The following is a 72,089-nucleotide window of genomic DNA, read 5'->3' on the forward strand; positions in this document are numbered from 1 at the left end:
GTCCGCAAGTTTGGTCAATTACTCTTCACCCATTGAAAGGAGATGCATATTTTGAGCTAGAGTTTAGACTTCTGTCATTATGAGATGATGACACAATGATGAGAGAATCTATTTGACAATGTCATTGTTAACTATTGTCCTATCCCACATCACATTAATTACTCGAAACCATGTTAATTATGTTGTTGATTTTTGAGTTTAATAAATAATATTTAGAAACATATTTACTCCTTGATTATTAGGAATCGTCTCAACAAGGAAATGATGTTTAGGAATATAATATTCTTCAAATGATGATTCAAGAGGTGAGAAGGGATACTCATTAAATATGAGAAAGTGAGAAGAGGGAAATGATGTAGGAAGATGATGGATAATGTTTATAGGGCTAAAATGAATGATAATATGATAGATAGAATGTAGAATATAGTGATGACGAAAGGGAGTGATGAAGAAGATAAATAAGGTAGGGTGAAGGAACAATGATGAAATGAGAAGAGCAATATACTACACATACATGTAAGTGTGTGTGTATAAATGGAAGTAATTATCTTTGAAACTTGAGGATGGTGGGACGATTAATCGTGTGTTTGATAGGTGATGAATATGATGAGATGAGATTAATGGTTCTAACCTAAATTGTATCGATGAAGATGAAATAATCTAAAGCAAGGAGACTAACCATAGATCCTTTTGTTTGGCCAAGAGCAGGGTTATTTTCAATTTGGTCGGCCTTCTAGATCATCAGATATAAAATTTTAAAAATTAAGTGATCATGGCCATTGATTTTCTATATACATATATTATCTCTCCTTGTGACCATCAACGGTGCCCAAGTTCTCCGATTCCAATAACACATGCACGAGGCCATATCCCATATTGAGAATGCATGCTTCCGTGGCTCTACAATCATTTATTCTTAGTCATGAATTAATGAAATTAAAAATATTTTAAGTATGCTTAACTTTCTTTAAATTTTAATGTTTTAAGAAGAAAAATATGCATTTATTAAGAATGGGATCCATGTTATTCTCAGATAGTTTAATTAATATTATTTCCCATTGCATTATTTAATTATAGAGAAATAATTTTATGAATTTTTCTGCATCATTGAATACACATATTAATGGCCAACTTAATGTCATTTAATAATAGCTATCATTTTCAAAGATTCTATATTACAATTAAAAATTCAAAAATATAAATTAAAGTAAAATATTCTTTGCCAATTTTAAAAATACAAAAAATTGATTACATAGATTAATTTGTTAAGCAATGATTTGAACCGTTTATTCTCGACGTAAAACTTTTGGTTTCCTTTTTCTTTAATTTTCAATATTCCTCACCACCCTCATCTAGACCTCACTTCTAGTCCCATCACCTATCCTGGACCCCTTTGTCATCTATCTTGTCATCATCATCCTGCAAATTTTTCATGTTTCCCATCTCCATGATGGTCTACTGGCCCGTCTTTCTATCACATCGCTCGTGAATATAACGGGACAAGTGATGGAAGACATTTGCCGAAGCCCAGTAGCCCAAGAGCAGATGCCTGCGTGTTCCCACAGTGACGATTGACTCTTCATCTCTACAATGCACCACCAGAACATCGTTACCGTGGCTACTCTGATTTTGTTCCACTAACTGAACTTCTTAAACCCAGCTTCATGTTCCACTTAAAGAACATGTAAAATTCTTGGCTTTTGAGTGGAACAAGACAGAAGACGTGACAGACGACATAGCCGAAGAGCTGACAAAGACATGACAGAAGATATAATGGAAGAGGTGACGGAAGACATGATGGACGACATAACGGAAGAGGCAACGAAAAATGTGACAGAATACATGATGGAAAACATACTGGAAGAGGTGAACAAAGAATTGACAAAAGATATAACAGAAGTGACGGAAGACATGATGAAAAACACGATGGGAGACGTGACGGAAGACATGATGGAAGACACACCGGAAGAAGTGAACAAAGACATGAAAAAAGATATAACAGAAGTAGTGATGGAAGACATGACGAAAGACACGATGGAAGACGTGACGGAAGACATGATGGACGAGACGACTAAAGAAACGATGGAAGACATAACGGAAGAGGTGAACAAAGACATGACAAAAGATATAACGGAGGTCGTGACATAAGACACGATGAAATACATGATGGAACACGTGACGGAAGACATGGTGTAAGAGGCGATGAAAGATGTGATGGAAGACATAACGGAAAGGGTGAAGAAAGACATGACAGAAGATATGACGTATGATATGACAGAAGACGTGACGGAAGATGAGACAGAAGACTTGATGGAAGATGTGACGGAAGACGTGGCAGAAAATGTAATTGATGATACGACGGAAGACGTGACAGAAAATGTAACTGATGATACGACGGAAGACGTGACAGAAAATGTAACAGAAGATACGATGATAGACGTGACGGGAAAAATGCAACAGAAGATACGACGGAAGACATGATGGAAAATGTAACAGAAGATACGACAGAAGACGTGACGGAAAATGTAACAGAAGATACGACCGAAGACGTGATGAAAAATGTAACGGAAGATTAGACGGAAGACGTGACGGAAGACGTTTGCCAAACCTCAGTTGCCCAAGAACAGAAGCCGGGAGGGGGGGGGGGTTCCTTACAATGCACCGCCGGAACATCAGTAGACTGGGGCCGCTCAGATTCTGGACCACGGACCGAGCTTCTATTACCCAACTTTATGTTCCACCGCAGGAACATTTAAAAATCTGGGCTCTTGAATGGAGCTTTTATGAGAAAAAAGAAGTTTATATTCATAAATTGTAGAATTAGCGATGAGTTCTTGCAGGGATTTGTTGCCGTTCAAGGCCACAGCTCCCTCGATTCCCGTGCGATCTGCCCTCGCGTCCTCGGTCCGGAGTCGATCGGGTATTCGAGCGGAGAATTTCGGCAGGCGATCGATTGGAGGTGGCAAGAATCGTCCGAGATCGACCAGGATGGCTGCTCGTCGCGTCGGGGACGCCGAGGTGGGGTGGCCGGCGGAGCCACTTCTTGGCAGGGAGATCGAGCTCCTTCAGACGACGGAATCCGAGGAATCTGGTGAGTTTTGATGCTGTCTTCCTTGCCCATCCGATTGGTGGAATTTTTGTTTTACCAGAGGTTGCGGTTTAGTTTGTTCTGTTGGGTGATTGGTGATTAGCGGGAGAATTATATTTTGAATTGTTATTTGAATTTAGCCTTTTCGTGTGTATACAGCGAAATATGTAACCTTGCGCGCCAAAATTCTCTTTAAAATTGGTTTCATGTTCTTGGGTTATCTCTCTGGACTAGAAATTACTGAATCAACTGCTTCTCCAGACTTAACTTGCTGTGTGCTTTGCTCCGACGTTTGTGTGGTGATGAGCCTGTGACAGCTGTTTTGAATGTCATTTAAATTAGCTGATTTTTGGATAAGTTTCCATCCTTTAAATTTAGTTATTTTTTCAAATTTTTATGGGTCTACAGCAAATCCTGTAACATCCTCTTTTAAAATTTTCATTCATGCGCGAGCTCTCTGGTCGGCTTCATCGATCTTTGTCCACAAGAACTTGCGGTTAGGTTTGCTCCGACACGTGTCTGGCGATGAGCACGAGATTGATGTTTTGAATTGTCATTGAAATTTACTAACTTGTGGGAATATTTCCCTAATTTAATTATGATTTTTATTTTAGTTTTAATGTGTCTACAACCAAACCTGTAACCTTACACAATAAATTAATTTTTCAAAGCTGCTTTCATGCAGCAAGATATTTTCCAAGAGATGTATATGCTAAAATTCTCTTTATTTACAGTAATAAAATAACCCTCAATCTCAAATTCCATTTTTTTTTGGGTTCTTTAGACGTTCTATGATTCTATGATTCCAAAGTACCATTCTATGATTCGAAAGAAGCGAAACAACTTTCTAAGGGAGATTACTCATGTCGCGTAAAACACCCTCGAAGATTCATACATTTCCTTGTTCATTATTTGGCCAATCTTTAATAGTTTTCTTATTCTTGAGTACTCTGTAGTAAATTACTCTTTTGGATATCATGGAGGTTTGTTATGCTCTGAGAAAGTCTAATTCTCTCCTCAAGTTACACTTCTGTAGAAGTATTAGATGTTACAAAAATCTCTGTCCAACTTTTACATCTAATTTCGCTCCTTCTTACCAGTATTGTAGAATAAAGTTGGTTTTCTGATGCAGGGTCTACTCAATTCACAAGTCCTGCTGCCCTCAAAGATGATTCGGCTAATCGAGATATAGACAGGGACACAAATTTTTATGAAAAAAGTTTCACGCAGAAGATGAAGTCTTCGATGAAACGTCTTAAAATTTTTGGTGTAGAACTTTCTCCAGACAACGTTGCCGTTGCAATTGTTTACTTTGTGCAAGGAGTTCTAGGTCTTTCCAGGCTGGCAGTGAGCTTTTATATGAAAGATGATCTTCATCTTGACCCAGCTGAGGTTCGTTTATTATACCTTGTGGATTGTTCTTGACTTCCAATCTTGAGTTATGTTATCATGCCTCCATATGAAAAATGGAGGCATGATAACATATTGTTAAAAAAACAATGTTATCATGCCTCCATTTGTCTTTCAATTATACCGGCTAACTTTTTTGGGACGTGTTACATATAACTGATATGTTTTATTTATTTCCCATTAGACAGCAGTTATAACAGGTATATCTGCACTACCCTGGTTAGTGAAGCCTCTGTATGGATTTATTAGGTCTGTTCTGGTCTCTTAGTTTAAAAGTTTGAATCATGTATTTCACTTGTCTAAACTGTTTTGATTATAATTTATTCCTATTTTGCAGTGACTCTATACCGTTATTTGGATACCGTAGACGATCATACTTAATTATGTCTGGGCTCCTCGGTGCTCTGTCATGGAGTTTGATGGCGACCATTGTGGATAGCAAGTACAGCACTGGATTTTGCATTCTTTTAAGTTCTCTTTCAGTGGCCGTCTCTGACGTTGTAAGTTCCACCTTTTGAGGGAGAAATGAGATTTTTTCTTAATGAGATCGAAAATGTTAATTGCAACCCAACACCTCAAGCATCCAGGTTTGCGTAGCTGTTAGGTTTCAGCAAGCCCCATTGACCTTGATGGTGGACATTGATGTTAAACCAACATTAATGAGATTTTGATGATTCTATGATGACAGTGCAGACGTCAATTGTTGTCAACATCAATGTCAATGTCTACGGCTCCCGCTGGCTCCCTCTTTTTTCTTTTCATACTTTCCCTCTCTTCTGGCTCCCTTTTTCTTTCTCTCATACTCTCCCTCTCTTCTGGCTCCCTCTTTATCTCCCTCTTTGTCCCTCTCGCTTTCTCTAAATCTCTGTCTCCCTCGTTGTCTCTCTCCCTCTCTCCCTTTCTCTCTATCGTCAAGGCCATTATCAAAGTCTCCAATGCGGCCACATCAGCCATCCCTGGTACCCATCAATGTCAGAAACCAGTCGATGTCATTGTCAATCAGACATATTTGGCGTCAATGTCAATGCCATCATCAAGGTCAAGGAGGTCGATGACATTGACAGCAGATAAAAAGTTGAAGGGTGTGAACGCTAATAGCAATCAATCTTTCATTTGAACCTTTAAGCAAGACAGATTGTTTCCTGTTGTATTCTGAATCTTGTAATGATAAACCTTATGTTATTGTTATCAGGAATAACTCTTTCTGAAATAAAATATATTTATTCAGGTTGTAGACTCAATGGTCGTTGAGAGGGCACGTGGTGAATCACAGAGCACATCGGGTTCTCTCCAATCGTTGTGCTGGGGTTCGTCGGCGTTCGGAGGGATTGTAAGCGCATATTTCAGTGGCTCATTCGTTGAAGCCTATGGTGTAAGGCAAGTGTTTACTTTTACACTGCCAAATTGAGTTTTAAAATGATTGGTTTCCATGTAAGGCTCATGAACGGATGATCGACAAAAATGGATGAAATTCAATTCGTCATCTGTCCTGACCTTGGAACAGGAATGTAAAACAAACCCATTTCTGAATCCCGTTCCTTCTTATTCCCTCATCAAATTCCGCTCAGTTAGTCTAATTTTTAATCGTCCCACCATCAGGTCCGTCATCCATTTCCGCCAACCCTTGGACGGGAATGGAACAAAACAACTCTGTAATGGATGACTGAATAGAAGCTCGTTCGGTCCTGTTCAGTCAGTCCCAAACTGTTGTCCGTCTTTCATCGACGAGCCTTACCTCCATATTGACATATTTTTGTCTATTCACATTGCAGGTTTGTTTTTGGAGTCACTGCTTTCCTTCCATTGATGACATCAGCAGTGGCTGTTCTTGTGAAGGAGCCGCGTGTCTCCGCATCTGAAGCTCTCTACCTTCCAAAGGGTTTACTTGAGAGTTCAAAGCGAAGCATTTTGGAGCTATGGGATGCTGTCAAGCAACCAAGTATCTTTCTCCCAACATTGTTTATATTCTTGTGGCAGGCAACTCCCCAATCAGATTCTGCCATGTTTTTCTTCACGTTAGTCTCCCTAATATTTCTTTTGGTTTCTTTAAGCTTTTCTTTGCTACTTTTGGGCATATTTTCCTCTCATTTGTACTACTTTCTTTTATTGTCAAAGAGTACTAAGTCATAACGTTGAGTTTAAGTGACTAGTGTGGATGCAATCGATGCAAATATCATCGCGAGCTGAAGGTCACTGTGAGGAAGTACCAAAAAAAGAAATTTTTCTTGGGGTTTTATCTTCCCAGCGCTTAATATCTCGTTAATGCATGAAGCTTTCTCTGCTGAATTAGCTTGAGAAATATCTATATGTCTGAACTAAGTTTGGCGTTTTTTCTGCCTCTTCTTGCAATTTGGCAGCCCATCTTAGATCTCTCCGTCTCTCTTTCTCTATCCGATTTACCATTTCCTCAGTGGTCAATAAATCGGCTTCTGGTGTTAACCTTTGGTAGGAAATGATATCGGAAGGATAGGGAGAGAGTAATGTCGAAAGATAGGAGTAACACTGATACGACTCAGACGTATCTAGGCTCTTTTCATCCTTTAGCCCAATAGGGGCATTTGGGTCATTTGGACCTCTTGTAATCTCTTTAAATAGAACAGCCCTCCCTTGAGGAGGGCAGCCAAGAAGTGTCATCAAGAATGAGTCTGGCTCACGTCGGCGACGTCCACTCCGCCTGCCCCTACTTGCCGTAGTCCATTCCGGCACGCCGACGACCATCCCGGCGCCTTCTTCCTCTCTTCCCGTCTCCTCCCGATACGAACCAACTAGGTTCGTATCAAACACTTGCTACAGGCCAGTATTGATGCCTTTACACCCTTGGGTTAGATATCCTGGCAATTCAACGAGTTCCTGGCTATCCTCTTTAGGGGAGGATTACAACTATTAAAAGGGAACTATGCTATAGAGTGATGGCAAAATTACTCCTAGTATGGTTGGTATTCGGATCAGCTTCTAGTTCTTTTAAATGTCATTGGGTGCAATTTATCTGTACATTAAGGTGTGTCAGTTTTTATGATTTTTCTTCCATGTTTCTCTAGTTCATATGGTGGTGGGTTTGATCTCCTTTCTTGGATTTGTTTCTCCCATCGTAAGTTTGTTCATTGTTTCTGAATTAATAGTTATAAAAACAACTCTTCTCGGGTCCATTTCAGGACAAATAAACTTGGTTTCACCCCAGAATTTCTAGGGCGGGTGAAACTTGTGACATCGGTGGCATCCTTAGCTGGAGTGGCGCTCTACAATGGATTTTTGAAGACTGTTCCTCTACGCAGGATTTTTCTGATTACTACCATCCTAGGTTCTGCACTTGGCATGACTCAGGTAAAATTTTTGACTCCATCTGGAGGTTCTGTTTAAACTCCAGTAGATACAGTGTCAATGCAATTGACTTGGATTTCTCAAGTGAGAGTGAGGGAGAAGAGCGATATCGATATACAGAGGAAGGAGAAGATCAATCGAAAGGGGAAGCCGGTTGGGTGGGGGAGAAGAGAGACAGGGCATTGTAACTATTATTCACTGATATTTCTTTGCTGCCGCCCCAAAGGCAGGGCTACATATATTTTGCGGGAAGGCGATCCTTAAAAGTGTATTACTTAAATGCCCCTAATGGGCTGAAATGATGAAACCACCCCTAGTTACAGATGTGAATTGTATCAGTTTGCAGGATCCTCTTGCCGCAGGCTCTGGTGGAAATGATACTTTACAAATTTTGCAGGTTTTGCTGGTCACCGGCCTTAATCGCCAGATGGGCATCAGCGACGAGTGGTTTTCTATTGGGGATTCTTTGATCCTCACAGTTCTTGGTCAGGTAACGACCTCAATCCTTGAACCTTGGTAGTCTCCCATTGTTTTTGAATTTATTAGATTTAGGATAATGATACGTTGCAGATTTCTTAAATTTATTAGTAGCTCTCTCTATCTTTTCTGGGTTATTTTCCTCCTTATTTCTCACTCTTTTTGAAAATATTGGTACCGACCTATTTCTCATTCTCCTAGATTTATGCCTGAGTTCATTTTTTATACTAACCTAAAATCATAAACTCCTAGCACATCATAAACTTCGAGTCCCCCTTGTAATTTTTCAATAATTTTGGTACATAATTTTCTTAAAAAGGAATGTTATCTCCCAGATTACATCCCCCGCCCCATCAATCTAGTTGTCGTTATAAATTGGCTCTTACTGCACCGTTGACAGTCATCTCTAAAAACACTCTCATGGCAGGCGTCATTCATGCCAGTGCTAGTTCTTGCTGCAAGGCTCTGCCCCCGGGGCATGGAGGCGACACTCTTTGCAACTCTAATGTCTATATCCAATGGTGGTGGTGTTCTTGGAGGGCTCATCGGCGCCGGACTAACCGCCGTCTTTGGTGTCACCAAAGATAATTTCGATAATCTTGTCACCCTCATTGTCGTCTGCAACCTCAGCTCTCTACTTCCGCTTCCTCTACTCCGTCTTCTCCCGGAGGAGAACCCAGAGTCGCAGAGCCTCACAGGTCAGAGCATTGAGAAATTCAAGTGATCATCCCCTCTGAGTGGCCATTACGGTTTGCCAAGTCCAGTCCTCATTGGTTGTAGATGTTGACGTTGATAAGCGGTTGGCTATTCGACGATGATGGCATCAACAAATCAACAGGAGTGAATGTCAACTTTAACCATCTATAGATTCAAAAAGATCCTTCATTGTCAACGTCAATGCCAACGTCAACTATGGGGGTTGATGTTGACGGGGCTTTGACGGGTTGATGATAATTGTAGCTTGAAATTTTTTTTTGAAAAATAAAAAGAAAAATAAAAATTGTTGTTTTAATTATAACCAAGTTTTTATAGAATCATCTTACGCTAACCATCGGCAGTACCCCCACAATGTCTGTCTCGTCGTCAAGGATGCCCCGTCAACATCAACGTCAACCACCCAAAATGATGTCAACGTCATTCTCAACATCAACAGGAGTCGATGACAGCGACGGTTGGCTAACAGTTGCTGGGTGCCAAACCTTGTGGCATTTGTCTTTCTCTCTTCTCTCTATATATCTGATGTGCCAGGGCTTAACTCTCTGCTGAATGCCGCTCCACCAATGATACCCATTTTAGCCTCAGATTGTGAAATGGCCGACCTGGGAGAATGAATGGGACAAGGGAGAGTCAGCTAGTGTATACACCACACCTTGTTTCCTCCACAGGTCAGTTTCTCGGCCTATCATGATTTTGTTATTTACGATACCTGATCATAGGTGAAATCTTAGATTTGAAAGTTTGGTCTGAATCTTGTCATGAAAGTTTTATTTATCAAAGGAAGCAGAAAATTTTGATAGATACAAAATCAGAGCTAAAGAGAGACATGGATCTTTTCTCTGAATTATATCTGATTTTATTGTTTTTTTCTTCTAGTGCTCATTCTGTTCTTTTTTCTATTATGATTCTGTTATTTATGGTGCCTGATCATAGGCCGAATCTTAGATTTGAAAGTTCGATGTGAATTTTGTCATGAATATTTAATATATCAAAGGTGGCAAAAAAGTATTGATGAATCCTTAATTACATGTTTAAGAGACATGGATCTTTGCTCTGAATTATCCCTTTATTTGTAATTTTTTTATTTTCCTGCTCTTGCCTGTTCCATTATGATTTCATTATTTAAGGCGACTGATCATAGGCAAAATCTTAGAGTTGAAAGTTTCATGTCATTTGTCATAGATACTTTACCTATCAAAGGAGGCAGAAAAGATTTGATGGATAAAAAAATCAGAGCCAAGGAGAGACCTGGATGTTTTCTAGGTTTTTAATTTTTTTTCCCTGCTCATACATGTTCCTTGGTGCATTATGATTTTGTTATTAAGCACCTGATCCCATGGTAAATCGGAGATTTGAAAGTTGGAGCAGACTTTTGTCAAGAATATTTTACTTACCAAAGGCTGTTGCTGGAAATATTTTTTCTTGGATTCATCCCTGCAATTTTATCAGTGGAAGATATTGAACATCACAATTTGATGGATCCAAAAGCAGAGCTGAAGAAAGCCCATATATTTGCTTTTGATTATATCATTTTCTCAAAACATTTAACACTTTTTCTTTTCTTGCTCATGTCTACAATGATTTTGCATCTATATTTCTCTGGTTCTTGACTCCTTCCTACCTGATATGATCCTTGATCCTCTGTAAGGGTAGACCCGTCTTTCCCCTTCTTCGTGTCCCCTTATATAGAGTGGTCCTCCATTTATGAGTGCAGCAAGAAAATATTATGAAGTTGAAGCTCCTCGGCTCTCGTCTCCCTCAACCTCTGAGTCCCATCTCGCCCTCTATATGACCCTCTTCCTTATGATCGTCTCCTCTTCACTGTGTCTTCACGTGGCTTGTCCCTGTTCGATTCCTGCCTCCTCTGTTCGACCTCTCGTCCAAATTACCCCCATTCATTCTCCTCTCTACCCCGGGAACTTCTCTTGCTTGCCTCCCTCTCGACCACCATTTATCTTTTTCAAATTTAGTCATTTCATTATCCAATGAAGGAGATACGACCTGCACGGATCTCGAATCTTACCCTTCATTCTGTCATTAATTTTTACCTTTTTCTTCCTTTGGAGCCATATTATTTGTAAAAAATAATTTAGATTCTTATAATTCTGTCCCAATGGGGGATGGCATGTATACAATTAGACCTAATATTCTCACCAGAAGCCATTGCAGGAGCAGCTTCCCTTGGAAAAATGGTGGAATCTAGCCCTGTCCCTGAGCATCACATCCCTCTCAAACACTTTAGAGAAGGCAGCCATGAAGGCATGGCAGTCATCACACACCCTCAAATTATTTATTATCCTGACATGCCCCTCCCCGCCGCGCACCAGGCAGAAGGCCAGCGCCACCTTCTCGCCGTGCCCCAGCAAAGCCCCCCTCTTTTCTTCGTCTTCCCCTTCCAGCTCCACCAACACACACCCCCCGTCCGCCACGTACCCTCCCTCCGTCTCCACCCGTCTCGCCACCTCCTCCAGCCGGGCCCACACCTCCGGGTCAACCTCGTCCCCCGCTCCGAACTCGTTGACTTCCCCGTTGACCTCTGCCCAGCTCCGTCCCCTCTCTTTGACCACCCCCTTCGCCCGCATCCGCCGCCTGACCCCCGCCGCCTTCTCCGGCAACCCGGCCCGAACGTAGAGGTTAGCCAGCATGACGTGAGCGCCGGCGTGGGCCGGTTCCAGGTCAAAGATCCTCCCCGCCGCCATCTCCCCCAGGTCAACGGCCAAGTGCTGCTTGCAGGCGCCGAGGAGCGCCCCCCAGACGGCAGCCCCGGGACGCCCCGGCATCCCCTGTATGAGATCCCTTGCCTCGTCGACCAGCCCGACCCGGCCCAGCAAGTCCACCATCGCCCCATAATGGGCCTCCTCGGGCTGGATCCTGTGCACCGCCGTCATGGCCGAAAACACCCGTCGACCCTCTTGGACGAGCCCGGCTCGGGCGCAGGCCGTGAGCAGACCAAGGAAGGTGACTGCATTCGGGGCCACCGCTGCCGCCTGCATGGCCTCGAAGGCGTGGAGGGCCCGAGCGGCGGCGCCATGGAGGGAGTAAGCATGGATGAGCGCCGTCCACGACACTACACTGCGCTGCGGCGGCGGGATCCGGCGGAAGGCGGCATCGGCGGCCGCAAGGGAGCCACACTTGGCATGCATAGTGACGAGGCAATTGGCGACGGCCGGGGAATTGGCGGCAGGGGAGATGATGGTGGCGAGGTGCTTGGCGGGGGCGGCAGCTCCAAGAGCGGCTGCGGCGGAGACGGCGGCGAGAACGGCGGGGGCGTCTGGGAAGGGGATGGAGGAGAAGAGGGCGAGGGCGTGGCGGTGGCGGCCGGAGAGTGAGAGGGCGGTGACCATGGCGGTCACGGCTGGTGGGTCAGGGGATGGGAAGAGGGCGAAGACGGCGGAGGCGGTGTCGGGGGCGGCAGCGCGGCCGGCGGCAGAGATGGCAGCGGTGGCGGCAGCGAGGAGGATGGGGTGGGAAGGGAGGGGGGCCACCGATGAGAGATGGGGGAGGGCGGCGGCAGCCGCGACGGGAAAGTCGGGGGAGTGAGCGACGGCGGTGAGGGCGGCGGCGAGGATGGGAATTGACGGAGCTGGGGACGAGGGGGAGGTGGCCATGGCACGGAAGAGAGAGAGGGCGTCGCTGTGCCGCCCCCATGCATTGTACCTTGAGAGAGAGTAGAGAGATAGATAGATAGAGAGAGAGATGAGGAGGAGAAAGAGAGTAGAGAGGGAATGAGAAAACAGAGGAAAGGGAGAGTATGTAGAGAGTTAGCAGAAGAAAACAGAACACAGATGGAGTAGAGGGACATCCAGAGGAAGAGGGAAGAGAAAGTAAAGAGTAGAAAGTGGAGAGAGATGACACGGCATTGGATAACCCGAACAAGGGTGAGTAAGAAGAGAGAGAAATCCCAACAAGAGAGAGAAAACAGAACAAGAGAGAGAAAACCCGAACAAGGGAGAGAAAGAAGAGAGAGAAAAAACCCAACAAGAGAGAGAACACCCGAACAAGGGAGTGTAAGAAGAGAGAGAAAAAACCCAACAAGAGAGAGAAAACCCGACCAAGGGAGTGTAAGAAGAGAGAGAAAAAACCCAACAAGAGAGAGAAAACCCGACCAAGGGAGTGTAAGAAGAGTGAGAAAAAACCCAACAAGAGAGAGAAAACCCGACCAAGGGAGTGTAAGAAGAGTGAGAAAAAACCCAACAAGAGAGAGAAAACCCGAACAAGGGAGTGTAAGAGGAGAGAAAACCCAACAAAAGAGAAAGAATTGAGAGAAAACAGAGCAAGAGAGAGAAACCCCAACAAGAGAGACTAAGAAGAGAGAGAAAACCCAACAAGAGAGAGTTAGAAGAGAGAGAACCCGAACAAGAGAGAGATAGAAGAGAGAGAGAACCCCAACAAGAGAGAGAAAGAAGAGAGAGGAAGAAGAGAGAGAAAGAAGAGAGAGGAAGACCACTAACCCATCGATCATGACAGCCCAGGCGACGGCATCCCTGCACGGCATCCGATCGAACACGCGGCGGGCGTCGTCCACAACACCCGCAGCAGAGTAAACCCGAACGAGCCCGGTCTGAACGAACCCATCCGACTCGAAGCCGAGCTTGGCGGCGAGCCCGTGAGCCGCCCTCCCGGAGAGGCCGGCTCGAGCCATGGCTCGGAGGAGGGGCGGGAAGCTGAACCGGTCCAAGCCCACGGGCTTGGCTCGCATGAAGGCGAGCAGGGCCAGGGCGGACTGGGGCTCGGGCCCGGCGGAGAGAAGGTGGAGGAGGTGGTTGCAGAGGAGGAGGGGAGAAGGAGGGAGGGACAAGGGGAGGCTGCGGAGGGCCTGCTTCAGCAGGTGCCCGTGCATGAGGAGAAGCCGCTTTCGAACTTCCATTCATGCACCGAGTTTTACAAATGAGAGATAGATAGATAGGTTGATAGATAGATAGAGAGATAGATAGAGATATATAGATAGATAGAGATAGAGAGAGAGAGAGAGAGAGAGAGAGAGAGAGAGAGAGAGAGAGAGAGAGAGAGAGAGAGAGAGGGAGAGAGAGAGAGAGAAAGAGAGAGAGAGAGCTGAAATGACTGTGAAGTCTTAGGAGAGAGAGAGAGACACTGAAATGACTGTGAAGTCTCAGGGGAGAGAGAGAGGGAGAGAGAGAGAGACATTGAAATGACTGTGAAGTCTTAGGAGAGAGAGAGAGAGGGAGAGAGAGAGACACTGAAATGACTGTGAAGTCTTAGGAGAGAGGGAGAGAGAGAGAGACATTGAAATGACTGTGAAGTCTTAGGAGAGAGAGAGAGAGAGAGAGACTGAAATGATTGTGAAGTCTTAGAAGAGATAAAGAGAGACTGAAATGGGTGTGAAGTATTGTATGAGAGAGAGATACCGAAATGGCTTTGAAGTATTGTAAAAGAGAGAGAGACTGAAGTGACTGTGAAGCATTATATGTGAGAGAGAGAGATACTGAAATGGCTGTGAAGTATCGTAAGGGAGAGAGAGAGACTGAAATGACTGTGAAGTATAATACGAGAGAAAGAGATACTGAAATGGCTGAGAAGTATTGCAAGAGAGAGAGACTGAAATGACTGCGAAGTATTATAAGAGAGATATATGACTGTGAAGTATTATAAGAAACAGAGAGAGACTGACATGACTGTGATTTATTATAAGAGAGAGAGAGAGATATGACTGTGAAGTATTATAAGAAAGAGAGAGAATGAGAGAGAGAGAGACTGAAATGGCTGTGAAGCACAATAAGAAAGAGAGAGAGAGAGAGAGACTGAAATGAGTGTGAAGTATTGTAAGAAAGGGAGAGAGACTGAAATGACTGTGAAGTATTGTAAGAAAGATAGAGAGGCTAAAATGACTGTGAAGTATTGTAAGAAAGAGAGAGAGAGTGACATGACTATGAAGTGTTGCAAGAAATACAAAAAGAGAGAAAGACCGAAATGGCTGTAAATTATTATAAGAGAGAGAGACTGAAATGACTTTGAAGTATTGTAAGAAAGAGAGAGAGAGAGTGAGATGTCTATGAAGTATTGCAAGAAATACAAAAAGAGAGAGAGAGACCAAAATGGCTGTAAAGTATTATAAGAGAGAGAGAGAGAGACTGAAATGACGGTGAAGTATTAGAAGAGAGAGAGATATATGACTGTGAAGTAGTATGAGAGAGAGAGAGAGACTCTGGCTGGAGTGATGGTAAAATATTATGGCATATAGAGGTAAGAGAGAATGTTCAAGGAACTAATATTATACGCGAGACAGTCATGAGAGAATATTCAAGGAATTAATTTAATGTAAAATATTATTATAGAGAAAGGCACGAGAGAGAATGTTCATGGAAATAATTTACTGTAAAATATTATAGGGCAGAGAAAGAGGTATAAGGCAGAATGTTCAAGGAACTAATATACTGTAAAATATTATGAGGGAGAGAGAAGAGGTAGAATCGAGAAACTAGAACATATGAGAAGAGAAATATATGAGGGGGAATGTCCAAAAACGACGACAATAAAATATTATAAGAGGGAGAGAGAAACATCTGAGGGAGAATATCCAACAAATCAAAATTACTACAAAATATGATAAGAGGGGTTTCTTAAAGAAAAGGTATATGACAAGAGGGAGAAAGAGAAAAATGGAAATTTATGAGAGAAACATATGGGAGATAATGTCTAACAAACTAAAATTAATGTAAATATGATAAGAGGGAGAGATAGAGAGGGAAAGATGACAAGAGGAGTCCAAGCGAGGGAAGAATGTCCAAAAACTAAAATTAATGTAAAACATGAGAAGAGGAGGGAGAGAGATAAAGATATGAGGGAGAATGCCCAAAAAACTAAAATTAATGTAAAAATGTGATAACAGAGAGAGGGAAATATATGAGAGAAACATATGGGAGATAATGTCTAACAAATTAAAATTAATGTAAATATGATGATGGAGAGAGAGAGAGAGAAAGATATGAGGAAGCATCTTCAAAAACTAAAATTACTGTAAAATATGACGAGAGAGAGGGAGAGAGGAAAATATATGAGAGAGAATTTCCTAAAAATTAAAATTTCTGTAAAATATAATAAAGGGGAGAGAAAAAAATGTCCAAAAAAATAAAATTACTGTAAAATATTATAAGAATGTATATCTAACAAAATCTATTGTAAAATATTGTGAGAGAGAGGGAGAAAATATTAGAGAGAATGTCTACCAAATTAAGTAATGATAATAAGTTATTGGAGAGACAAGGATATGAGGCAATCTCCAACAACCTGAATAATTAAAATAAATACAAGAGAGAAAATGTACGACAAATATTACAAAATTAATTGTAACAAAGGATATGAAAGAGTGTTCAGATTACCAAAACTAATGTCAGTTATTTTTAAGTCGTAGAAGGATATGATATAATATATAAAAAAGTAAACCTACTGTAATTATTAGACATTTTATTATACTTTTTAAACTATTTAAGAGTTTCAACTAAAGCCCATATTATTATTTGTACAAAATTGATTCACAGTTCTAATTGTTAGGATCATCTTCTAGTGCATATCATTACATGTGCTTAATGAGAAGTTTGGGTTTTATCACTCATTGCCCTTCACCAGTCTTTTGGGTTAGATCTTCTTTCTTGCGTCAAGTGATCTTTATTTGCTTGAAAAAAGATAAGAAAATAAAAGTGCTTTCCATAAGAGAGCGTCGGTGCTCTGCCTATGTCCTACATTGCACAGTGGTGTAGCTGTTGTACCTGGTAAACATCGGCCTCATCAAGGACACGTTCAGCAGTGAAGATATTGAAATTCTTTCATTTGAAAGATAAAGATGGATTTTTATTCTAATATTTTAATGAATATTTTATGTTTCATATGCATTTAAAGAATTTCAATCTTCAATTAGTAACTATTTAGAGTGTTATATTTTTCCATATACTGATATCCATCTGCTTCTTCACAATCACATCATTTATCTTATTATTTTATTTAAATTTAATCGATTTCATAGTTCATAAATTTATTGAATTAGTCCTGATTCATTTATATATCACTTAATATACTTTTAAAATTTTTTTAGTTTTCTCTCTTTTTATATGAAATCCTATTTTATCTGGTGATTATATGCTTCATTCTCTTGTCACATCTTTCATTTTATTTTTTCGCACTCATATATTCTAAGCCTTAAACATATGATTCGGATTATGTTCCCTTTATGGTATTATTTTCTGGTTCCATAAATATATGTTAATAATTTAGAAAGTAATTTTGGAATTTGTTGTCAAACTTGATCTACATCAAGATGTATCCTTCTCTCTTAGAGAAACTTGATCTTCATTTTACGGTTCCAAAAATGCTAATCTCATTTGGCATGTTTACCTCTTAAATTTAGGTGCCTTGGTAAATTATATATTTTTATATTATTATTTTTGGTGTATCATACTCTCTTGTCTGGAACATATTTAATTGGATCCCATAAGTATACTTCTGTAAGATTTGTATTAATTCTCTAGATATATTAACAACTCATGAGTCTCACTTTAAAATAACATCATAAGTCTCCGAATGTAATGTACTGATGTTCTATTAGGTATGCAAATTTATCGTTCTGGAATTTTGTATACATTTTTTAGTGCCCTAGGTGGTTTATGGTAGATGATGAAGGAACTTTTCTCAATATTAACCTTCTGGCTGGAAGCCTTCTGATACTCCATAATAATGACCTTCATGTTGTGTTTGGATTTTGAATATCCCTAGTTGAAGATGATGTTCTCATTCGTAAACACAATGTTCCAGACTAGAGGGCATCCCCTCTTAGTTTAATAACCTTACACGAATTATGACATGAATTGTATGAGTAATTTTGATGCTTATTGATTATTCCATGATGGAGTTCCTGTGATGCCACGAAGAATGTGGAGTAATGATTATTCAATATGAATAAAATAAAGTTAATAATTATATTCTATGACTTGATTTGAATGAAAATAAAGAGATTCCTGCAGCAGAAGACTTTGAATGAATCATAACGCCATTCAAAACCTATAGATGAAATCACCTATCCACTGATTGGATCCATGATTTCTTAATTCCTCAAGTGAGACATGTTGAGCCTCTCAAGTGTGTAAACTCAAGCCATATCTTCATGATTTGTGGCACGCCAAATCTCCTCCATCTTGACAAGCCCTGTTCACACTCCATCATCATCATTTTGCCATCGCGATTGCATCATGAATGGAGAAAAGAAAAGGGGAGAAAGGAGAAGAAGGGTAGGCCCTGAAAAATTATAGCATGGGGAATTTTGTTCAAGGCCTTCCCCTGTTTATACTAAGTGGGAATTTTTCATAAAAACCCTAAAATGTAAGTATTTCTTTTGATGTCCAAAAATACCATTTACGTGTGACTTTCTAGGCCCATATCATTCTAGTTAATGACTCAAATGGCCTTATAACCTATATTGTCATTACAAATTATTCAACTATATCACCTTATAGGTTAATTAATGACAGATTGATTTAACCCAAATGATTGGTTGAGTTTCTAACCTGTGTTGTCCCAAGCTATACCTTGTATTCTAGAAGATACAAAGATGTGTACTGACTCACTCATGGAACCTGTCCCTAATCAATTTTAGTGTTCTTGTAGTCCTTGGTCTGCTTGGCATTCCTAGGATGACTTATGGTATGGTCAATTATAAAACCCTAATTGATCATCCGAATAGTGCTGATGTGTTCAAAAATCATTGCAGAAATCTTCTTTGTATTCAACAACCTTGGCCAAAGAATTCATTGCATCTTCTTATTAGAGGTGTTTCCTCTTTAATCAAGAGAAGATGATCCCATCTTGAACACTAAATCATCTCTGTGCACTTATGGATGCACCCGAGCAAAGATGGTTTAAAATTCCATGAATAAGAACTCGTATATCATTGGCAAAGTATAATTATCCATCCAAATGATGTCTTTGTTGCCGCAACTGTAAGGATCACTTACACAATCATGACCTGAATAAACTTGATTGACATTTTGGTATGATACCATTAAGGGATTGATGCTGATCAATTTAATGATCCTTATATTCCCTTAGTGTCTCCATACTAATGGTTGTGGAATCAGACATACTCATATGAGCGAGACTAGAGAGTGCTATTCTATCTGGATATTTTGATGTCCTTCTTGAGTATCCTTCAAACATGAATATTTGGAAGACATGAATAAATACTAGGGATCTCTGTATTATGATCTCATCATAATTCACTAAGTTGGATAATGTATTCATGGACTTCATCATAAGCATCACACATGCATTATGATGGTTATATTAAATTAGTTAACACATATAGAAATATGGAATATGTGATGACTTGTCAAACACATTTATTTCCATCAGTCTTTTTGCCATATCCCCTGAGAACCCTAGGTGAGGCTCATGCCATTTTAGGTCGCCTAGCCCTTATTTCATACATGTAGTAAAATTGAGATTGATTGACTTCATCACTCCTGCTCTTAAAATCAGAGCTCTTGCCTAAAGTAGAACCCATTCACAAACTATTCAGAACCTCTTGTCATTTATAGCATCTTGTCTTTACCCCTACATTTTGGTGCATTCTTATTTGAAATTTTATTGACTTTACTCCTAGATCTGTGCCTATGAAATCTGGTGTTATTTCTTCTTCATCTCAAGATCAATGTATTTGAATCACTTCTCTCTCAATATGACACTATAAATAGTAAAATAAACAAAAATAATGCATCAATTCTACCAAAAAATGTAATGGGAAGAAATTCAAAGATAACATACAAAGAGGGAGAATAGGAGTTTTAATAGAAGAGGTGTAATGTTCTCAGCCCTCGGATCTGATTTCAGAAAATTAGAGGGTTGATATGTCTTGACCTCAGTCTTGAACCATGTTATCATCCATCTTACATTAGGCTAGAAGCTTCAAAGTCGAATAGTGAATTAGTTAAATAAAACTTGCTCCCTATGACTTAGTGTTCAAAATTGTTTTAAGTTGGATTTTAACTTCTCTTGAGGATTAGACCTTGTGTTCTGGTCTAGGCCATGTTTTAGGCTTCTCCTTATATCCCATTTGCATCTAGAATTTAATATTTTATTTATATAAATCTTGCATTTCAATAAAATGCATGATAGGAAAGAGACTAATCCACTTGGTTCAACGTAATCAATTGGGGTTAGTCACATATATACATATAATTAATAGATTAGGACTCAAATAGATAATTAGTTTTACCCCGTTTAATCATAATAATGGATTATATATGTATAAATAAAATTAATTTATTAAATAAGACAAAATAATACAATATTATCACTATATAATTGACAGTTCTACAGAAATGTCGTTTTCCATGTATCATTGACACCAAAGAGTAATGAGAGCAAAGTGTTTAAAAATATCAATCACAATTCAAAAGAAAATGTTTAGCTACTTGAGTCTAAAAGAGATTTAAGTTAACCCCTTTTTACCAAGAAATGAGCTTAATGAAGATGATAAGAGATGGACCTGCTTCTCTCTCGGTTTGATCCTTTGAAAAAGTGAGACTTCGCAACTCTCAATGAAAAAGTGGATTTTACATCACTTGCCAACTAGATACCCTCTCTCTCTCAAGGGTTGCTATTAAGAGCTAGACATATCCACTATCTTTCCTCCCAAGTGAGAGTACGCGATATGCATTCCTCTCCTCCTATGTAAGCACATAAAAAAAGATGAGTACCGTGGATGATGAGGTTCCTGCATACAATAAGGTGATGAAAGAAGATAGATGATGAATGGATAAAAAAGACGAGCTAAAGATTGGTTTAGATGATGGTTTATAGGTTTAGGTACTACATAGATAGCTTCATCCCAATTTTTTAGACGAAGGGAAAAGATAAAAAGATCCAAATATGATCCTAAATAGATTTCTCCAAGAGGATGACAGCACTAGTTTAACCAAGTGGGGCACCAGGTGAAAGTGTAAGTGATGGGAAGTTCATTAGAAAGAAACACTAATGAGAAAAACTCCACATATGTTATTGATTTTTAAAATTATTTAATTTTTTTAAAAATGTAGATACTAACAATAAAATGACTTGAAAATTTTCAAATTAAAGATGACATACATGTAATATAAAATACTTGACAAAATCCATGATATTCAAAGTGCCCTCGGTCATATGTGTTCGATAAGAGTGCATCAACATCAACATGAGACCAAACTTATCTTCTTAGGAGCGTTGAGAACTATATTAATTAATATTTTTATGCTATTAATTTATGGATGATTATAATTATTCTTTTTCAGTATTTTGATTCCATTTTTTTTGAAAAAATAATCAGGATAGTGTTTGTGTTGATTTTCAGGTAAGTTTTAGGAGACACCAAGAAGCTCCGCAATACATTTTGAGTAAGATAATCACAAGGTTGTTAACATTTCTAATTTTTAATTCAAATTTTTATTATGAATTTATAAATATTTTTTTGATGAGTCGTGGCCCTGTATTTGATAAGGTTCATTAACATGTGAAAAATATAGTGCGGGACAATTGTTTTTCTTGAGACTGCTGGGTTTTCTTGGCTGAAAAATAAGTATGTGTATATGTTTATCTCTTTTGGTCTGGCTGAAAAGTAATTGGTCAATATTTATATTTATCAGATACCATTTCCCAGTGAAACATAATGGTTGATAAAACACATGTTTAGTATGTAAATATGGCCATATTTACATGTTTATTTGCCTTAAATCAACTATATATGTGTGTTATCAATCCATAAACGATCAAATTTATTTTAGAATGAGTTTTGATTTTTTTTAATTTTCAGTTATTCTATAAAGTATCTTCTGACATCCTAACAAAATTTGAGTCAGAATATAATTTTTGATCATGAATTTGAACATTAAATTCATGAAGATTTGATTTTTCTAAGTGAGAAAACATATTTATTTATTTAGGACTTATATTTAAATATATTATCTAATTTAGGTTCTTCGAGGTTAATCTTTCGTAGTGCCACAGGTCACCATTCGATTCAATCGAATGGCGAAAAATCTTTGAGTTCACCTATGATTTGCAATGTCATGTCAGTGAAAATTTGCCATTTATGGAATCAGAAATCAGGTTTTGGTAATGTTCAACCGTTGACTGACAGTTTCTTAATTTTTTATTGCACGCGATGACATGGTCCATTAAAAAGACCTGACTTGTTTTTCAAAATGTAATTTTGATAGCAAATAAAGGGGAATACAATAATCATAACTTAATTTTTTTTAATCTATTGACTGGTCAAGAGTTGCAGCACCAACCACATGAAAAGACATACAAAATTCCACATACACATGCGCACACATGTAAATGTGGTGTCTACATGTTGAAGTTTCGTTTACAAAAGATATATAGAGAGTGGATGTGGTGCACCCTGATATGGCACCACATCGTACACTCATTATTTAAAGATATTCTTTTTGTAATTTTCTATGTAGGGAGGTGTGGCACACCATGAGCCAATGACTGAGAATGATGAGTTAAATTCAGGTTAATCATTGAAGAATATTTTCAGACTTTAAGAAATAATACTAAGAAGCAATATGACAATGGAGGAAATGATGAGGAGAGAGAAATAATTAGATTGAATCAACAACCATGAATCGTCCAATTTTAGGGCTTGATATTTGACAATCCAAATGGCTGATTGTGCTTAAATTCTAAGGGCAGCTTTGCGTTTTTCCCCTCTAATAACACACATTTTAATAGGTTAATATGACCATATTTACATGTTTCTTTATGTTCAATTTATTATAGGTTTGTTATCAAGCCTAAAATGATTAAATTTATTTTTAGAATGATATTTTGAATTTTATGATTTTTTAAGTATTTCTAATGATTTTTCTGATGTCAGATTCTAATAGAACATACTATTTTGAGTTTGAATCTAATTTTTCCTAATTTTTTGGCATTATATTAAGAGAGATATCATTTTTTAAATTAAAATTATATACTTCAAATATTTTTATGAATTAATATCTATTTTTTGGAATTATTTAAGGGCTCTTTGACTTTTCCACAATCGGAGGAGAGAGAAAATCAGAGGGCTGATAACAATCCAGATTCAAATGGCAATATCTAACTATCCAAAAGGAGTTTTGGGCTGAAATCTTGAGTGGAAATTCCTTTTTCCCGCCTCTTCCATCCATATGGTTGGATCTATAAATAGAGGCTCGGAGTTTTATAATAACTATTTTTGAACTCACTCCCTCCTAGAGAGGCTAATTTAGAGAGTGTAAGGGTTTTGACTGATTGTTCTTAGTGTTTTGGTTGATTGAGGAAGATCAACAGAGAAGTGGAAAGGCTGATCTGCTTGAGAAAAGTGCCTTGATCCCTGTGAAACACATGGACCTGAGGTTAGTCTATTGTCTTACATTAGTTTATGTCCTTCACATATCTTTAGTTGGATCTACATCCTTATTTTCATCATAATCTCATTCTCCTCACCATCTTCCATCATCTCACCCTACTAAAACCATCTCTGATCTCAATCTCATAACCTGTGGAGACGACCCTTGAATCATCATTTAAAGAGTATTTAAACCCTAATGCATGTTTCCTGTGGAGATGGCCCTTGCTCATCACTAACTAAAATTATTTTATGAATAAAGGTTTATAAAATATTATTGATTAACTCAAGTATCAAAAACAAATTAACACCCTAAATTTGAGTTCATCACATGCTACCCATCCATATAGTTGGATCTATAAATGTAACCTTGGTATTTGTAAAAAAATATCTTTGAAGTTGATTGCTCCTCTAGGAAAGTCATTGAAAAAGAGTGAAGTTTTGAGGATCCATGAAGTGTCCCTTGGTGCGTTGAGTGCTGGGAGAAGATCAACATATAAGATTAGAAGCTTTTATGTATCCGGAAGTTGTTGGGTGCCGGTAGAACATAGGGACCTTGTGTTGCATTGATTTATCTTAAAGACATATATTAGGTTAGATCCACATCCATCATCTTCTTCCATTTTATTTTATCATCATCACTAAATCCCATCCTCGGCAGGTCAATGGGTCATTGAGGAGTCCTCAAATACCAGCTATTGATTCTTATCCCTTGGAGCATCGATGCTATTGGATTAGGAGTGTTGCCATCACCCTCATCAAATGTCATCTTAGTAGTCCTGCAATGTAGATTCTATGCACGCTCGGTTCCGCTCTATGTGATCCACCACTCATGAGATCCACATTCATTGTGTGCAAATAGCTGGCATGCTTAGGCTCTCATTGTAGTGGCTGCCTCATGTGCCGCGAGGGAGGCCCTTCCAAGCAGTGAATAAAGAATGCGTGTGAGAACATACTGTGTTTTTGGCGAGAGCATCCGCCATAGGGTTCCCCTCTTACAGCTGGTGGGAAATACCAATAAGTCACACCCTTCAACGCATTATGTCTTGACAAACACACTATATATGCCACTAGAAGCACGCACCAACATGGAGCATATCAACTAACAATTGTGAGTCAGAATCTATGATGATACCTTGAAAGTTACACTCTTCATAAAAGAGAAAAACATCACGTTATGCCATATCCTATTCTGCCGTGCTAATCTGAACTCCATTAAAAGTGAGAAAAAGTGGATATGATGCTCCTTGCATGATCTCATAATAATCTCCCTCCAACGGCTATGCCCAAATTCTCTTTGGGCTGCATTGTCCACATTGAGCTTGAGAGAGCCCATCAGTGGCGGGTGCCAATGAACAATATTTAGCCTAGTGGGAATGAGAGTCAACAGGGCCGAGATGCCCCAAATGTGTAGAGTGTTGCACATAGATAATGAGTGACACATCGACAGGTGGGACAAGCCAATGGGTTGACCATTGCCATTGCTTGAAATATCGCATGACACTTTGGTGCTAATGGGTGAACTCAAAAAAATAAGAAGAATATTTCCCTTTCCATATCTCCCATAGTAGGTAGTTTATGATGATGTGTAGATAATGGGTAAACTTAGAGCATGGTGATAAGGCAAAGATCCTGTAAAAAAACTCGTGGAGCCAGAGTAGTATTGGTACTGATAACTGGACACCAATGTAGAATAAATTAGTGCCACCATTTCATAACGATCTCACTAGGGAGAGTTTGGGCAACAATGTCATTATGAACTGATGTAGATACCACTACACATCGCTCAGTCATCATTGGGGTGTCCACGATGCATAAATATCCAAATGGAGAGAGAGATTAAAGTGAGAATGGTAGGGTGCCATATGAAATGGCCCCAATCTTGCATGGGGAATCACTCTCCAAAGTTGTCCCAAGAGGAATGACAAAAGCAATTCCCAAGTTCAGTCACATACCAAAGTTCAGTCAGACTAGACTAAACCTAGACAGTCGGTCCACATTTTTAGGATGGATCAAACTTTTGGCCCTGTTCTGATTCGTTGATTAGATAAGACCCAAGTCAGGAAGATAATTACTGCTATTATTATATTTTTTAAAGTTATACTATATACAGTTTCCACCTCTCTAGCATTATATCTACCATTCTCTCTCACTCGCTCTCTCCCTCCCCCTCTCTCACTTACTCGTTTTCTCCCTCCCTCTCTCTCTCACTCATCTCTTATATCATCTCTCTCGCTCGTTCTCTCTCTCTCTCTCTCTCCCTCTTCCTCTTCTTCTCTCACTCAATCTCTCTCTCTTTCAATCTCTATGTCTTTTCCTCTTGCTTGTTCCCCCTCTCGAGCACTCTCTCTTTCCCTCTGCCAACCTATCTCTTTCACTTTCCCTTTCACTCTCCCTCTACCCACCTTTTTCTCACACTTTCCCTCTCCCAATCTATTTTTCTCTCTCACCCTTTCCCTTTACCCATCTTTATCTCTCACTTTCCCTCTCTCAGTGTATCTTTCCCCTCATCCTCTCCCTCCGTCCACTTCTCTCTTTCACTCTCTTTCTCTCCCTCTCTCCCTCTCTCTGTCTCTCCCTCCACCCTCTTATCTCCCTCACTCAATCTCTCTTTCTTTCCCTCCACCCTCTGATTTCTCTTTCACTCTCCCTCTCACTCTATCCTCCTCCCTAACTTTGTCTCTTTCCCTTTTACTCTCTTCCACTTTCTACCTTCATATCTTTCCCTCTATCCACTCGCTTTCACTCACACTCTCTCTCCCTCTTTCAACTACTCTCTTCCTCTCTCCCCCTATCTTACTCTTTCACTTTCCTTTCGCTCTCTCCAGATCTCTTTCCCTTTAATTCTCTCTCCCTCTCTAATTCAATCCCTTCCCCCCTCACTCTCTCCCCCTCCCTAGTTATCTTTTTTCGCCTTCCCCTCCGCTCTCTAACTCTATCTCTTTCCTTGTCACTCTTTTTCTCAATTCACATCTATATAGATATCCTTTTACTCTCTCCCTCTTTGATTAGAGCCCACATTTTTGACACCCTTACAATCCATATGTATTATTTTCTATCCATCTTGAGAAATGAAACTAACCTCAAAAGGAGACCAAGTCTAGTTGAATCCATTGAAAGGTGAGATCTATGTTTAAGACTGGGTTAATACTTATAAGACATTATTCTTCATCTTGAAATTCATTTCAATATTTTTTTCATTTATTGTGTTGGTTCCGTGAGCAAAATTGCATGTTTATCTTCTACTGCTAACTTTGAGGACTTAATTTTTGATAAAACCATGGCATTGACTTCTTTAATTTTGACTTTAAAATTGATTCGATAACATAATCTGTCCAATCCTTGACCAGACTGAGACTGGACCTGAGCTTCAGATCCGCGTTTAGGTTTTTACTAAGACTAGACCTTTCCTTAGCGTGTTCAAAAAGGATAGTTCGGAATGGCCTCAGCTCAGTCACTATAGCCTTCTGTAAGGATTCCAATGGGAGTCCATGTTGCTCCTATTGAGACCTCATATTCCTTGTTAGTAGCTTAGCCACACTCAATTGAATGAGATGATGAAGAGAACTAGGGTGGCTAACTAAAAGGGTAACTGCCAACCAGGAATTATATTATGCACTAATTATGCTGTGGTGGACTTGGCAGCAAAATCACCGTCGACATCCCTGATCAGTGTTGTTGCAAAGTACAACACTATTTGGAACCTTTAATATCGACTGCTCGATGATCCCATTTGACGTACTTAGCCGATAATAAAGAGTCCCAACTATCAAAGCAATTCAATATGGAGCTGACTAAAAAAAGTGTCAAAACCCAATTGGTGTTCATGGTTCCTCACGGTCGCTCTCTCAATTCATGGAATGTAATATTTTTTGTTAATTAATTTGAAAAATTTGATCCAAACCCGACAGCTCGAATAGAATCTGTTTGTGTTATTCAATCCAAACATTGTGCCGGATTGTTAAATTTGTTCACACCCTATGGTGGATCAAGTCCAAATCGATTTTCTGACACGAGTAATCATGGCTAGGATTCGATCGATCCAATGGTCGATTGATCCAAAAAATGCATCGACCAGAGCTGACTATTTTTTCTAAAAATCAGGGACGTGTGATAGGACGGGAGACGTGACAAACTATCCATCACACTCCATCTCATCACCACTCGTCATCCGTCCCGTCACATCTCATACTTTACTTTGGGCCAGATTTGACATCGTAGCTATAGTTCTGGATCATCCGGGACATAGACGATGGACGGGTCGTGATGAAGATCATCCCATCCGACGTCTGAATATTTCAACTTCGTCTGAACCGTCCCCTCCAGGGATTCGTCCATTGAAGAAAAGAATCATCTTCGTCCCGACTTTGCCAGTTTCATCCTGTCCAGAGAAAAACCGTCCCGTCCCTCGTCCCAGACCAAAAAAATCACGTTTTAAAATTTTAATATACTTTAATTTGGATTTTTCTAAGTTTTTTAGGGAAATATGGAGGAGAGAGAAAGCGGATGGACATGTACAATTATTTTTGGGCGGCGTCATTTTGCACATGCAAAAGAAGGCCGGGACTTTGACTCAAAATGTCAAGGAGTCAGTATAGGAAAACCTCCAGACGGGACGGTTTTTTCGTCCGACGATTGGAAAACCGTCCCGTCCGTTCGTCCCGGGACGAATTTCCGTCCCGGTTTTCGTCCACTCTCGCGATCGGGACGATTTTTTCGTCATGAGACGAAAAAACCGTCCCGTCCGCGTCTGTGCACTGTTCGGAGCTTTACATTGTTCGCAGGGTTTGGAGAGCTCGAAAAACCCTAGTAGTGCCTCTGGAACGAGAGATGGAGGACGAAGAGGGAGCTCACGGCCAAGAGGCGGAGACCTCCCCAGCTCTAATTGCAATTAATCCGCTCGAGAAATGCGTCGTCGTTGCCATTGGATCGGAGCTTCGTGCCTTCGATCTGGAGTACGTTTTTGATTCCCCGATTTTCTTTTTCTTTTTGAAAAAAAAACTCAATTTAAATGTTTTCCGGCGGGTATTCTCACGAATATGATATCTGGGATCGTTTTCTTTCGTGCTGGAATTTCTGCTTTCTTCATCGTCGAGAGTTTTTCTCGTGGGAATTGTCTGAATTGTGCGCTTTTTTTGCCGTAGTAATTTTTTTCAGATCGTTTTTACGATTTTAAGATCAGGTTAAGTTGGGTCTCTTCGCAATGTTGTTGGTGAATTCGGATTATAAGCAGGGGAGAAATGATGGAACTCAAATATTAATGGGATTTTGCATCAAAATTACTAATTGTCAATATCTCTGCAATGGAGCCTTCGCATTGGTTCCTTCACAAAAGTTATCTTCAGTGAGCTGTGTTACCAGGGAATTTCGCTTTTTGATGATGCCAGGATTTGCTTCAACTTGAGCTTAGATTGGTGCATTTGTTCCGGATTTAAAGATAATTGTCAATATCTCTGCATTGGAACCTTTGCATTGGTACATAGTCGTTTCTTCCATAGATTAATCTTCATTAAACATTTCTTCAATAAAAAAATCTTCATTAAGCAGCGTTACAAGGCAGTCGGTCTGATTGATTATTCAAGTGATTAAAGTCAATTTGACTCAATATTACTTGTATTTCTTCTGTTTTTTCGTATAATTGTCGATATCTTTGTAGTTGAACCTTTGCTTGGGGGCATGATTGTTTCTTCACTAAACTCATATTCATTGAACAGAGGGTACAAGACCGTTTCACTGATTGATGATTCGGGCGGCCCGCCTCACACGGAGGACATCAGAGCAATCTGCTTCGGCAAAGGGGGAAGTCTTTTTGCCTCTGCTGCCAATGACAAATTTGTCAAGGTCTGGGCAACCGATTCATGGAGTTGCATACGCACTGTGTATGCTTCATGCTGCTATTCTCCTCTTAATCAATTTACAATTCTTGAATTTTCCTAAATCTTGGTCAACTAAAACTCCGAATTTCTTTGAAAAACATCATTTCCCTCCTAAAATGGATTATTCGTTAAATCGAAAAAGTATTCTGAATTCTGTCTTGCAGGAAATCTGAAAAACGGGTCAGTTCAGTAGCCATCAGCCATGACGAACAATATGTGTTGTTTGCCGACAAGTTTGGAGTTATCTGGGTATTTAGCCTAAATGTAGGTGATGGCAACGGTTCTACTATAAAGGATGCCGCACCACTTTTTGGTCATTACTGCAGCATAATTACTAGTTTGGTAAGTGTCCTTGGTATGCCTTATGAATCTGAATCTTGATTATCTTCTTTGACTTGGTTAACTTCATTACTGCATCATCTTCTTTCACTGTATATCTGATAAGAACCCTCTGGTTCCTATCAATGAGAAGACGGAGAAGTAGGGAGAAGATGCTTGAATGGCCATCCACGGGGGGAGGGGAAGGAGATGGAGTGGTCATCAGTGAGAGGAGAGAGGCCCTGAGGGAATGAGGGATCACCGACTGGATGGACTTTATTTTACGAGCATAGTCGCATGGAGGAAGAGATCAAACAACTTTATTTTACTTCCTTGTTTGCCATCCCGAGGGAGGGCTGCTCTACTCAAAGGGGAATGCGAACATTGTGGAAAATGACTAATATGCCCCTAAATCTAGGGGATTGTATCATTACTTCCCTTGGAGTAGTAACATGAAGACGTTGAATTTACTTCATTACCTCAAATAAACCCTTTGCAGTTTTCTTATTGTTATTCTATCTATATTTGGATATTAGGGTAACATGGGCTTCTTAGATTTTCTTTCCATTGGGCTTTTGTTTCATCGCTGATAGTTGTATGAAAATATATTTTTTTTGAATGAAGTTGTATGAAAATATTTTAACTTACTGTTTCTGCAGAAATATTCTCCAGATGGGCAGTATATAGCCAGTGCTGACCGTGACTTTAAAATCAGGGTACTGTGCTTGCGATTTTATTTTTTTGAGGTTTAACTTCGATCTATTTTTGTGCTATTTAGTGATTAGTATGCGATTTTTCTCTGTAAGGTCACCTCATTTCCTAAAAGACCGTTGGAAGAAGCGCACGAGATACAAAGCTTCTGCCTCGGCCACACAGAGTGAGACATTCTGATTTCGTTCAAATTTGAATTTTCAGAATTACCCAGTATTTCGCATGGGGAATTATTCGCTTAGTATCTCCAATGAAAATACTATCACGTTTCATATTACGTTAGTTTAATATACCTTTTCTTTTGCCTGATTCTTAATGTGCTTGTACGGAAAATTTGAAAGTTCCCATTTTTCATATAGCTGTATCTCATGGCGGACAATTGATAGATTATGAACGGAAATATATTCTTACGTTTTTGTATAATTTTGAATCTGATGTGTAAAAGAAAATTTTGGGGCCTTTTCCTATTCTATATAAGAAAATTTGGTTGATTTGTTTTTGCTATAGATAAACAGTTAAACTGGTCTACCATCTTCTAACATCAAATTACATAATCAAATTTTGGTTTCTATGGAATTACTGATTATTCTGACGCTTTTTCTTGCAGCTATGTCACATGTTTGTCCTTCATCAGTTCCCCAGACTCAGATCAGCCATTTCTGCTATCTGGCAGTGGCGACTCGACTGTGAGTAGATCTGATCAGTCAGCTTGATGATGTCCACTCTAAATGTGAGAAGTATGCGTGACTTGTTGACTTTTTCAGGTTCGTTTGTGGGACTTTCTTTCTGGTTGCCAGCTGGACACCTGTGAAATTGGGCTGAAGGTAGGTCAACTCGTTGGGTTTTGCTTTTATGTCAATTTCTTGTCTTTGGCTTGACAATTTTTTATTTAAAACTATACAGACGTAGAGATTGACTATGAAAGGTAAACTATGGTGGATTATTGATTGGTATATAATAAACAAAGTACAAGATAAGGTCTTTTTTTTCTAAAATTTCAAGGTAAGATCTGGGTAAGTTATTATTTCAATGATGAATAAGTAATAATTATCCAGAGTGTAAGATTAGGAGAACTTGTTCCTATAAATTTTAAGTGATTTATCATATTTGAACGAGATGCAGAGTGAAGTCTCTGCGACTATTTAATGTTTCTACATGTAGAAAAGTAGTGATTTGCCTCTTATCTAGTTTAGAATCTTTTTAGGAGAATTAATTTTCGTACCCTACTTTAATACACACATTTTTCCATGTTGTGATGCGACTAGGTTAATTTAATTTATCATGAATTCCTATTTCATTAGTTTAATTTTGAGTAAATGCCAAAAATAATCGCTAGCAGGTACTATTCTTCCACTTTGGAATTTTCGGACGAGATTAAATATTGAACTGTACCAAAAAATTCACTATTTTTATCTGATGATTCGGTTGGGTTTATTTAGTTGATAATAGATACCTTTTTCTTTGTTTTTGTTTTTGATTAAATTCTGAAAGTAATTACTAAAAGTTACTGTCCTTCTAGTTTGGAATTTCTAGTGGATACTAATATTTAAAACTCTAATTAAAACTCCGAATTTATTATGGATACCTTTTTTTTTGGTTTTTTTTCTACTAGGTGCTGAAAATAGTATCTAACAGGCAATGTTCTGTTTTTGTACTAGTTCCGGAAATTAAAATTAACAGCCCTATTTAAAAGCCTCCAGTTTTTCATCTGATGATGCAATTAGATAATTTAGTTGATTATGGATTTTCTTTTTGAAGAATTTTAATGTGGATTTATTTTTTAATAAAAACCAGAAGTAATCACTAACAGGAACTGTCCTTCGTAATCCAAAAAAAAATTTGAGTCATTCAGACAATCGAAAGTTCTTAGTAAAATTTTTTCTCTCTCCATATTTTCTGTTCATTCATGAATTTCACTCATTTGTTGCGTTTGATTCTCAAGGCAGGGCTTCTTGGGTTGGATCAAGAAGAGACCACTGCTGCAGTAACTGATCTATGTGCTTACCCAGATGGATCGTTGATTGCTGTGGCTATTTGGGGGCAAGTCTCTGCTCTTTGTTCCTCTTCAATCAATCTGTTCGTCTGGGTCTTCAGCTCTCTGATATAGTTCTGAATTTCATTGGCACAGGTTGAAGGGTGTGGCGCTCCTTAGCTATAACTTTGCCGATCGAGTCCTCTCTTTTTCCAAGGTAACAATGCCGAACCCCATTTCATTTGAAAAAGCAATGCCGAATCCTAAATCTATCCCAAATTTCTCCTAGATTGTCTCCGAGGATTTGATTGCCTAACTATTTGGGTAGGTCTCGACCGCAAACTATTAATTACAGAGATGATATTCCAAATCTCGTCTCTGAGCAGGGTGAGTTCATTGCTGAAATTAAGAACCGGCCTTAAGTTAGGATTCAAACTCAGGACCGCAATATCTTGCCAAATCCATCATTTTCTTTCAAAACTATTTAATTTAAAGATGATTTCTCAGATGTCAACTTGGTTCAGTTATGATTTCGTTGCAAAATGAAGAAACAGTTCTTAATTTATCAGGACTGCAATCTAAAACCAATCCGCTAGGTTTCATCACTAACTATTTCTTTTAGATATAATCTTCCAAACCTCGTCCAAGATCAGTTTTGGGTTCATCGCTGAAGTTAAATTTAGAACCATTTCTTAATTTGTTAGGATTCGATTTCAGGGCTTCTATATGTTTTCCCAAATCAGCCAGAATCCATCATAAGTTATTTAATTTAGAGTTGACCTTCCAAACCTTCTCTCAGATTTGCTGGACCATTTTTCGGTTTGTGCATGGTAATCCGCTCTGTATTGTTCCAATTTTATTGGATGTCCCCGAAGTTACTCTAGGATTAGTTCAGAACTGGTTCATCGCTTAATGTAGAAGTGGTTTGTAATTCGTTAGGATTCGATCTTAGGACTTCAATATTTTTTCCCCCCAAATCCGTCAGGTTCCATAAACAACTATGTAAGATCTAGTGATGGCCTCCCAGACCTCAGCTCAGATCATTTCGGGCACATAACTAAAATAAAAAACGGGTTCTCAGTTTGTTAGGATCTGCCGTCAGGACTCCAATATTTTTTCCCAAGTCCGCTAGATTCCATCAGGAAATATGCAATCTAGAAATGATTTCCCAAACTTTCTCTCAGATCAGTTTGAGTTCATCGCAGAAATTAAAGTAAGAAATTGTTATTAATTTGTTTGGATTTGATCATCGGACTGTAAAATTTTTCCCAATAGTTCACCGTTGAAAATAAATCAAGATGCGGTTCAAAATTTGTTAGGATTTGATATTTTTTCCGAAGTACATTGGAGAATTACAATATATTCTTATTTTGATATCTAAATTAAATTCTCAGCTGCAGTTCGAATTGCTATGCACCCCTCAAAGACGTTCCATCACTAACTATGTTATTTAGAGATTATTTTCTAAACCTCTACTCTGATCAGTTTATCATTTGATGAATATATTCTTACTTTTTCACATCCTTTGCAGGTGGTGACTGCGGGACATGTTTTCGCACCGACAAGCTTGGGCATAAGCAGCACCATCAAGAGGATCTGGATGGCCATGGGAGCCTCTGATCGGAAATCACACGGCAGATCTGTACTAGCATGCATCACAGTGATCGAAGCTCTTGCTCCTGACGAGATGATTAGAGTTTTGGAGGACGGCGAAGTGCCGGGTGGGAAGAAGATGCTGGAAGGGCTGCAAGGGAGGACAGATTTGGCTGGGGAAGAGACGGCAGTGGCGATGGCGGCAGAGGAGGCAATCGCGGCTATCAGAAATCTGCTGGTGAAGAGACAATTCTCAGTGGAGGATCGCGAGTCGAGGAAGAAGGGCCGCGGCGATAGGAAGCACAAGGAGAGGTACAACTGAAGGGAAGTAGAGCTTGGGGATGGATGATGATCTGTCATCTGTTTGGCCCCTTATTGTCGACAATTATCTGTCCTGATCTTTGAATGAAAGCCTTCGTGCCTTCTGTGCCGTAATCGGGTGCCTGTGATTTACTCAAGTTATTTTTTATGAGAAAGGAAGATCACCCGAGATCGGTAACTGACCTGATACCTGAAACTGTATTAATTATTCTCTGTTTCCTCAACTGAGCATCTATCTCCTTGTAAGTAGATGGAACAAAACTGCAAATTCCGCGATATATGACTGACTGAAATGCTGTGCTGCCCCATCTGTAGACATGGTTGTTCTGTTCTTTTTGTGCAAATTTGTGCGAATTGTTCGTTCTGTTCTATTTTACGAATAGAACAAAAATAAATGCGAACAGAACATTGCATAGACCTGTGCGGTTCTTTTGTTCGCTTTGTACGAATTGTTCTACTTTTGCGCGAAGGTGCCAATTTTGTTTGTTTTTGAAAAAAAAAGAACAGAATAAAGAACAAGGCCCTGTGCAGTTCTTTTGTGCGATTTTTTCGTTTGTTTCAAACAAACAAAACAGAACAACCATGTCTACCCATCTGTCATCCATCCCTGACCCTAAAAGGGTAGTTATTTTGGAAAAAAAGACGAAGGAAAATAGACCCGTTCTTTGTTGGGTTAGATTTGAGGTTTGACTCGTGTTGTCAGTCCAATTGACTTTTGAGTTGACTAATCCAGACTACCCAATGAGATAAGTCAAGGTTAAGGTCAGGTGGGGTGGGGGACCTTAGGGGGAGGGAGTATATTTATGGTTGCAATCTTATAATAGGGAGCTGATTGGTGGTTTACAGTGTTCAAACTGACCTGATCCCTTGGATTTGCTTCTTGATGAAAACTCGTTATTTGTAAAATTTCTGGAACATGGTCCTAAGTTGGGAACATCACAGTTTGATACGAGTACAGTCAGACTGGACTGAACCATGACCGCCGGTCTGTCTTTTAAGGCTGGATCCTGTTTCGGTTTGAGCGTTAGACTGGATGGAAGGCTGGAAATACAAATGTATAATATATTGTATAAATTTCTATTTTATACACACACACACTCTCTCTCTTTCTCTCGCTTCCCTCTAACCCTTCCTCTCTTTGTCTACCTCTCAATATCTCTCTCACTCTCTCCCTCTCTTAGTCTCACTCTTGTCCACTCCAACTCTATCGCTTACTCTTTCACTTTCTCCCTCTCTCAATATCTCATTCTCTGCCACTCTTTAATTCTTTCAATTTCTCTCTCGCTCTCCTTCCCTCTCTGACTCCATCTCTTTCAATCTTTTGTATAACCCTTTGAAATATGATCATTATCTTTTCCAACATATTCTATTGCACTATCCCTCATAGTGGAAATTCATGTCAATATTTTATTTGCTTTATTGCACTGGTTCCTCGATACAATTTTCAAGTTCATCTTTTAATAGTAACTTTTAGCTCTAAGCTTTTGTTTAAAATTAGCTTTGAATTTTTATGATTGATTTGACGCTGGCTTATCAACCTAATCGGACCAAGACCAGACCTAACTGATCCTTGACCATACCAAGACTGATTCAAACTTCAGTTCTAGGTTTATGTTAAGGTAAAACAGATACCAAAACATAACCATGAATTTCCCTAATCCCAAGTCTCATGGCTCAATGTAGCTGGTTCATGATTTTATTACATATATATTTAGAATAAATTCAGAGGTTATGTATTCAAATTTTCATGCACATAACAGCAAAAAAGAAAGTTACATTGTTAATCAAATGTACATTGCAATGAAATGTAAATGAAAGACATTTCCACATTATATAAAGTTTTATAACATGTGACTTGTGAATATCCATTGAATATAATAGGGAAGAGTAGACTATGCTTCTCTCAACCTTATCATGTTCATTACTTGTTTTCATTATCAGATTATGTTAATAACGATAGAAATATTTGAACATAAAAAATCTACAACTTGATTGCCACTCAATGTTAATAATGTTAATGGCCTCTGAATGCTTATTATACAAAATAGCCCTCTGTAATTCAGAATATTTCTCTTGAACAAGTATTTCAAATAAATTCATGAAATTATAATTTTTAAAATAACGAAACAACACATTATCAATATCTTGTAATAATAAGCATAAATATACTTATAAGAATATACACAAAATTCTTAAGTAGTACCTGAAAAGTGATTCACACACTTATTTTAGATATTTTTTCAATGAAAAATAATATCAAATCAATCAAACGAAATGGGGTCATTCATCAAAATATTCCAAAGCAGATGCAGAGTTAAATGCCAGTTGCATTGATATGAATGAAAATCTAAAGTTAAAAATGAGGCATTTATTGTGCATATTATAAAAGGAAGAGGACAAATTTAAAACTAGGAATGTTAGGATATGGCTTCTGGGATTAAGGTTAAAAAAAAAGGACTCCAGAAGTTCTTTTTGCAGGTGTTTGATTTTCTTCTGCAGTAGCTTGCAATAACTAACATAAATGGGTACATATTGATTGATAGCCTTTAAAATGAACTATGAGTCTTGGGTAGACTAAAAGAACTCCTTGGTAAGCATCATCAACTTTAGAAACGTTGATTATCCAAGGAAACTTCTCCGATACAAGAAATATTCTTCCATTAAACATGTATTCAAGTATGTACCTAGCTCTTGTTGGAGAAAAGTACTGATCGTTTGTTCCATATGTATTCAACTATTGATTAAGGGATGATAGGAAGTTCCTCAAGCATGATTGCATCATCACTATATCTGATGGTTGAGAGGATCCTTCATCAGCACTATTGAGGTTTATCTGGTCACTAGCGGTGTCGAGTATAGATGAAAGGTCACCTAATACATCTTCTTGGTAGACCAAGTCAATTGAAAGCATCTTCGTGGAAGGTTCTTGAACATTTGAGATCATGGGCAGTTGATTAGACATGAATTGTGTGATTTGCTTCTACAATATTATCTTCATTCCAACAAATTCTTGGTGGGTTGATGTGCATTCTTCTAGCCATAAGGGTCTCCTTTGCCTGGAGTTTTTGAAATCTGAAAAGATGGAGGCCAATTCTTCATTCACTTGCATAACTATTAAGATCACACAGGTTATCAATAAATGGTTTAATGACTTCATAATATTCCCTCAAATATTAATGACATCAAATTTTCTAGTTGAAGTTGGTGGGTACTTAGATCTGAGTGTTTCCAGTAAAACACGATTATCAGTGGTGGTGACAATCATTAGATTTGGTGGGATTTTGTTGTTGTTACAATCATAATATTCCCTCAAATATTAATGACATAAAATTTCTAGTTGAAGTTGGTGGGTACTTAGATCTGAGTGTTTCCAGTAAAACACGCTTATCAGTGGTGGTGACAATCATTAGATTTGGTGGGATTTTGTTGTTGTTACGATATTATAGCCCAATGGGTTGGTAGAAGCAGTTTCTTCCGCAGGGATGATCGATGTGTTATCAAGTTCAGGTCTATAATGTGTACAATAACCTTGCAAAATGATCTAATGTGCACATGTGGGCTGTTAATCTACGAATCCAACTTTTCAAAATGATCTAGGTCATTTTTAATTTAACATCTGGAAGATTTTTTGGGTTGACAAGAATACCCATTCCATCTTGGGAAAAATATTGATGACATGGTGAAATCAGGGAATGTGTCGTGAAGCCATGATTTGACTATTTACCTCTCCTGAATTATGCTCTAGGAATCACATCATTTCTTCTTTTTAGATGCATTTTCCATTTTCACTAGATGTATCTTCCCTTTAGAATAAGTAAATTCAGCATATGATAAAATTATGGAACGTAATTAAATTTTAGAATAAATAAATACAGGAAATAAGCACAAAACCATATACCCTTGACCAAATATTTGTTGTTCGGAAGCATTCTAGCTCAATACCACTCATGTGCTCTATAGTTTGACATTGAATGAGCGTTTTATGGATTTAGAACTGATGAAGCGCGCCCAAACAACAGACAAAATGCCAGCAGAGCCGCCCTTGCCGCCATCAGCATTATCGCCGGTCTGTGTCCAGCCCGACCAGCACGCCAAAGCGTCTCTGAAGAGGCCTGGGTTTAAACACCCCGGATAATGCACGCCCATGCACGTGCTCAAGTTTTAATTCTACGTTTTCATTCGTCCAAATTCATGTTTCGTGTTCATCACAGAGAGTTCACCATACTCATCGTGACGTGTCTGTATCATTGTGTTTTATCCTTCATTTTATTTAGAGTCGGTTTAAATTTTCTTCTTTTGTTTTACTTGAAGTGTTGTAAAAGCGGTCCCTTGTTGGACCCCTTATGTGAACTCTTTGTAATGGGCCCATTGATGTAACACGACTGTCGGAATTGACACTTCGTGTTACATTCGGAAGGTAGATTCTAAATGTAATGATATGACATGAATTATCGTATATGATTTGAGAAAATATTAACGAGAAGTACGAGGATCGTCAAATGATTTGGAGACGTAAACCAGCAATACAACACGTGACGGGTTTTGTCACGTTCACGCTCCCAATGATCCGTGTGAGCGGATAAAAAATTTGACGAGTGGAGAACGACCTCGTCCAAGAGCATCCTCACGGCCAACGTAGTCGAGAAGATCCGACACCGTCAATAAGATTGCTAACACAAGTATGATGGCTATTCCTAAAATTTACATTTAAATTCACTCCAAGGCGACAAGCAATCTAGAGATCGGTACTGAACGAGATAAAATAACACTGTAGATGAAAGGGGAGAGGAGATGGACCTGCTTATAGCTTGACAAATGGCCGATGACTGTTGAAGCAACAACTTCTGATATCTGTTGATCTGCTCTATCCGGAAAGGATCAAGTAGATTTCCGAAACCGGCGGACACATTCCAGGGACAGAGGAAGAATCTTCGACCGAAGAGAGATTAAGATGGACTTAACGTTAATGGAATGTGGCCGATAGTCCACTTTGACGTTCCCTTTGTTTCTCAACCAGAAAGTTGGCCAACGAACAACGATAGAACACCGAATATTGAAAATTCTACCACGGAATCAGAGTTGTTTGATGGAAGGACCAGAAATCACGATCGTTGTAAGCTTGGGCTTCCAATGTTGACCGATAAGTTGATCGCAGAGATCCAAAGATCGTTGATTTAAGAAAATCTTCGTCGAGTAAAAATGGGCGATAACCTGAACTTGAGAAATTGACGATGATGTTCTGGAAGATGTCGGATTCTTTTGCAAGTGAATAATATTCGGCCGTCGACTAGGAATCTGAATAAGGTCGATGATGATGATGGTCACAACACGGTTGATCAGAAACCTGCGGTCTTTGGCAGTTATCAGGTTTCCCTCAATCACAGATTCACGGTAGACGGCAATTGACCGCCGTCGGAGTTGTGAATGAATGATCAATCTCGATTGGGAATTCGAGATCCTGGTTGATCGGAAATTGCAGAGAACCCAAGCGTCGATGATTGGGTTTCCAGAGTGAGTGGATGATATAGTCAACAGAAATCCAGGGTCGAGTAAACAATCAATTCTGATGACAAGATCATACCTCGTGGAGGTGGGTCAATGACAACAGCTTCAATCTTCTTCTTCCGAAACAGAATAGAACGATGAACACAGAAAAATAATTGCCATTGAGAAAACAAAATCTGGTTTTTCAAAACAAAGACTTCTTCCTCTAATTTCCACTTCTCCCTCTTCTTTAAAGGTGGGGGGGAAGTGGTAGTTATGGAAGCCCCTGGGCCCCCTTTAAGGGGAAGGCCTATTGGGCCTCCCCTTCAAAGGAATTCTTTAGGGGGAGAAGAAGCCCATTATGGATTTCCTCCCCCTAAAGATGACAATTAAACATGACTAAAATAAACATGAACAACGGGGGAGGCCTGTACTCATGCGGGAGGGGCCTCCAACAATTCAAGAAATGATGAAAAGGAAAAAGAACACGAAGACCTCTCGGCTCTCTCCAAGACGACGCGACTGTTGCTTCAAGCTTGATAGTGGAAGTGTTGGTTCTTTACGTCGGCTCTGGCTCCGCGTAAGGGCTGGTGATGAGTCTGGACGCGATCAGCTGGTTGGTCTTCCATCACCCATCATGGCCCTATATAAGGCCACGATGGGCACGTCACAACTGAGATCTGTCTATTGTGGAAGTTATCAGATCTCACGCCAGAGGAAGAGGAAGAGGAAGAGGAAGAAGAATACAAGAGAATAGAAGGGAAGAAGAGAAGCAGAAGAAGGTGAATAGGAAGAGAAGGGAGTCGGGAAGAAAACGGGAAATTATCGCTGACGGAAGGCTTTGGTTTACCTGGACCCATGCAAATCCCGTTGTTCCATCGATTCGTCGCCGCTGTTCCATTTCAAGATTGCACTGTGCGATGAATACTCACACTGCACTTTTCACTATGTGGTCTCATCGGGTCTTCCACCACCTCCGTGGACCGCCAATTGACGCCGTCCCTTGTAAAATCACTGCACAAGCCACCGCTGTGAACACCGCTCGCATCCAGTCGTCTTGTAACGTTGCTGGAGTCAATCGAGCCTTGATCTTCACGGTAGACAGCTATGTGCGGCGATCCACAGACGTTCCCTGCGCAGACTGCCTTCGAGGAACGTCTGTTTTCACCAGACTGACAAGCAGCACCGCCATTAACAATTGGGTCCCTCTGCCACTGTTTTTGATCACCCATTGCCATCGCCCATAGTCGCCCAATGCACACGGCATCATCGGTGGATGTCTGATCATGTCACACCCGCGCAAGCTCATCCGTGACTTCTCAATTCCCACCTTCGACCTTCAATTACCGCTCCAGTGCTGCTTCCTCTCCTACTGTCGAGCCCTGTAGTGATTCTTACAGCATTCTCGCTCTCACCGCATTTGTCCGCATCGGCATTCACACCAACGAAGACCCCGATAATGAGCGATGCCACTGATAAGGTACGCCGTCTCCTTGCTTGCCTGTTTTATTACTTTCTACACTATATTTTTGGCTGCACTCTACCGTGCTCAGGTAAGTTTAGGTGAGAGAATTTATCGAGAAAATTACGACTTGAGTGAATTCTTTGGTACGGGTCGAGCCCGTCCGTTACGTGCGAGCGCCGACAGATAGTCTTCCGTTCGACGTCATAGTCACCGTCGTCATTCTGATGAGGGTAAGAAGGTCACCGTCACTGTCATCAGCTGTCCCCTCAAACCTTGGAGCTCAATGACTTTTTCCAACGAGTTAGGGCCTGCACGTACACCCACATAGGATTCACACCATCCCGTAGTTACATCGCCTAGTGAATTACCCGTCGGACGATGCCATCGACGACGTCTGACATCATCTTGGTATCAGAGCATTATCGTGGTACCCACCGGACGACGTCCCCGACGACGTCTGCCATCATCTTGGTATCAGAGCATCGTCTCGGTCCTGACCGGACGACGTCCTCGATGACGTCCGCCATCAAGAACTATTTTTGAAAAATTCATCTAGACATCCATCAAGTGTGTGGTGATGCCTTTAAGGTCAATGTTAAATATGTTTGTCCAGAGATCCACAATAAGCAAGACTAAATGGAACTATGCTAAAAATAACATTAGACTTTTCCTGTTTCTGTTTCGTTTTACATGGTATGTCCATGTCCCCTTCAGTACAACATCAAGAAAATTAGATGAAGACCACCTTATTGGTCCTGATCCATGGAAATTTGATGATAAACAAAAGCTATCATTTTTTCTTCTTGTTGTTCATACCTGCACGAGACATCTGTGGTTAATAAAAAATAAATCATTCAACATGTTCCACACCATCCGCTAGTTTGATTTAATTCCCTTCTGTTCATTATGATGGTTAGTGATCTATGGAATATCAAAATTTAAATTAAGACACTAAAATAAATTGAGAATCAGATATGTTGTGAAACAAAATAAATATATAAATATAAATTGATAAAACATTAGTTTAAAGCTACGTAAATTTTATGGTCAATGTTACGTAGATTTTTTAAAATAAAATTAATTAAAATAAAAATACATTATAAAATTTTTAAAAGGCCAAATTAAATTAGAAATAGTTTTAAACTAATAAATTGATTTAATTGAAAACTAATTATCAGTTTAAGAATATTATGTCAAAGGTAAATAAGTGGAACAAAAGTACTTATAGTTGAAGCATTTTAAAACCTATAAAATAAAAATATAAAAATATGATTATATCCTTAAAAATTCAAATTGTAATGAAAATATATAAATATTGAAAATTTATTGGATAAAAAATGAATATAAAGAGAAGTATAATCTAGTAATACATAGCTAATAGTATACGCCGATCTAATAATCCATTCCATAAAAAAAAAACACAAAAAGGTGAATGCTCAAAACCAAAAAAGTACTAAAATTTATTAACTCTAAGTACAATACATGTAAATTATTCCTAGATAATTAAATACCGGAAATATAGACAAATTATTATGATAACATAAGCTAAGATAATGAAAACTAATATAAAATTATAAAAGGTAATTAAACATTGTTATAAAATAAAAATTAAACTTTTATGAAAAGTTATCGACAGAAAAAGTAAAAAATTAAATTTAATTATTCAGCAGAAAAAATATTGATATAATAACCTAACAAACCAAGCAGTAAATATTAATTCGTAATTTAAAATATAAGTTTTAGAAAAGTATTTTTGAGGAACTAAACAAAAAACATTTCTCTCCCTTCAAGTGTGCTATATTTTACATCACAAGTATTTATGATGGTTAACATTTTTTTGAATTTATCTTAAATTATCATTGAATGTACAAGAAGAGTAATTAAGAGTTTGGGATTTAGTTGTATTTTAAAGTAAATATTTATAATATTTTAAATTTATTCAATCTTTATGTTAATTGAACAGATTTATTATTCCCTATTTACATGAGCTTTATATTTGATGGTATAATTTGATATTAGTAATTTAATAGTTAAGAATGATAGCATTATTAAATTGAAATTGGATGAGTATAAAAATTCATAAGTGTAATGATTTTGTTTGATCAAGAAAACATGTTCAATATCACATTTCTTTCTGATGAATACAAATAAATGGTATTTATTTCATGTATTTACATCATCAAATTGTAATATATTTGGTAAATTGTTTGTTTAATATGTGTTGTAACATGTTTTGAAGATTTTTGATGCATCGTTATTTTGAAACTATCATTTATCATATATTTTCGACTGGTTCTCTTGACTTCTGATAAGTATTTTTCAGTTTCTAATAACATCTTGAATTTTAATGATTTTTAGCACGTAGGTATGAAGTCTATTGTCAAGTTGTGATGCAGAGGAATGAGATGGGCTAATGTTCTAGCTGTTTTCATGGACTTTTCGGGAAAACTTCTCATACAAGACAAATATTTTGGTGAGCCCGGATACATATTTTGATGGGCATTTTATGTGTATCTCATAGAAGACATTACCTAGTTTCCCTCCTGAAGTGGAATCATAAAAACTTGGGTTTAAAAAGGCCTGGTTTAGAGAAAATGGTATATAAGGCTTTGTAAGGCCAATGTATTAAAAACTTTGCATTGGTGGCTGGGTGAATGAAACAGGATCCCTATAGTCATTTCAAGCATTGTAGTTTGAAATGTGGGTTATTTATGTTTAGATTTATTGGTGTTTTCATGAATTAAGCTCCTTGTCTGGACGTAAGATACAAACTCTAAAAAGAAAAATATCCTAATATTCTTCTCACGACCATAAAACACCAAAAAAATCCTCTTAACTCTCTTCATTTTGTGATTTTATGCTCCTCTAGAACTCTCTTCTGTGTTACTCCATCAAACCTATATTTATTGAAACCCGATATTTGCTGATTTAAACTCCTTATCTCCTCACCATTTTCTATCATCTAATGATTTCTATCCTATCCCTAAGTCACATATTTGTATTAATTAACCGTCACACTCCCACAAGTTTGACCCCCTCATTTCACTCTATCATAAGTAGAGTAACTAAGGTGAAAACATAAACAATTATTTTATTTCTAAGTTTATCAAAGATTTGTCTGAATGTTATGACATCCACTAATAGAAAAACATGGTTATATGAGTGTCAGACTAGAAAAGTAGTTTGGTAATTTAGAATTCCTATATTTATACATATGAAATTATTGATAAAAATAATGACACGAAAATATATTAAGTACATTTTCCAAGAAGTTTTTGACACATTTATCCTTTTTGATCCAAGCATGAAGAGTTTACAAAGCAATTTGAGTCTAAATCCATAGCAGTTTCAATATCTGGTCCTATGATAAATTTAGGTTTTGTGATTCAAAAATTTTAATTGATTTATTGGTTTAAGTTTGATTGATTTATGAATTTCTAATTATTATAAAATACACTATGATATTCTTCATTAACTATCCAATATGTTTTTAAAAGATACATGTCTTTTGATTGATAGGGATTTATTGTAGGGTTTTATAGGCTAGATTGATGATCCAAAGTTGATGCATGCATACAAAATGATACGAATGGTATTTTTTAAAAAAAACAATAGATGATCATATCTTCTTATGCAGAAAAATGTCCAATCATGGGGTTCCATTGATAAGTCTCTTTAAGTCGTTCATGCCTCCAGCCTCTGGAAGGATCCATACAATCTTCAGAACATTGTATCTCATCATCATTTCCTCAAATACCAATGCTTGAAATCCTAGATGATCTACTAACCATCCAGTCTCATTAGAAGGTAGGGCATTGAGAGAGATAAATGCAGATTTGATGTCAACCAGTGAGTGCTTATCGATACTGTTATGCTGTTAAATTGAATTTACCTCTCTAAATGATAATCATTGTAAAAAAATATATAATGCAAATTTTAGAGCCAAATTATAACAGTCCAACGTATGTCCTACTTTCTCCTCACATTTATGGTCATTCTAACTGTCAAAAATATATTTAATTATTTTAAGCTTGATAACACTTTTATATGATCATTTTGATATGAATAAACATACAAATAATGATATTAATGTAACACTCTGTGTGTTATCAATGACCAGGTTGAAATCATCTTTAAAGGTCCATGTCCTGGAAGAATGCTAGTTTGAATTTGAAAGGAAGACTTGGCTTGGTCATCCTTTGGGCATCCTTGATACCATCACTTATCCTAGTAAGCTCCTAAGCCTATTTCACTGCATCCAATAAAATTGAAACACATTAATTTCCATTGATCTGGCTTCATATATGTCAATTATGTTTATTCCATAGTTATCCAAAATTCCAAAAATTATGCACGATAGTAAGTAATTAATTTAAAATCATAAATCATTACTGAATATGTCTAATTTTTCTATTTGTCATGATTTGATGCATGTTTATGATGGGTAATAACATTAGGAAATCCTTGAATATTTGATTACATTAGGAAGGTTAGGACTTAAAACATGAGATATCAAATATTCTATTCAAGGCTTGGATTAATAAGGGGTCTTCAGTGAAAACTCATGTGCTTAAGATGATATAATGGACTGATAAGACGGTTATGCTTGAAGTCGAACTCCACATTTAGTATAAAACCGACATCATCTTCCAATTTCTAGTTGACTCTTGCTTCCAGTTCATTTTTAGCTTTAACAGGAAAGTTTGAAAGTGAACTAGTCAGTCTCATTTATATGATTATGGTCCAAATAAAATCAATGAAACGAATAATAACTTAAAAAACAAGTAAAAAGGAGAGAAATGTTCCAACAAAACAGTAGGGATCTCTTGTTCCTTCTGTTCTTGGATCCAACAGTAAAAGCTCTTATGTTCATCTTTCTTGAAGAAAAAACCAAACAATACAGTCAAACATAGAAGTTAAAATTATTCCATGATGTGTTGGATAGCATGATTTGAATTTTTTCTTGAACACATCACTAGTGAAATGCTTTTTTTGGCTTTGTATTAGATGATTTTTTTAAATGTCTTGAATTTTTTGTCATGAGAGGTATTGATCAATAGATTAAGTCCTTAAAATATTGCAAAATAATTATGATTTTGGATAATAAACTTCCTTTTTAGAAACTATGCTGAATATTTAAGGCTGCGAATCATTTTAGATTACAGTAAATATTAATTTAAGTTTGAATCAAAATTCCTATAAATGATTAAATACATTAGAAAGTGATTCTCATTAAATTGTGCATTAAAAATAAAGTTAAGAAAAATGTGTGCCAGATTATCAAGAGTGTTCACACATAAGTCATGGATATTATGTGGTATGCAAATGAATCACATATTGATGGAACCCAATTGCATGTTAATTATTTTTAGTGTTGTTGTAAATTTGATTTGCCTACAATCAAATAAATTTGATTAAAGTATAAAGCTCACTCAGGCTTATAGCTAGAGTAAGGTTGTTTCAGCAGGGACTGACCTTTAGAGGTGCATTTAATAATTGAGTTATAGTTAATGATCAATAATACTAATATTAAAGATAGTGAATATAACACGGAATAAGTAGTTAGTAAGTAGAGGGAATATTAAGTTAATATGAGAACTAGATAGGAGAGAATATCAGATAGTGTGTATATATATATTTATAAATACTAGATATAATAAAGAAGTGAGATACTGGATATTATAACTAAGGATGATAGTAATATAGGTAGTGAAGAATAATGATTTAAGAAAATAAGATGTGAGGAGTAAGGAGTTGCTTAATAAGAGTAATAATTTTTATAAGATTAAAGAAGCAGAAGAATATAGTAGAAACTTGAGAGCTAGGTAAGGATTATTTAATTAGGTGTAGATAAGTAAGCTAGAGAAGTACATATATCAACTAAGAAAATATGTAGCGATATAATAAGTAATTATCTAACTAGAATATAACTAAGTAGTTAGATAGATATAGAGATACTAATAGAATAGATTTTATAGAATGTTATCGAGGGTTAATTAGTTATTATATTGTTCATATATGTATTTGATATGTTTTATATTTTTGCACTCAATTTTGTTGGTTAAGGGGTAGTTCTGTCGAACACCCTTGAGTCGTTTGACAGAATGCCCGAAAGGAGGTGGGAATAAGGGTGAATAGATATATATGTATTGATTTGGTTTTTTATGTTTGATAAGAGAGAAACTTATATAAACTGATAAGTATTGCTCGAATACACAAGGTGTTCGACGGAATGCCAAAACAAAGTCACAATACCAAATTTCTATCAAAACTTGATCGATATCTAGATTGAATGAAAATTTTGCATCTGGGTATGATAAAGGAGTTACCATCTAATGAGTGGAGATGAGAAACATACCTCAATGGCCCTGATTCAAAGAACTAGAGTCACAACGCGGTTCCCATCGCCTAGCATTGGTATTCGGGTCCCTTGGTTCTTCTCCTCCATCTGGGGGTGAATCCAAGATGTCCCAGATCTATTTCGACACCATCTGGAGATTTGTGAGCTGTCTGGAGATTGTCACAACCCTCTTGCTGCTCTTGCCACTGCCAGAAGGTCTCCCACCGCTGCTGAAATGATGGGCGAAAGATAGGCAAATCGGAGCCTCAAAATCCCCCTTTAAAGGGTCGAGAGAGGTCTTCTCAAGCCCTTAGATTTTATAGAATGTTGGATCAGCTAGTGATTCCCTCCTTGGTAGCCTCCGCTGACTGGCCGATGAGGAGGACGGCCGGGGGTGAAGAAGGATGAGATTGGCCCCCGGTCGTCCGATCCTTTCTCCATCCGGGTCAACGGTTGTGATTAAATCGCAGCCGTGGACACATTCCGATCGATGTACCCCTATTTTGCATCATCAGCAAGCCTCGTCAGCTGCTTAATCAGCTTTGCGTGTTCTGATTTGACAATGCAGGTGGCCCCCTGTCTGAGTCAGCCACAACAGCCAATAGGAGCCCTGAAAAAATAAAAAAAAACATATTAAATAAGACGGGATAGATCTCATCGTATGATCTTCTTTACAAAGATCAGACAGATGAAGTCATATCTGCCTATTTATAGTATGCCCAAAATGACACGGGCTTTGGGCCAGGTTGGCTCGAAGCCCGGTCATGGTTTTCTTTCTAAATTTGATAAGATCATGGCCCAACGGGTTGCGATTGCTTGGTTACCTATTGGCGTGGCACGATGCAAAGATGAACATCATGAGGATATAATCCCATATCGAAAGATTTAAAGCACATAACAGTATAAAAATTCCAGCATTTATCTTATATCAAATTAAAACAATTTACCTCTCTCGCATGTGCAGACTCCTTCATCTCTATGGGCTTATGATGGGCATCCATGGGGGCCTCTCTGGTGCCCGATTGGGTGTGTGTCACCAAGTGCCGCCACTTGCTGGTTGTGGGTGGGTTTGAGTGCCTTGCTCTCACAAGCCAATGGCCGGCTTCAGCACTACTGCGCCTGGTCAGCCCGTAGATGGTCACATAAAAAAATTATTTATTTTATCACATAAAAAAATATATACTTTCTTCCTTTTCTCCTTCTCTCTTTCATTTTCTTCTTCAACCTTGATTTCACCCCAGCAATAGCATATGTGACATACTAAACAGAGCATTAATCTCATAATAATTAGAAATGTTTGAAACATATTTTTACTGAAATCTTGGACCTGTAGAATATGTAAAAAAAGACATTAAAAATGCATTGTTTTATCACTTACTCTGTTTAGTGCATGAGATGCAAATTCTTGTAAAGTTGAAGCTAATAAACATGAAATGAACCCAAAATGACTTTAAAATATGTGTGATTGGGTTGCACATTTTGGGTCCATCACATATCCATATCTTAGTTATTTTCATCAAAATAAATATTTGTTCATTACAATTTCTATGTGATGTTTATTATGAAGTCCTTTAATACACACAATGAAGAGGGGAGTTATGATGATATTATAATACAATGATAACTAGGCTTGGAATATGGATGATATTAATAACCTTATTTGAAATATACTGGATATGAAAATCAAAATTTATCGATAGAATATCACTATTTAGTTTCACTGATATAACGAGTATGAATGATCCCATAGACATTAGTATGGAGACATCAAGGGAAGATATTACACACTATGTAGTAAAAGATTTCACTAAATTAATATGTAAGAATTCCATTACAGTGTTTTGTCAATATTTTTGTTAAAATTTGATTGATATCACAATTGCGTAAGTGGTTATTAGACCTGAGACAACAAATACACCTTTTGAACGGAGGGTTATGTTTTGACTATGACCCATGGGTCCCTAACATGAGATTCAATTTAGTCCAAGCTTAGATGCAGCAAGAATTCACAAATTGATTGTGTGGGTAAGATGAGATCCCCCTCGTGAAAATAGAGGAGATTATTTCAAAGGTGAAAATCTAGCTGAATCCCTGGATAAAAAATGTGTTCATATTATTTCAGCCACGTATCATTTCTACGTCCAATTACATATTATGGTTTGACAGAGAACCATACCCTTAGTCATTCAATATGCTTGCATGGATTAAGTATTATCCAAATCAGTAACCAATCATAGTAAAGGCTCCATGAAAGACTTAACATAATCTTTTACAAGTTATGGAACATGAGATTTTGGTTGGTTACCCATACATGGAAAATCAACATATCAATTGGTTAAATCAATCCTTCAATAAGGTTATGGAAACTCAACTTATCTATATGTTGATCTATATGAATACGCTTATCCAATAAAATTTATAAGACATTATAGTTATTAACTAGATTGGTGCATGGGCCTAGAGGGGTACACAGAAACGATGTTTAGAATTTGGTGGATATACTCAAAATTTAGCTTTCTCTTTCATAGAAACTGAGGACATGATTTTTCTGATCAGATTATATTGATTGATGATACCACTACTGGATTCCAAGGTTGTGAGTGAGGTAAAACCTTAATGATTCACTTAGTGAAATATATAAATTGGCATCGTAATGTCTCTTATACACAATGATCAAATCCCTTGGCTTCAAGACGTTATGTAATTTCTCAATTTCTTGATTATGATATGTTGAGCTGCTCATGTGTCTGGCCTTTTGACCTATCTGCGTGATCACTGACACATCAAGTCTCCTTCATCTTGATCAGCCTCATTATTGTTCTACTATTATCATTACATTGTTCAGATTCATTGGAAGTGAGGGAGCAAAAGGGAGAAGAGAGAATATCCTTGGGCACCTGAATAAATGTGTTATGGTTGAATTTCATTTACAGATTTTGTAATGGAAATGTTCCATTTACTAACAACATAGAAAATCCATACACGAAGCCATTAGCCAAATATTTTGATCATTACCAGAAAACTAGGAGTTCGTTCACTAAGAGCGATTGACTTTTGTCCAAGTTGGAGATTGATGGAAATATATGTGGTGGGTAAGCCAAAGACACATTACATGTGTGATTACTGTGGAGATACTAAGGATAGATAGTGGGTGTGCTTTTGTGAAAAGAGTTTACTGAATTGTTATGTATGAATCCTTAAATGATATATACCAAATTGTCAATTAGGTTGATTCACATCACAAACTGTTTAAGTGATATTTTGGCCTGAGACACCAAAGACATTTTATGCATGGAGTTTGTACTTTGCCTATGACTTATGAGTGCCTAATCATGAATTTCTAAACATTATTAATTCAGGAGCATTGAGAAGTTTACAACCACTTGAGTGTGCATGATGGAATCTTTTAAGCCTTCATATAATGGAAGACATCTCAAGGAAAACAATGCAATGAAGTCCGTGTCAAAGGAAGTGGAATATCAAAGAAGACTTCTCCAAGGATTTCTGAATGCATAATTACTAGTTCAAATGACTGATTAAGGTTCGATAATTTACTATACCTAAGTCATTCTAGGAGCATTAAGTGAATAATGAACTTGAGGCATGCCAAAAATGAGGAAAAACATATTCCATGAGAGAGTCAATATACTCCTTTGTATCTCCTAGAGCACAATATGTAGCTTAGCACCCGACAACCTGACAATTAGACCTATCAACACCCTGATAATTAGATTGATCAATTGGCTTAACTCAAGCATCATTAATTACACTATATGATGACATACTTAATCAAATTAAAGGGCCAATTAATCTTATTGGGCCATTGGTGTTATTAACTAAACAAATACATGGGCCTAAATGCAAGAATATTTAAGGGTCCTACCCTCCTCCGTTCTCCCCTTTGTTGTGCTCCATTCATTATGTGATGGGAAATTCAAAAAAATCATCAATTGATTTTTAATGATTTTGTATGGCCATTTTCTTGATTTTTGATGATTGGATCAATCCTCAGCCATCCAATCGTCTGATGATAAAAAAACAAGATCAATTTGAGCCGCTGGATCATCTTCATCATATGCAGAATCTTCTCCGGATGTCAGATTTGATTGCCTTATAATCTGATCAATTGTGGACTGTCCGATCAATGCTCCACTCTACCTGGAGGAAAAGACAAAAGAAAAAGAGGTAAACTTACCTCCAACGATCCTGATCTGATGGCTCTAATGCGGCCACTTCGCACTGATAAACATAATTTAGTGGTAAATTATATCATCATTCAAGCATATATAATATCATGAAATGATGAGTTTTTATATTTTACTACTCAATATATGTTTATTTTAACTAACCCCACTTGATTCTATGAATCAAGTGGATTATATCTCATCTTTGTTTAAATAAGCACATGTATTGATTTGGAGATAATGCACATGGGTGAAAATGAATCAAGAAGGGTGCCTGGACCAAGTCAAATGGCGGTTATGGATCAATATGGACCATTCAAAAGTTCCAAGCAGTTTAGAGAGAAGAAATCGTATAAATACCATCTCAAGAACAATGTTTAAGTTGTCTAGAATTTTTGTTTTGAGAGTGGGAGTGTTGTTTGAATTCAGAATTCTGTAGACCCTCTATTGTTGATGAGCAATTGAGTCAAGTGAAGAAACAAAGCTGAGAAGATTCTAAGGAGAAGGATCACTTCCTAGCCGTGAATGGGCCATGACATTTTTATATACAGAATAGAGTAGTTGTTAGAATACAGTAGTTGTTAGAATACAGTATGTGTGATTTCTTAGAATACAGTAGTTGTTAAATCACTTTTAAGACAGGTTAAGTTGGGTTGCAAAGTATAAAGTTATACTTTCCAACAAATACAACCATTCCTGTTATCAAGTTTATATTTTTATATACAGAATAGAGGGAGACTGCATTGGCGCTGTAAGCGCAGCACACAGCTGCGCTCAGCCACCGCACACACTGTGCGCAGCTGTGCACTGTTATCGTGCACGGTTGCTTAGCCGTGCGCCGCCACAAACGCAGCGCACAGCCGCAGACTGCCGCTGCACACGCTGTGCGCAGAAGCAAGATACTACCGCACACGACCGTGCGCGGTAGCGCACTGCACGGCCGCGCACTGTTGTCGTGCACGACTGCTTAGCCGTGCGCTGCCTCATACGCAGCGCACAACAGCAGACCACTACCACACACGCTGTGCGCAGCAGCGGGCTATTGCCGCACACTGCCGCGCACGATAGCGCACAGCCACCACAAACGCGGACAGATCTGAGACTTAGTCCAGATCTGTCTGACTTTTGAATTTAAATATCATATTTAAGATTAATAAATCTTAAATCAAATTAGTCATTAAAACTTTAAATTAAATAATTAAATATTAATTATTGATCTGATGTTTGAATCTTAAATCTTTTTAACTCTAAAACAAATATTGAATCAAGAAAATAAAACAGAAAATATTGAATTGAAATAAATTAACTTACCTGTTCCTTGTGGTTCGACCCTTACTCACCCTAGGTTAGTGAGGTAACTTAATTGTTAAATAATCTCAAATCCTCACACATTGATGAACTAGTTAAAAATCTTAAAAATCATTATTTAAACACCTAAAATTTGGGATTATCACGCACATCTCTGTGAATGAGGTTAGTGCCATATGGAAATATTTTTGAACAATTTTGGCGATACAAAAGGAAAATATCTAAACTAATCGAAATCGTGCACATGCCCGCCCCTTTCTCCTCTCATACATGCACACATGGAGACACATGTATGCCGCATCGGCCTGATTCCACTAACACATTAAGCTTATGGATTGTCAAATAATTGTCTATCACTTTCAGATGTCGTGGCTTCTAAGCGATAGGGTGTCTAGATGATGGACTTACAACATAGTTCACTAAGCTTCATGATGTTGATGCAATACCAATCTACAATTTTGATTTTAATAAGAAAAATTCTCATTCGTTATTGTTTGGATATTATAAGTACACTATTTGATACTATTTGGACATGGGATATTTTTTAGCTGAAAGAAGACTTTAAATTTTAACTTCCTACTTGAATCTTACATCAAATCTTACTGGTGCCATGTAGTACATTACATGTGCCATACGACCGCTAGAAGAAGTTGAAGCCCAACCTCGACACATTCCAAGCCGAAGTGTCCGGCTACTTCAACGCCTTGCCAATAAATAACAAAACTCAAGAGTGCACATCATCAGCTCTGATTTCGGAATCTGATGATGAGAAAAATGGTATGCCTGAATTAATTTATGAAGACACCACAACCAATGTTCTTCCATTCTCATAGGAGGAAATCGAACTGATTCAAGCTAGTTTGAAACAAATGCTTGCAAGGCTTCACATGACTCCAATTGACCCAATAGCGGAACCACACACCCTAGTGAGCCCTGATACGTATTCTGACCCATGGACTGACCACATTTACCAGAGTTTCTAGAACTTTTCCCCAACAACGGTTAATTTGTCTAGTATCAGGTTGCCTGCAGCCTCTATTGAAGGCTACCTAAACGTCCATCAGGATAATTCATGTCATGATTATATAATGCGTTCAATCACTTGAGACACACAATGATATCTTGTGCATGGATGGATATCATTTAAATTAGATCTACTTAGTTATAAGTCCCATGATTGTTTCTCCCACATAGGTGTTGGGTTCTAATGCTTTTACTCTATGCTTGAAATCATGCTTTTGATTGTCATCCTTAGTTATAACTCTCATTTTTTTGGTATTTTAAAATAATTTTATGATGTTAAATTAATAAAAAATAAGTTTAGGCAAAAAAGACAAAAAAATTACAATGGATCTTTAAAACCAGATCATCAAATCACCTTGGGATGAAGTTCATCTGTGATTTTTCAGTTCCTCAACTAAGACATGTTGAGTTCCTTTATTCCCCCTCTAGACATAGTCATTCAATCATCATCACATAAAATATCCTCTTTCATCACAAAGAGACCAGTTATTAACCCATCATTATTAATTTGTTATTTCAATCACATTGAGAGAGGAGGGCACCCAAGGATAGAATGGAGAAGACGAATCAACACCCAATTTTTTTTTTCCCTTTTTGACTTCTTGAAAGGTTTTTGATAACACCCTAAATTCGGTATTTATTTCATGCTATTAGCACTATTTTATGCATTTAAAGAGCTTAAAATGGGGTTGTTATCATCCATTTACACGAAAAAACTGTTTTCAAGTGATTTGTAATTTTTCCCTAATTTTCTGTTGATTCTATGAATTTTAAGGGATTTATTTGAGCTTGAAATAATTACTTTTGAATGAAAATGTCAATTTTAATATTTGATTTCGAGATGTATCAGTACGGGGATGAATCAGTGAATTTTCTAGGATTTTATACGATTTTTTAGGATTTTTCTGAGATTTATTTGAAGAAGAAATGTATTTTTCTAAGAAAAAAAGATATATTTATAATAAAAAAGTATTAGCATTATTTTAGAACTTTGAAGGGTCTTTCTGTAAAGTTCTGTTGCAATGATACCCTCAAAACAGCTCTCGGTCGTGGTTGCAGGTGTAAAGATGTGATTTAAAATGTTTTAGGGTTTTATTGCAATTCATTTATATTTTGTTTTAATGTTTTAGGAAAAAAATCGGAGGAGAGAGAATACGCAAGGGGTATATCTATAATTATTTTTGGGCGGCGTCGGGCGGCAAATATTTGTTTTGCAAAGGACTTATATGTAAATGTCAGGGCGATATCTGGGGCTGACGACGTGGCCTCATCACAGCCGTCGGATGAGAATCTTACGGTGGGCAGTGATGGAGGCCTTTATGCGGTAAGATTACCGCCCGTGCGATGCATGCGAAGCACACGTACGGGTGGTGACGTGGCCAATTATCATTCGAAGAAGACAATTGCAGACACACACATATGTGCGTATCAAAACTTATGCGATTCCCGACTTTTGAATGGCTTTTTTGGTTTTATTTTCGCCAGGAGGGTACATGGCGCAACGGGAAGAAACCCGCCTCGAGAAGTTGAAAAGTCGCCGGCCAGTTAAATATATATATATATATATATATATATATAAAGGGATTTAAATCCAATGGCTAATATTGGTTTAAATTCATTTATTCATAACTTTTGATCCAGAAGTCCGATTGAGATGATTTTTTTATGGATTTGCTCGTATTGATCCCCTCTTTCTATCATTGAGATCATTGAGATCAAGACTACATTGATAGATATAAATTAATTACTAATTAGGGGTAAAATGGTAATTTTTTCCATTTTACCTAGGTATAAAAGCATAATTTCGAGAGGAGGGGGTCATTCGTGATGGTTCTCTATCACAGCTGCAAGACAGAGAGGAGCCCCAGCCTGGATCAACCTGTTTGGTACATTTCCCTTCTTTGTATTTGAACTTTGTTGCATTTTGAATGAAATTAGTTCAAATTTCTTGATTGATCTTCTTGATTCTGGTCTGAAATTCTAAATCGCTTGGCATGAGCGGCATGTACAAGCCCTGATTAGGATTGAGAGGAGAAATTGAGAGATTTAACCAGGTATTCAACTGCAATCTCAAAGAAAACTCTAAAAAAATTAACTTTGAATTCTAGGGTATTAAAACTTTAGTTTTTTTTTATTGTTATTATCTAATATTGTAGTCAGTTCTGAATTATCGAATCTACAAAACAAACAAACCAAATCAAAACCTTGTTCTTAAATCCCTCTAAAGTTAATTCCTTGATCCTCTCATTTGGATCAATTAATTCAGCTTAGAGTTCCCTAAATTCTTCTACTCTTCTCATCTCTTCTACCTCCCTCTCTAAATTCTCTTTCCAATTAGGTTAAATTGATCTTCATTGAACATTAAGTTAGTCCTAATTATGAAAAAGTCATCGAATTGAACTCCTTACTAGCCTCCCTTGGACGATACCTTCACTCATCATTGTGCATCTTAAGTGAGGTTTTATAAATTTCATTGTATAAGCTAAAATTGACAACGACAAGGGTTAAAACTGCATAAATTTTACCCCTATTTTTGGCGTATCAGTTTTCATATCTTTATCCTTAAAATTAACTTTTCATTAAAATGCAAATTAAGTGTAGTTTCTTGCATCCAAAAGACAAAAGGGCATGTGATCCTCAATCCCATGTATCAGTCTCTTTAATGACTCAAATTAGATAGGCTGAGTTTATGGACAAACATTTGTTATCTATATTAACATATCTATTAATTAACCGATTTCAATTTAGATAGTTTGAGTTGCCAGCCCATTGGGTGCCAAGCTACAGCTCATGCTCTAAAACATAAGAATGAGAATATATTGACTATGGAAGCATACTATCACATACTAAAGTTTATTATAATCCCTAATCTTGTTGACATTCCTAAGATGCCTTAGGGTATGGTCAATTATCAAACCCTAAGCGATCTTCACTATTAATACTAATGCATTTGGAAATCGTTAGATAACTCTTCTCTGATATTCCACTGCATTAGCTAAGGAATTCATCACATCGTCTTCCTTAAGTATTCTCCTCTAATATTAAGTGCAGTCTCATCTTGAGCACTCAATTATCATCTTGAACTTCAACCCACACTCAAGTTGACGGTTTGATTGTTCGTGACTAGGAACGGATAGGTCATATCCAACGCAGAACTTCTCATCCACAAGATGTATTTGATGTCTAAGGTGTAAGGAGCACTTAAATTATCATGATGTGAACCAACCGGATTGACAGTTTGGTATAATACTAAAAAATACATACATATCAATTCAATGAACTCTTAGGATCACACACACTATTGTTTCTTAGTGTCTCCACACTAATAGCTATTTTTTCTATGAGTAAGACTGCACAGTGTTATTTTTTGTAGATATTTTGATATCCTTCTTGAATATCCTTTGAATATGAATATTTAGAGCACATTTTTAAATATTAGTTATCTTCGTTTTATGATATCATCATAATTTATTTAGTTATATTATCCATTCGTAGAAATGAATAAATGTTCACCGAGATACAGAATGTAAGGTTGGCATGTTGGAAATATTGAATGTAAGGCATCACCAATGGTGGACAAGCATACAAAGGATCTTCATTTAGGTGCTCACTTCTAAAATGGATAGAATTAGTTTTATGCAAGTGTTTATTGACATGTGAAATGATTATATTGATGTTTGAAAACATTACATGTAGACAAAATATAGAGACACAAGATAAGACTTCATGAATGTGGAATTTATTCAAAGTTTTCTTCTATTGTTAAGTGTTATATTTATATTTATCTTCATCAATTCACATCACTTGAGCTAATCCCTACTTTTCTCATCTTGGGCCATTCCATCCACCATACTTATCACTGTCCATGGTTTCCCTTAATCTAAATACCCATTATTTATTTTATTTTATTTATTATTTAATCTAGGTCAGATTCCTCAACCCTAGATTCCTTTCCTCCATCCCTCATTATCTTCAATTTTACTCATCTAATTCCTTCAATCTCATTCATCCCATTTATCTCCTAGTTAACATGTGAAGGTCTCAATGCCTTGTTCTCTATTGATTTTGCACTTGATTTCTCTGTTCTAGTGGCCATTTTTCTAATGTAAAGCTTATATATTTAGTAAAATTAAACAAAATAGTGAGCTAAGATAACATCCTGCCTTGGCACTTTCTACTCTAGGAAACCAACACGATGATGCTCAACATAAGCGATGATAGCACCTCCTCCACAGGCCGTTGAATCCAAGGGGACAATACCCAGCTGCTGGCATTAAAGGACTCCTCAGAAACCTGCCACTACACATCCATTTTATCTCTTTATTTTCTGTCATAGGTGTGGCCAAGAGGGGTCTGTGTGTAATTGGGATATCTATGCTCATCCTAAGACTCCAAAATTTTTCGAACACTAAAACTTTACGTATATAAAACCCCCCTGGGCGATGTCGATGAGCATGACCCTTGGGTCAGTCATACACATACCGTGTTTTTTGCTAAATAAAAATACAAAAATTAAATAAAATAGTGATATTTAAAAAACTTTAAATTGTTTTGTATCCATAATATTGAAACTAGAACTCATCTTTTTTATTATCAGGGTAGGTACCAAGGCCAGATGGTGTCTTATACGAAAGGTACTGTAGGCCAAGTTGAAGAAAACAATGGCATCTCCCATTTTGGAGAAAGGAATATCCAACAATGCATTACAAAACAGACTGTCTTCAGATTTCATTTCTTAGCCATCCAATTTTAAAAGGAGTCAACATCTACAAGGGAGGACAACAAACATATGAGTTAGATAACTTGTATGAATCATGTGATAACTAAAATAACTTGTATATGTGGAAAAAGAAGGTGGATGTAAATTCCATTATTTATGTTCAAACTTCATGCGAGAGTTCTTGGGATAATATGTTACAAGGTTGTTGTTAAATTGATATTTGTCTATCATTCACATGATTTTCACATGTGAAGAGCTACAAAATTCTCAAAGAATTGAGATGCTCACACCTTTAAGTATTGGCTCAGCAACAAGGATTCGAGATCCAAGATAAAACAAAAAAGGATAGAAATGAAGTATTACATGATGATGATGATGATATGTCACCCAGGCTAGGAACGACTATATATTAAAGAAATTGAGATGAGTTAAAATATATGACCCAATCAATCAAATTTTTTTGTAGAATATCTTTTATTTTTCTGTGAAGAAAAATCTGCTAGTAAATCCATAATGAATAAGAACGGTTGTCTACATATCATTGTGATGAATCAGACTAAGCTTTAAGTTCTTTCAAAAGGAGAGAAATGGAGATCTTGATGATCTGGTGGATTTGCCTAAACTGTTTTGATATATTTCGACCATTTTTATGTACATCCCACAGTTTTTAATTTATTTATTTCATAAATGGTTATCAATGTGTTTACTATAATACTAGAGAAAATGAAGTTTCATAATTTTGAATCTCTATTCAAACTCACGAGGCATCTCAAACCTCTTAATTCTGGTTAATTTTTTCACATCTGAAGCCCCATATATTTTTATTTTTGTTTTAATATTTTGTGCTGAGAGGTTTATTTTGAGTATTCTGGAGTCAAGTTTCTCAGTTTTTCATCTGGCGGGTTTTCCAACAAAATAACTATTAGAAGAGGAGGAGAATCAAATATTGGAAGAGGAGAACATTAACAGTATTTATTATTGACTAGGAATTGGAGTGTAATGGTGATCCATCCCTAAAGTATGGGGATTGTCACCAAATATTAATTGCTAAATTGCATCCTTTACATCACATAATGAGAAATAAATGAGAACTAGTAACTGAAATACTAGAATTTTTATTGATTATTTTTTTCATGGACCTTTTTCAGATTATCTTTCTTCTGTGGAAAAAGTGGAAAATAGGACTTGTTTTAGACAGGTGAGGTGATTGATTGTTGAATTTTCATTAAAAGCCCGGACCACATTTTATTTTGCTCATTCGCCAGCTGAAAAAATATAAAATTTATAAATTATTATGCTTCCTTTTGTTCGCATTATCATTTTCTTCCGTTTACCTGATCAGAGAAGTAAGTTTGTGGTAGAGCTTTGCTGAGGAGGATCAGACTCTCAATTGGTCCCATCTTATCCCTGGAGGGCATGAATTATTAGACATCTATAAAATAAGGTGCATGAAGATAAAACGGGTGAACATAATATTTACTAACCGTAATCTGGTTTAGCTTAACTATGCAAACATATATTTGATTTGTTATATTATTTTGAGACTCCTACTGTACCCTCAAATTTAAATGTAGCCCAAAACCAAAATAGACCATGCACATTCCATAACGGGTAAGATATTATTGAAACGATGGAAAAACCAAAATGAAGATATGAAGATTTGGCATCTGATGATAAAATGTAAAAAACATTTCTCTGAGATTTTTCTAAATATTATACCTGCATCATTAAATTGTTGTAAACTTGAATAACCATAAGCATATATCTATTAAACGTGTTTGATATTCATAACTGGATTTTCTATGGGGGTCAAGGGAAATATAGAAAGCAATTAATTAAAGCGCCAAACAATGTGATCAGATCGAGGTCAATCTGTCATAAAAATTTCATTGTTCTTTCCATATAGTTTTATGTGCGTAGATTTATTACACAATGTGCACTAGTAAGACAATTTTATTTTCAATTTATTAAAATCTTTACAGAACTGTTGAGATAACACAAATGATTTGTTTCTTTTTAGAATGAAAAAAGCAGTATTTATGTTATTATGTAAATGAGAGGGGAATTATTCAGGTCATCAATGGTTGGAGTTTGATTTTTACTTGATTCTGACTGAAGGACTGACCATTATTCCCTTGTCATGTATAATTTTCTAATATGGAAATTGCCCACTCTCAATTCTCAAATTCGCCTCACTAAAGTCATCTTCAATGTCATCAATCATGTTGATATCTACAAGGACATTGAAGATAACAGTGACTGATGTTGAGAAGCCAAAGTATCACATATCTGCCGTTATCAGCCATCAACAAGGTAAAACATTACTTACAAATCAACATTAGCAGCATCAACGTTGATGACAATGACCAACAATTTCTTGATGGATGGTTGAAGGTGACGATGACATTGGCACAAGACGTTGATGGTGTCATTGATAACTAATCAATGTAAACATCACACATCAAACTCTACGCCTTATCATTCACTTCGTGGCGTCTTACATTTTGAAGTCATGACAGATGAAGAACACTAAGGACTACCTCAAATCAAAATCAGAGCATTACTCACAACAGGTAGCTACATTATTCACATCTAAAACGTAAGGCATTTATGTCATCCCGATTCTTTGTTACAGACGAATGACTAAATAGGTCTGATGACGGAACACTGACGAGGACAAAATGATGGTCAAGAAGACAAGTAATTCCCTTAACTGGCGACTTAACCACTTTCCCATTCCATCTCATCATTCTTCATCCATCATCTGGATGACGGCCAAGGCTGTCAAAATGATGGGACAGAGCGGACGACTGAATAACCACCCATTTTTGTCCCATCATCCTTAATCTGGATGATGGTCAAGATGGTAAAATGACGGGATGGACCGGAACGGATGACTGAACCTAACATCCCTCTTCGTCCCGACATCTGTCATCCTTCATCCAGATGACAGTCAGATGGTAAAATGACAGGATGCAACAGTTGACTTAACCGTCCCTTTTTGTACCAACATCCGTCATTCTTCATCCAGATGACGATCAAGACTGTAACAATGATTGGACGGAAAGGATGACTGAAAATGACCATCATCCATCATTCTTCATCCCCATTCATTCCCTCCTATCATCCGTCATCCTTCATCTGTAAAAATGGCGAGAAGGAACACAAAATTTAACTACCATGCATTTTCGTCCCGTCATACGTCATCCATCTGCATGACAGTCACGACTGTAAAAATGATGGGAGAGAAACGAATGACTGAACTCCTGCCCATTCCGTCCTGTCATACGTCACCTATCGGCATGACGGTTATGACTGTAAAAATGATGGGAGAGAAACGAATGACTGAACTCCTGCCCATTCCGTCCCGTCATACGTCACCCATCTGCATGACGGTTATGACTGTAAAAATGATGGGAGGGAAACGTATGACTGAACTCCCCGCCCATTCCGTCCCGTCACCCGTCATCCATCTGCATGACGGTTATGACTGTAAAAATGATGGGAGGGAAACGGACGACTGAACTCCCGGCCCATTCCGTCCCATCACCCGTCATCCATTTGATGACGATCAAGAGTATAAAAATGATGGGAGGGAAACAGGCAACTGAACTCCCGGTCTATTCTGTCTTGTCATCCGTCATCCATTCAATGACGGTCAAGACTGTAAAAATGATGGGAGAGAAACAAACGACTGAACTCTAGGCCCATTCCGTCAGGTCATCCGTCATCCATTCAATGACGGTAGAGAAACAAACGACTGAACTCTAGGCACATTCCGTCACGTCATCCGTCATCCTTCGATGACGGTCAAGACTGTAAAAATGATGAGAGAGAAACAAAAGACTGACCACCTCTCGGTCCATTCCGTCCCCTTATCCGTCATCCATCCAAACTAACTCCAAAGACGAAGCCGGCATAAATTACCCTCAACCGGATTAACATTAGAAAAAAATAACAAAACATAACATAAAAATAAGGAAAATATGAATTACTCACGGATGACGCGTCACCAGGACGTCGCCGAAAGGACCCGTGGCCGAGCCAAGCCCACCACCTGTCTACCCACGTTTCTCCGCATGAACCATCTCCGAGGCCTATAAATACGCGCATATCCGAAGATCATGCAAAGTAGAAACTTACCATAATGGGGTTTACACTGTTGGCGTGGCTAACCGTCATCGCGTTCGTCCGGGGGGCGTCATCCAAGCCCTTCTTCTTCTCGGGGGATAGCTTCGCCTACACGGCTAAGTCCCCCGAGGGCAGCTTCAGAGTGCTGGACCGGTTCTCTACCCGGCCGGAGCTCCGCGCCGGTCCGGCCGGCCGGTTCAGGTTGGGTCTGCTCGCGGTGCGGTCGCGGGCGGTCGCCCTGCCCAGCCACTGGGACGCCGACGAGCTCCTCTACGTCATCCAAGGTTAGCCGGTTAGCCGGTTAAGTTCTTTGAAGTAGGTCTTGTTGACGTGGAGTGGCTGACGTCAGCTGGGATCGCTAGGGAGGGGAGCGGTCGGGATGGTGCCACGTGGCGGGATGGGAGGGGAGACACGTGGGATTGCGGCGGGGGATGTGATGTGGGTCCCGGCTGGCACGGTGGCGTACCTGGTCAACGTGGACGCGCGGGAGGAGCTCCACGTGGCGGTTCTCTTGAAGCCCGTCTCCAGCGTTGACGGAGAATACAGGGTGAGATGAGAGATTAGGCTGGTGATGTAGAGAGAGAGATAGGAGATTAGGCTGATGATCTAGAGAGAGATATGGGTACTGGATGAGATGGAGATTGAGATCGATGCAAGTAAAAAGGTAGAATAGAGGGTGAGACGAGAGAGAGTGAGAAAGGAAAGTAGGCAGGTGATCTAGAGAGAGATATGGGTACTACATGAGATAGAGATAGAGATTGACGTAAGTATAAAGGTAGAATTAGAGGGTGAGACGAGATATATATATATATATATATATATATAGGAGATTAGGCAGGTGATCTAGAGAGAGACATGGGTACAGGATGAGATAGAGATAGAGATAGACGCAAGTATAAAGGTAGAATTAGAGGGTGAGACGAGAGACAGAGAGAGAGACAGGAGATTTGGCTGGTGATCTAGAGAGAGATATTGGTACCGAATGAGATAGAAATGGCTGTAAATATAAAAGTAGAATAGAGGCGGAGATAGAGTGACAAAAAATAGAAAGTGATAGAGATAGAGGAAGATATGAATACAGAGAACCTTAGCGTTGGGTATAAACGGTGGACGAAGATAGATGTTAAATTTACAGGGATAGAGAGAGAAACTGAGATGGGGATATCGGATACTGAGATAAAGAGAATGTTACACATAAAGAAATGGATAAAGATATAGAGATGTGGAGATGATCATACTTGTACAGACAAAGACCTAGATTATCATCGAGCTAGAGATAGAAATACCGGTGAAATTAAAAAAGAAAGTGTAATATTGATTAATGACCTTTTGTTCGTAGGAGTTCTTCGGCGCTGGAGGCGTGGAACCAGAATCCTTCCTGCGAGCCTTCAGCGAGAAAACATTAGAAGCCGCATTCAACGTCAATTTCGCTCTCTTTATTTACTGTTTTTTCAGTGAACTTACTAAATAATAATAATAATAATACCATATGCAGAGCCGGAAAGAAGAACTAGAGAGGATTCTTGGGAAGCAGAAGAAGGGAGTTTTCGTTGAAGCTACGGAAGAACAGATTACGTCAATAACTTACCAAAGTGAGGAGAGACGGCGTTCCTTTCCACTTCTCTCGCAGAAGCCTTCCTTCTCCAACGCGCACGGTCAGTTGTATGAGGTCTCCGCTGAAGGGTACTCCCATCTACGGGAACTAGACGCCGACGTCTCTCTGGCCAACATCACCGCTGTAAGACCCCACTCGATCTTCATTTTAATTTTATTTATTTACTTTGTAAATCATATAATGTGAACAGGATGAGATAGAGATAGATGTAAGTATAAAGGTAGAATAGAGAGAGATTAGGCTTGTGAGCTAGAGAGTAATATGGGAACAGGATGGGATGGAGATAGATCCAAGTATAAAGGTTGAATAGAGGAAGAGAGAGAGGAGAGAGAGAGATTAGGGTAGTGACCTAGAGAGAGATATGGGTACAGGATGGGATGGAGATAGGCGTAAATTTAAAGGTAGAGTGTGTGTGTGTGTGTGTGTGTGTGTGTGTGAGAGAGAGGGAGAGAGAGAGAGAGAGAGAGAGAGAGAGAGAGAGAGAGAGAGAGGAAATATGGGTAAAGGATGTGATGGAGATAGATCAAAGTATAAAGGTAGAATAGAGTGTGAGGGAAGAGAGAGAGAGGAGAATACGCTGGTGATTTAGAGAGAGATATGGGTACAGATAAATGTAAATATAAAGGCAGGATAGAGGGTGAGAGAAGAGAAAGAGAGTGATAGGAGATTAGACTGGTTATCTAGAAAGAGATGTGAATATCAGATGGCCATATCAGGATATATCTGATTAGGCTTTGACAGTCCGGTCCGGTCCGGTTTTCTGTCATGGACCTAAACTGTACATTAAGTTCGGTCCGGTACGTGGGATGGCGGAGGAGCCGGGGGGTGGCAGAGGCGTTGTGCGCGTGAAGCAGCGGCGATGAGCGCTTGAGGCAGGTGACGGAAAGGTCGACGCGGAGGGTGATGGGTAGTGTGTGGCACAGGGTCTGGTCCGGTTCAGTTTTTTGGCATGGACCTAAACCTTACCTGATGTTCGGTCCACCTCCGTTCCGGTCTTGTTCGGTCCTAGCTCGGTCTGGTCCGACTGGTCCCCGGTCCAAAATGTCAAGGCCTATATCCGATATCAGAAATGGGAAATTCCCAATATCTGTCCTTACCATTATTCGGGCTGATATCAGCATCTTTCTTCATCTTAGGAGTTGCATGGCAATATCAGTTTCTGCGGTACCAATATCCAATACCATTATTCCTCGATGATGATTTACGGTACTGGCATCCCCTACACCCTGACCCTTACTATGTCGGTTGCTACATAACTGATATTGTTATCGGACCCAATATCAGCATCGGTCTTCGTCCCTAAATTTTTATGACAACACCTCTGGGGTTGGATGACAATATGGGTTGCTGCAGTACCAATATCCGATACTGATATCATCATCTTTTCTCGTCTTAATGGATGGATGATGATGTCGGGTACCAACATCCCCCACACCTGAAAAGTAGTATATCAGTTGCTACAGTAATGATATTGTTATCCATCCCCATATTGGCATCCCTATATATCTCAGGATTTGGATGACAACACCTCAGAGGTTGGATTACGATATCTGTTACTGCAGTACCAATATCTAATACAGACATTCACATCTTTTCTTGTCAAAATGGACGGATGATGGTATCCATTACAGGCATCTCTCGTATCCTGACCCTTACTTTGCTACTTTACTGATACGGTTATCTATCACTGCTGTATCTATCACTACTTAGGATTTGGTTAACATATCAGGGGTTGGATGACGATACATATAAATTGTCATGTCCTGACCTCGACAACACCATTTCATCTGGTATCTGAAATTTCCTCCATTTGATTTGGAAGGGGGAACACTAGACTTATGGGAGAGGATGATGACATCCAATTCACATGATAGATGATAATAAAACTTGCTGACGTTGACGTCGACACACAATTCAGTAGAAATGACGGTTGGTTGACGTCAACAGTCGAAGGACGTCACATAGTTTAATAAATACACCATTACACTGTAAATAAAAATTCAGAAAAGATATGTTTTGACGATGACAATATTTTATCTAGATTTGGTATTTTATTTATAAGAAATAAACTTGGTCGCGTACCTGACAGGGAGGGATGGTGGCGCCATCGTACAACACGAGGGCGACGAAGATAGCGTTTGTGGTGGGTGGAGAGGGGTACGTGGAGATGGCCTGGCCATGCCACGAAAGCGGGGATTACAAGAGGGTGGCGGCAAAGGTGTCCACCGGTGACGTCTTCGTCATCCCTGCTGGCCAGCCAGTGGTGACGGTGGCCGGCACGACGGAAGGCCTTCAAATCCTCTGCTTTGGCCTCCAGGCCGGGAACAACCGCCGCATTTATATAACTGGTGAGGAGATTATTTGCTTTTTCTTTGAGGCGGGATGTTACCTGAGCTGTTGTTCCAGGGGGAAATGGAGCGTTGAAGAAGTTGGAGGATGAGGCCAAGGAGCTTTCCTTTGGAGTGCCGTTGAGGGAGATCGATGATGTTTTGAACGCCCAGAAGCAGTCTGTCTTCATGCAAGGCCCTGGCGCGTGGCAGTCAGCATAGCACCCTCAACCTGCACAGACAAACAAAAGATGGAAAATGGTGTATGTTTGTGACGGACGTAGAGAGAGGGAACTTGGAGAGAGTTTAGAATTTGGTCGTCACATCATGCTATATATAGTAAGGGAGTAGTGGTGCAGGCAGTCTATGTTTGTGATGAGATGGTTTATCCGAAGTTGATAGTGATGGGGAAAATGGCGCACATTAGATCTGTTGGACATATGTTGGATGGACTGAACTGGACTAAATGGACCTCTCTTCAGTCATCCCACTTTAAGTCGTCATCGTCACACTTCTGCCATCAGTCCCGTTGTGTCATTCATCTACTATAGAAAACAGAACTGATGACAGACACAAAAAGATGACAGAACACATCCTTTTTTAAAAATCTAACTTATATAACTTAAGAATAAAACTTAGAATATAACTTGTATAATTTCGCCCTCCTGTGGTCCCACATACGGTATTTCTTCCTCCCGCTGCCTTCAGCACCGGCTCCGGTCGCCATGGCCCGCTGCTTTCGGCCGTCGCCTATGGCTTGGTGTTGTCGCCCGCCTCTTGCAACCCATCTCATGAGAAGATTCCATTCGAGGTGAACTAGCTGATTGATAACATGCATTTTTAGTGCCTTATATCATTATATTTATGCGTCTTAATGTATTAAATTACTCATATTTGCATGTTATCAAGCTTAAGATGATTAAATCTATTTTTAGAACAAATTTCTGAATTTTTATATTTTTAGAATTTTTCTAATAGTATATTCTAAAAGAATATAATTTTTTGAGAAATAATATGATTTTTCTGGAATTTTTGGATGTTAAATTTGTAAAGATATGATTTTTATGATTCAAAATACATATTTATACGTATTTTTTGGGCTTTTATTTGATTTAATATGAAATTTTAAGTATTTTGGTTTTTTTTATGGCATATTGTGACGTGGCGTGCGGATGCGCCGCCACGTCAGCGTTGAGAAAGAGATTTTTTCTTTGTTGTTTATCCTTTTGACATGTACATGTGGCACTGAATATGAAAAGTCACGGAATACGAAAAGCAACGGAATACGAAAAGTCATGGAATATGAAAAACCACAGAATACAAAAATGCATGGAATATGAAAAGCCACAGAATACGAAAAGCTACAGAATACCAAGTGCTTTGACTTCTTAACAGGCACAAACTGATGACATTGATGAGGAGAGAGAAGAAATTAAAGGCTAGGATTGCTTCAACTTCCAACGGCCATAACTTTTCATCTTCCCCTCCTCTTTCTATCCATACCCTCTAATCTTTAAATAGAGGCCTGGATCATTATAAAAACCATCTTGAACTTGCTTCCCACTTTTGTGGGCTGATTGAAAGAGAGTGAGTTTTGAGATCCATCAAGAGTGTTCTTGGTGTATTGGGTGTATGGGAAGAGACAAAAGAGAAGAGGGGGAGCTTACCTTCGCAAATCGCCGTGATCCTGGTGGAACGTAAGGATCTGAGGTAAGTGTCTTCGCCTTACATTGTTTATCTCCCAACATCATCGTTATCATAGGTATAGTTTTTTATTATCACCGTTTCATTTATCACTTCATAATGAAACGGTGATAATGAAACACGTTCTCTCATCTCTCCATCCTTGTCATCGTGCTATTCCATATCCAACCACTATCCTCATTCATACAATTGTTCATTATCGTGTCCGTCACAATCACTTACTCTTTTATTTTAGTTAACTTTACATATAAATTAACTTAATCGATATCACTCGCTCATATCCTTGAATTGCGTTTTTGTCGATCGCTCATTGATCATCACTAGTTTAAGAAAGTAATTCCTTAATCATCGTTCCCTGTGGAGACGATCTGTACTCATCACTAACTAAGTATTTTTAAGTACGGTTAAATATATTTTTATTGAATAATCTCAATCACCAACGACAAATTTTAACCCTAAAATTGAGATTATCAATCGGCGTCGTTGCCGAGGAACAGTGGCCATTAGGGATTTATTTTCTTTCTAGTAACTTTTTTTACACTAATATCTTCTAAGGGTTATTAAGTATCTTCTAAGGGTTATCCCATAGATACTTGTCACCGCCGACATTTTTATTACCATAAATATCTAAATTTCCACTAACATGCAGGTCTCTTCTGTCACTACCGACAACGCTGCAAACAACACGACAATGGTCTGGCGAGAATTTTTAGCCTATGAATCCCACATTTAGTGTTGATCGACATTTGCCATGTATGGTACATGTCTTGAACTTGATTGTGTAGGCAGGCCTAAAAAGCCTTCGCATGACACCAACGGAAATAAAGTAGTGTGTGTGTGGGATGAAGTGAGAGCCAATTGACACATGATATTGATGTAGCAAGACCTCCCTTGGGAAGGCATGGCTCAAGTTCACGAACTTATAAAGGCTATCTCTCGTTCACCTCAAAAGAGGGCAAGCTACATCCAGATATGCAAGCTTCTTGCAATGCCAAACCACAACAAAGACCTTCTAGATTGCCCAACAAGGTGGAACTCAACATACTCTATGTTGCGCGGTGCCATAAATAAACGAGATGTTCTCGATCAAATGGCCAGTGCACTCATCTCAACGAGCACACAGAATTATAGCATTGATGTTCATGAGTAGGCTATCTTTGATGATTTTTGCAACATATTATCGGTGTTTCTCGAGGCAACTAACTTCATAAGTAGTTCAAAGGTTGTCACTACAACTATCGTGCTTGTCGTGATCAAGACTGTATCAGATCACCTCAGTGATGTCATGGATCGATTCAACAACGATGGTATTTTTGTCGTGATGGAGATGTTACCGAGCTCATAAAGGGACTATCATATGAGGCCATGAAGATTAACTTTGACAAATATGAGACTATCATACACTACAATGAATGCGTCGCAGCAGCAACACTTCTTGATCCATAAATGAAGATAGCTTTGATTGAGCCTCAAAGCCTTGAAGACTCCATTGTGTACCTGCGATTTTTGTCTCCATAATTTATGTACTCATGATGACCATCCCAATCCCATGGAAGTGCACGAGTCTAGATGTAGTCACCAACATACTCCTGCAATTGCAAAGGCAATGAAGCAGGCAAAATCTAACATCAAATCTAAGCCAAAAGTAGGACCCAAACAAGATTTGGATGCCTACATTAATGAGCCTCTGACTGAAGCTAGTGAACGCTCTCTGAAATGGTGGATGGTCACTGGTGTGAGATCAACAACCTCATCCGGCGATGAAAATGACATCTCTACATCTGAAAACATGAATGAGACAATTAGTCCTCTAATGACTTCTCAAAATTTTAATTTAAATCTAACTCTACTTATTTTGGTTCTCGCAACGTCCTTCCACGAGCGAAGCATGAACATCAAGCTTCTACGAGAAGTCATATAAGCAGGAGATCCTCCACATTTGGACCTTTTTTCTGTTTCGTCGGGCGTAATACATGTTTTCATTTATAAAAATTTGATAATTTTATGCCAATTATTTAAGTTCCACAATATTTATCAAACATTCCGTGGTCCCTGTCTCTGGCAGCAGTGGTCCTCATTCCCCTCCTCACTTATCATCGTACCCGTCTTTGTCCTCGGTAGTCGTCCACCCATCCTCGATGGTCATGCACCACATCCTTGATCTTCCCATCCCCATCCTCGGCAGTAGTGTTCACCCGTCCCGATACCGGTACCGGACGCCGGTATCGAGACGGATGCTGTATCAGATACCGGAAAGGCATTTTCCGGTATCCATTTTTTTTGATATCTGGATACCGGATATCGGTATCAGATATCAGTTGCTACAGTGCCGATATCCGATACCGATATCCGTCTCGATGCCAGCATCCGTCTCCGTCTCAACGGGGCAGATGACGGTATCAGATATCGGATGCGAATATCGAAAACCGATATCCGCATCGAATTATAATAAAAATAACTTTATTTATTAGATATCCCGCATTTCGCATAGATAACATGGGCATGGGTGAATGTGAAGAGATTTCTATTTGGTCATACATCTCAACTATTATATACAGTTGCAGATTTTTAATTTTTTCCATATGGGATAGAAGGATTCGGGTTTTGTGTTAAACTCGGAATCTCTTTATCCCATATGGAAAGATATAGAAAATTTTGTTTCTCTTTATTGGACGGTGTAGTCATTAATTAAATATTATATATATAACACTTAAAATATAGCGATAATAGATAAAAACATTATTTTAATATTAAATAATTTATCGTCCTCATTTAATTTATACAGAGAAAATTTTCTATTCTCTTCCATGTGGGATAACGGGATTCAGAGTTTACATTAACTTTGAATCCTGTTATCCCATATGGAGGGAAAAAAAAATTGCACACTAGATATTTATGGGCACTGATCATAAATCGAAAACCATACAATGCGATTTAAACTAAAAGGTGGAATGTGAAACACAGTTTATTTTTATCGGTCGAAACTGGTTCCTATATCCGGATACTGGTTCCGATGTCCGGATATCAAAAACCGATATCCTGCATCCGGTATCCGCCTCCGAAATTCGAATCTCGAAAAACCGATATCCGGTATCTGATACCGTATTAGTCCTCACCCCCCGATATCTGATACCAATATCCGTCTAAACCCCTTCTAGACAGATATCGACCGATATCCGATATCCGACACCGTCCCATTTTTTCTCGGATATCGGATATCGGTTGTCCGATACCGGATGACAGACGGATCTCGGTTGGGCGAACACTACTCGACAGTTGTCAGCTGCATCCTCGGCGGTCCCCGTCCCCGTCCTAAGCGTTCGCCATCCTTGCCCTCGATGGTTGTCATCCCTAGGCTTCGGGGATTCGGACAGATCGTTCGAATGTTCGATCGGATCGGGCATTTGAACGATCAAATCCAAACAACGATCTGCCCCGTTCAAATCCGATCCGAACCCTATTTGAGCATCTGTTCGGATTGGATTGTTCGAACAAGGTGGCTGTTCGGATCGGATGTTCGAATAAGATCTGATTCGAACACGTTGTTTGAATCGGATCGAATCGAATGTTCGAATCCGGCGGCGCCCAGCGGCGGTAAGCGCCACCCAGCTGCGCCCAACGGCAGCCA

General features: G+C 38.4%; 4 protein-coding genes and 1 long non-coding RNA gene across 15 annotated transcripts; 3 read left to right on the forward strand and 2 right to left on the reverse strand.

The window, feature by feature from the left end:
• The first annotated feature begins 2,801 nt into the window (after nt 1-2,801).
• LOC144702755 (Major facilitator superfamily protein) lies at nt 2,802-11,316 on the forward strand. 8 transcript variants are annotated; one of them, XR_013581358.1, is made up of 11 exons: nt 2,802-3,091; nt 4,221-4,480; nt 4,683-4,747; nt 4,836-4,998; nt 5,727-5,875; nt 6,271-6,513; nt 7,651-7,819; nt 8,214-8,306; nt 8,721-8,991; nt 9,590-9,678; nt 11,180-11,316. XR_013581358.1 is itself a non-coding variant. In XM_078574783.1 (10 exons), exons 1-10 carry the CDS (start codon nt 2,827-2,829, stop codon nt 9,622-9,624), a joined length of 1,713 nt encoding a protein of 570 aa, XP_078430909.1. In that variant the 5' UTR covers nt 2,802-2,826; the 3' UTR covers nt 9,625-9,749. The 8 variants fall into 8 exon arrangements, 2 of the variants coding, with proteins under 2 accessions (XP_078430909.1, XP_078430910.1); XR_013581361.1 differs by having other exon boundaries at nt 9,596-9,678; XR_013581359.1 differs by having other exon boundaries at nt 11,168-11,304.
• Nucleotides 11,161-13,923, reverse strand: LOC144701903 (Pentatricopeptide repeat (PPR) superfamily protein). Its single transcript, XM_078573715.1, has 2 exons — nt 13,462-13,923; nt 11,161-12,667 (listed from the first exon to the last, which is right to left on the reverse strand). Exons 1-2 carry the CDS (start codon nt 13,875-13,877, stop codon nt 11,161-11,163), a joined length of 1,923 nt encoding a protein of 640 aa, XP_078429841.1. The 5' UTR covers nt 13,878-13,923.
• Nucleotides 13,924-27,241: 13,318 nt separating this feature from the next.
• On the forward strand, nt 27,242-34,504 carry TRM82 (Transducin/WD40 repeat-like superfamily protein). 2 transcript variants are annotated; one of them, XM_078574789.1, is made up of 10 exons: nt 27,242-28,324; nt 29,084-29,248; nt 29,410-29,587; nt 30,223-30,279; nt 30,370-30,440; nt 30,882-30,960; nt 31,039-31,098; nt 32,217-32,314; nt 32,403-32,463; nt 33,778-34,504. In XM_078574789.1, exons 1-10 carry the CDS (start codon nt 28,200-28,202, stop codon nt 34,159-34,161), a joined length of 1,278 nt encoding a protein of 425 aa, XP_078430915.1. In that variant the 5' UTR covers nt 27,242-28,199; the 3' UTR covers nt 34,162-34,504. The 2 variants fall into 2 exon arrangements, with proteins under 2 accessions (XP_078430915.1, XP_078430916.1); XM_078574790.1 differs by having other exon boundaries at nt 28,182-28,324; nt 29,084-29,210.
• A 3,535-nt stretch (nt 34,505-38,039) lies between these two features.
• On the reverse strand, nt 38,040-41,046 carry LOC144702759 (uncharacterized). Of its 3 annotated transcripts, none has more exons than XR_013581364.1 (2): nt 38,958-41,046; nt 38,040-38,262 (listed from the first exon to the last, which is right to left on the reverse strand). It is a non-coding gene; the product is annotated as an uncharacterized LOC144702759 (long non-coding RNA). The 3 variants fall into 3 exon arrangements; XR_013581365.1 differs by having other exon boundaries at nt 38,040-38,272; XR_013581363.1 differs by lacking the exon at nt 38,040-38,262 and adding an exon at nt 38,583-38,854.
• A 22,113-nt stretch (nt 41,047-63,159) lies between these two features.
• Nucleotides 63,160-66,979, forward strand: PAP85 (cupin family protein). The gene is made up of 5 exons (XM_078573721.1): nt 63,160-63,362; nt 64,155-64,235; nt 64,311-64,553; nt 66,520-66,778; nt 66,837-66,979. Exons 1-5 carry the CDS (start codon nt 63,195-63,197, stop codon nt 66,977-66,979), a joined length of 894 nt encoding a protein of 297 aa, XP_078429847.1. The 5' UTR covers nt 63,160-63,194.
• Nucleotides 66,980-72,089: the final 5,110 nt, after the last annotated feature.

Source organism: Wolffia australiana, chromosome 4 (assembly GCF_029677425.1).
Source record: "Wolffia australiana isolate 7733 chromosome 4, ASM2967742v1".
Taxonomy (NCBI): domain Eukaryota; kingdom Viridiplantae; phylum Streptophyta; class Magnoliopsida; order Alismatales; family Araceae; genus Wolffia; species Wolffia australiana.

Excerpts from the sequence above, each read along its gene's own strand:
- LOC144702755 (XM_078574783.1), top strand. The coding sequence starts at position 2,827 with ATGAGTTCTTGCAGGGATTTGTTGCCGTTCAAGGCCACAGCTCCCTCG. Across the intron at positions 4,999-5,726 it reads CAGTGGCCGTCTCTGACGTT|GTTGTAGACTCAATGGTCGT; the intron begins GTAAGTTCCACC and ends ATATTTATTCAG. Across the intron at positions 7,820-8,213 it reads CTGCACTTGGCATGACTCAG|GTTTTGCTGGTCACCGGCCT; the intron begins GTAAAATTTTTG and ends CAAATTTTGCAG.
- LOC144701903 (XM_078573715.1), bottom strand. The coding sequence starts at position 13,877 with ATGGAAGTTCGAAAGCGGCTTCTCCTCATGCACGGGCACCTGCTGAAG. Across the intron at positions 12,668-13,461 it reads TGGGCTGTCATGATCGATGG|GTACAATGCATGGGGGCGGC; the intron begins GTTAGTGGTCTT and ends CTCTCTCTCAAG.
- TRM82 (XM_078574789.1), top strand. The coding sequence starts at position 28,200 with ATGGAGGACGAAGAGGGAGCTCACGGCCAAGAGGCGGAGACCTCCCCA. Across the intron at positions 28,325-29,083 it reads CTTCGTGCCTTCGATCTGGA|AGGGTACAAGACCGTTTCAC; the intron begins GTACGTTTTTGA and ends TTCATTGAACAG. Across the intron at positions 29,249-29,409 it reads TGGAGTTGCATACGCACTGT|GAAATCTGAAAAACGGGTCA; the intron begins GTATGCTTCATG and ends TCTGTCTTGCAG.
- PAP85 (XM_078573721.1), top strand. The coding sequence starts at position 63,195 with ATGGTGCCACGTGGCGGGATGGGAGGGGAGACACGTGGGATTGCGGCG. Across the intron at positions 64,236-64,310 it reads CATTAGAAGCCGCATTCAAC|AGCCGGAAAGAAGAACTAGA; the intron begins GTCAATTTCGCT and ends TACCATATGCAG. Across the intron at positions 66,779-66,836 it reads CCGCCGCATTTATATAACTG|GGGGAAATGGAGCGTTGAAG; the intron begins GTGAGGAGATTA and ends CTGTTGTTCCAG.